Genomic DNA, 72089 nt, shown 5'->3' on the forward strand with positions numbered 1-72089 from the left:
GAAACATAAAATATAATTATCCTTGTATCATTATCTTAGCTTGCTCAGTTCAAAGAAATAGCACACAATCTGGAAGTGATTCTCTGCCAAAAAAATGTGCTAGCCTTTTCTTCTTCTAAAATCTGAATAGCAGATAGGAAGGAGACAGCAGAATCCTTTTCCTCTATCTCTGTGGTAGTAAAAATACGAGTATATTCTTCTTTATTTACCTACACAAAGTCCAGTATCAAAAATTACTCTTCTTTTAGGCTTCTTACAGCCTAAGATAAAAGCCTTTGAAATGAATGACATGGAAGCTGCCTCAGTAAAAACAGGCTGCTTTTCAGACATACTGAGTGCTTTCTGATGCCCAAGGAAAACACAACATAGGGCAACCAGAAGTGAGGTCTGTTTTATCAGAAGTACTGGGTCTGTTTTATTCTGTGTAATCCAATATGTTAAAATATCTTCCATGTTACTCCATTGAAGAGTAGCAATGGCAGCTGCATGAGGACTAAATCAGGTTAGAAACATGAACACTAAAAATTTAACATATATTTTATAAATCTTTATTTTCCGTATGTTCTGCTGACTTTGACAAATTAGAGTAGAAGCAGTTATTCCATGTGTTAGGAATACTGTTCAATTGACAGTAGACAGGTACAATATGGACATTTGCACAGGAGCTAATTAAACCTAGGTTCTTAATGCTAATGGACAAATCAGTATACTTAACAGCTCCTATGGAGTTACTCATCCCTGCTTAAATTAGATTTTTAACGCAGGTCAAATGAAGCAGACTTTTAAAATAGGTTATTAGCGAACCTCACTAATGGTGTTTGTTGCTTTTCACTGATTATGAAGGCAGCATGGGTGACGAAGTCAACTGTAGTGAGGTGAGAGATCTCCAACTAGCATCTTTACCCAAAATGTAACAGAAAGTTGTTCAACTTCTTTATCTTGGGGTCACTGGAATTCTGCCAACAGGGATTTTGCTGTCTTTTGTCATCTCCAGCAGGTCAAGAGAGGTAATTGTCCCCATCTATGCAGCCCTGGTAAGGCCACATCTGGAGACTGTGTCCAGCTCTGGGCTCCCCAGTACAAGAGGGATGTGGAGCTGCTGGAGAGAGTCCAGCGCAGGGCTACCAGGATGATCAGGGGCCTGGAACATCTGCCCTGTGAGCAAAGGCTGAGGGAGCTGGGCCTGAACAGGCCTGGAGAAGAGAAGGCGGAGAGGGGAGGCAGTGAGGAGGAGGGGGCCGGCCTCTTTTCAGCGGTGGCCACTGATAGAAATAGAGGAAATGGCCACAAGCAGAGGCACCAAAAGTTCCATGGGAACTTAAGGAAAAATTTCTTGACAGTGAGGGTGACAGAGCCCTGGCACAGGCTGCCCAGAGAGGTTGTGGAGTCTCCTTCTTTGGAGATCTTCAAAACCTGCTTGGACTCAGCCCTGTGCCCCGTGCTCTAGGAGACTCTGCGTGTGCAGTATGGTTGGACTAGATAATCTCTAAAGGTCCCTTCCAGCCTTAAGGATCCTATAATTCTAAAATGTGCATATGTATACTTCGTGCAGTAGAAGATGATGTGAAGAGGCAAACACTAGAAAACACTAGAAAAAATGATTTATTCAAACATGCTGCCACTCTTACATAGTTGTACTGCTATGAGATATAAGCTGGTGTTTCTAAAAGGTTCTGCATTGTACAGTGGGCTGATACCAGCCTAGTTCATTGCATGATATATGCATACCTTATAACAACAGCAATTAAGACTGCTATATTCCCTGTATTAGTTGAGGATATGTCTATGTTGAAGCAAGTCGTGTACGGAGAGTAGCTGTGGATATTTAGGGATACAAGAGGACCACTAGTAAAGTAGTGTTTAATGGGAGGACCACTAGTAAAGTAGTGTTTCTCATTGTCCTTCCCAGAGATCATTGCCAATGACTACTCATACTCACAGTGTTCAAAGCCAAAAAGGCATGAATATTTCTTCAACGAGGTCATTTTTAAATTGAAGGTGGAGATGGAGAATGGGCAATATTCCACCATTCTTAGCTCAGCATTGGTTTTTGTTGTGTTCTGTTTGTTTGTTTCATTTTGTTTACCAATGCTTGTAGACAATACAGTCTCCTGGTCCAGATTTTCCAACATATTTTAACACCCAACAATAGATAAAAGCATATCTACTACTTACCACAAGTAAGTACCTAAACATTTTATGATAGTTACCAGAAGCAGTATAGCAAGCTGCCCTGAAGGAGCAGCAGGATACATGTAATCACCACACATGTACATATGACTCAGGCATCAATAGGCAACACTTAGTTATAGGATCCATTAATGTATTACTACGCACTCCTGGATCAGGAGCTACTGGTCTATCGTGATTACCCAAGGGTCAATATTATACTTTGAATTCCAGTACAGCAGATTGAGCTACAGTAGATTTCAGAGTAGATTTTACATTAGTCTTTCATAGGTGTGATGTAGCTCAAGGGGAATAGTCAACTTCCTCAGTCAACTATAAGTATTGGTAGATTTTTTGAAGCAATTTCCAATACCTTCCTCATTAAACAACATAGTTGTTATGACAACAAAAATATGAGATAGTGCATGATTACTTGATATGCTGTTCTAGTATATATTTCAATTGGTACATACAAGGATACAAGATATTGGTTAAAATTAAATTCTACAGTTAAACAATCCAAATAATTGCAAGAGCCTAAGATCCTCCATCAAACATGTTATACAGAGAATAACATATATACATGTGGCACAGTCCTTACTGGTGCAATAATAGCAAGATATCTTCTATAGGGAGATGTTCTGTTTTATTTCACAATCTATTACTCCATACTTCATACTGGAATTAGACTGAGCAATCACGAATATGACTTTATGGTGCAATATTATGAAGACATAAGCAACATAAACAAACCTAGGTATGACTACACATTTTGCATGAAGATTTTTCCAACTTCAAATCGGGCATTTCTGTAGATAGTTGAAGCACCAATTGAGAAAGTGTTTTTAAAAAGTAATGGATCGGTCCAAAGCTGCCCCTGGAATAAACCAAGAGGTATATTGCAGCCCATACCAAGCAACCAAACAGTATATTGGAAGTATCCTGAGCTAGCACAATCTGGACTATAGGTAGACCTGCAGACATAGTGTCCTAGCCATATTAACATGCCTTTCACAAACCACCCTATTCTAGAGGGGTTTTTTTGCCATATCTTAACTCATCTTACATAAATCAGAAGAGAAGTCATTGCTTTCACATGAAGATTTATGAACACCAAGTCCTGGGAACCATAACCACAAGCAACAATGAGCAATTGAAAAAATTAAACTATTACAAAGGAGATGACTTGTTTCAAATTGGATGATAACCAGAGATCCACTCATATTCATTCAAAGCCTTCTCAGAAGTATTTGTTCCCGTTGGACTGGTCCACATAACTCATCAGAAACTGTACAAAACAGGCTTTTTATTGCTTGCCACTTTGCTTCCTGAAGTTGAAACACCCTAAGAAAAGAGACAGGGAAAGTGAATACCGCATGGATATCAGATGCATTAGAGACAATTAAAATACTGTCTCTCAATAAGCACTATCTTCTCTAAAATCCCTACTTGAGAACATGTAATATCTGCAAAGATAACAGCAGTATAACACACGATAAAGCGGATTGACTTCAATCAATGGACAGCCAACAATCTGCTGTGCTGCGTACAGTGGTTGGCTCTACCTGATTGAAAGCCAGCTGGTTTGAAGCCAGAGTTCAGTATTGCTTTCTGCCTTGAACCATGCTGAGGTCTTTCAAACCTCTGCAATCATTTAAGCAGCCTTCACCAATGCTCCCTTAATGTTTAGTCTTTATTTTAACACATTTAGAACCATGAGGTAAGCAAGTTTTGCAAATTTCTAAAACTACATATTTGAAGTGCGTTAGAACATTAAATTAAAGCAAAGTTAAATCTATAAACTCTCCCAGCTGAGTGAATATCAACTTTGCAAGTCTTTAGGACAACATCATGTTTAAAAGAAAATCTCTGCCTCCTGCAGCCTTCCTATTCTCAGACATATATCTGGATAATATCCAGTTGTCATTTTTAAAAATAATCTCTTATTTGAGTAATAAAGAAATAGTTCTTACATAAGCCTTTAGTCATACAAACCAGCAACCAGATAGCTCAGTTAAGTGCTTAAATCAGAACTGCTAGAAATAAATTAGGAAGATCGGTTTCAACAGACTAAGGTGTTCATTGTGTCATAGTCATTCTCCTGAAAGGCACCACAAACAGATTGTTAGTCACTCCAGGGAAGCCTCCAGCTTCACAACAAGGTGTCCTTCACTCACTAAGATGATCACAAGATGACTAAGATGACCCTTACTAAATAATGTCACTCATGTAGTTTAACATAGTGACTGCCATGTGAAATGACCAATATCTCAACTCGGTCTGATATACAGCTCTGTTGCCATAACATTTTGAGTGAAAAGTCAGCTGAATGAACTTTCAATTTTATGTGGTGAATGCAGGTGTGAGGTTGAACTGAGGAACACCCCTGCCCAACACGCAACAGGAAACAAAGCTGCATGTACATATTTGGGGAGGATTTCTTGATTTATCTAAGCGATGACAAGTTATTCCATCCGAGTGACTGTGAGGCAGTTCTGTTGCCATAGTCACTACTGGTGTTGACACACTTGCAATAGTTATTGAAATCAGGAACTTCAGAGTATATAAAAACCAAAAATGCTTGGGGCCTGATTCTCCTGCTGTTTCCACCAAAAGATATCGCACTTAATGTCATATGTTATTTCAGGTTGGCAAAATTCTTAGGAGATTAGACCCAAAAGCACAAAGGGTCTGATAAATGAATCAAACATTTTCAAGTACGTAATCTTTTAGTAGCTAATACTGAAGCAGTATACAGCTCTTAGAAAATCAAAGAGTCTGAGAATAAAGCAGAAATTTCTGGTTAGCATTACATTTAGAAATTCCATAAAGGTTTAACTAGTGCAAATCAGCATAGCCTTCAGGAGTGAAGCTCTAACCATTTATATCAGAAAAGGGCAGGGTCAAGTATCCGAGGCTATATTCATCTCAAGCTTGTTCTTATGAACTTTTATGGTCCCAGTTCCACTTACTGAAAACGGTTCTTCTCTTAGAAACCTGATATTTCCCAATATGAAACTTTCACCTGTGGGACAGAGACCTAGGAAATTTGTCATTTCCGTCATTTATCTCCTCCAGCTGCACTCTTTGGTACTTTGCCATGAGCAGACAAGTTTCATGTAGAATTTTACAGAGAGCCCTGCTGTTTAGAAAATTGTGGAATTCATTTTATTAGCAGCAAATATCAACAGCTTCCATAATTTCCTACAAGAAGATGACAACATACACACTATCAACAAGACAGTATTTCTCAGGTAGCAATATATATAGAAGGTCTGACTTAAGAGTGAACTCTCTAAATCCTTACCTGATTGCAAAATGGACAAAGATCAAACTAGAAAAAAAAAAAGGACCGTTTTGACAAGTACAGTGCCCAAATTCACAGTTCTCAGAAATTATACTACTTCACCAAATTCTGACTGATGTCATAATTTGCAATTCCCATAAGATACGAGGAGAGTGTTTATGCATTTGTAGATATATACTGCTTTGTTCAGTTTCAAATCACATACAGATATGTGCAAATTAAAGAAAACAGTAAAGACAAAGCCACTTCAACACAGCTACAGCTATGGAATAATAATCATATTTGACTTCAGCGTATTTTAATTTAACAGGACTCTATCCTATGTTTTGAAACACGACAGGCACATAAGCAGTCCAGGAGGATATGTCTACATCAGCAAGCAGCTTGGCATAACAAGAGCAGATCAGCAGATAAAAGCAGTGGGTGCCCAAGACCTGTGCCTCTGTCCTGTACACAGTTCAGGGTTTTACTTAAGCTAGATTTAGTCTGGTGCTCTGAGTAGAAAATCTCCATGACCAATACGGTTCAAAGATGCATCAAGAACCAATCACCAGTTTGGATCCAACCAGACCTAGCAGGGACTGCAGACCTTCCAATACATACCTGAAGAAGAACTTAGGGTTTAGTTTTGTGGGAGAGGAATCTAGGTTGCACATGCCTACATCACTAATGAACTAAACCAACACATATGAATATGCATATGGGGAAAAAACTTGTTCTCACTCTGAAAAAAATCATTAATATAGATTCAACCAGAGACCAGATTAAATTACTTTAGAACAAGTAAAAACATGTCTGAAGAACTGTGCTCACATAATGGTTAACCATGTTTCACTCTCTATCTGAAATATGTATTGAACAGAGATCCACAGAGGGTTGCCCTCATGTTTTTGATGTTTTTGCTCCTTTCATTGACAGCTTGTATTAAGAAACAGAGGATAAGCTTATTTAAATTTGCCAACAACACAAAGGTGGGATGCTTGGCAAGTATGGAAGCTGGAGACCAAAAAAATTAAGCTGTAATTCATAAAAGACACCTAATTGAGAATCATATTTATCTACACAAACATGCAACTCAAAACTATTGTCTCGGTACCAGTTCTGGAGAAGAGCAACTTTAGCAATTCTGTCATTGGCTGAACATAGATAAAGAAACGATTCCGTGGAAAACAATGAAATGGCACAATGGAATGATCAAGTAAGAATACAGCGTATAGAGCAGGCAAACTTGGTAAGGCTGTACATAGAACACCATGTGTACTAGGTCTGTAATAAAAATACTCCTCTTCCACCTATATGTGTCTGCATGTACATCCTCGTCTATTATTATTATCATAAACATGTACTCTTAAAATGCTGAACAACCTTCATCGGTATCAACAAGACAAAATGAAAGCAGCACAATTGATCCACTCAGACCAATAACAATAATCATCGCTGACTGTCTTATTACTTTAAACACCCTTTCTGTAGGGCCACTAACCATCTCAAGTCAGCCAGAGAGGAAATAAGGTCATAACATGACCTCATCTGTCATGGTGTTGGTCAACATCTCTCTTGCTAGACACCATCAGCCTTCTGTGCTACAACCCCTAATTATACCTGTGTATTCCAATCTTCTCCATTCTCCTCATTCACTCTATTTACAATCATTGGTGTAATTTCTCATAAAAGAAATCTAAGCTTTAGTGTCTGAGAACCCCAGCACAATTCCTAGAACTTTTCTTTTCCTAGACTACACTTTTTTGGGGATGCTTCATGACTAAAGCAAATGACAGAAACTCTGCAAAGGAGACCTCTTAAATTATCACTTGCTATTTTAAACAATAGAAGGATTATGGAAACTGTGACCAATGGAAAAAAAAATCCTGGGTACATTTTTCTGCTTCCTTTTCTTCCTTATTCTACTGCTCATTCAGTCTGAGTCAATGAGGCCAGAGTTCCCCTTTGCTGAGCCTGCAGTTTGGTTCTGGTCTTCTCTGAAAGGGACAATGACAGATTTTAAAACTTTTTTTTCAAAAAGACTTCAAATTCTGTTCATCATGAGGTGCTCCTGTCAGTCTTAGCCAGGCCCAGACAGGATTGCAAACCCTCAGGAAAATTAAATGAAGTCTGTAGATTAGTGTAGATTAAGAGAGCAAGAGAGCATTCATCACAGATATATAATGTGTGGTGCTGTGAACACTCACTTTAGCACGAGATCACCATCTTTCTGAACTTCAAATTTCTTTTTTAATAGGCAGGGCAACTCCTGCTCAACCAAGTCTACTCTATGTTCATGAGGTGTGAAGATGGGCCAGGTAGGAGAAAAACACCAAATCAGAAAGTACATTAACAAGAGACAGTTCACTAACAAGAGACATAAGAAGAAACTATGTAGGAATTTTGCCTGTTTTCCTGAGCAATACGTATGCAGAGCGTTCAACAAACATATCTGGACCCTTTTATTCTGGTTGGCCTTTTTGGATGAAAATTTACTCAATGGACTGCATAGGGTGATAAAATGTGTAGAGAACTGATTCATAGAATGACTTACATATGTGAAGCTGAGCTACTAATATAAAAATACAAGTGAAAATACATTTATTAATCATCTATAATAAACAAATACTATAAGTATGTCAAGCTCTGTTCATGTTTAGCAAAAAGGTACAAGAAGAGATCATTTTTAGAAGCTAATTTTTTTTTATGAACCATGAAAAACTAAGTAATCATTTGCCATCTTCTTTGATTATGATAAACACCTTTCTTTTTTTTTAACTCCACGCTCTAGTAGGCGGTTTTGACAATGGCACTTCCAGGTTTAGTTAACAAATTATGAGCACTTGTAAAATGAAATCCTAAGTGCAAAATACCAAAATCAGTGTTATGTAAGTAGGACATCACTTAGCCAGTAATGCCCCAAATTCCAGAATTTCTCAATGTGATTTCATCAAAAGATACAAAGTAGCATTTTACCAAAAAGTATATTTGGAATATAATACGTCTGATTTAGCCATTTAGCTTTCAGATCCCTAAACTGGAGTGAATGTATCCCACACAAATTTACTGTTATAGAATCATAGATGCATAGAATCATTATGGTTGGAAATGACCTTCAAGATCATCAAGTTCAACCATATACACAACTACAATATCACTGTTAGAACTACAAACATGCTAAATAATAGTATAAAAACTCAAACAAAATGTAACAGATCCCTTTTCCAAGCAAAGAACAAGCAAGATCCAGCAATCACTTCTGGTATCATCTTCTCACATCTTCTGAACCAGCACTGGCACGCAAACCACATGTTGAGAAATGCTGCCTATGGTGCAAGTAGAGCAGGTGTATACTCAATATAGCTTACAAGTAGTAATCTAGCTGTGGTAGCTCAGTCTTCAGTACAAACTGAAAACCCAGGCAAGGACTTGGCATGGTCCTGAGCGCTTTCTCCCTTCTCCTCAGGGTTTGGGAGCCTGTGCTCAAGGTCAGCTTAGATATCACCACAGATGTCCAGCTTTGAATCTGTCTTTGTGACAGCTCTGCTAGGAAGCCTCAGCAGTGGCTCTCACTTTTTCCTTCAAGAGTAGCTTGGGTTATCCATAGCTTCACTATGGATTTGTCCAGTGATCTGGACTCTTTTCTGAACCTTATTGTTATCAAATCTGCTCTGCTTTCCCTGCTTAGATCCAGCCTTCATCCCTGCTGCAAAAACCTTGCCTCTGCCTATGTTCATCAGGTTCAGCTCCTGACCCACTACGCAAGAGCAGCACCTCCTACCTTGCTGCAGCTTGACAGTATCCAGGATCACAGAAAGAATTATGAAGCTCTGTTGAAGACTGTATAGTTTGTTACAGTGATTATAAACTCACTAGACATGTAGCAAGAGAAAGAAATATTTTGGTCATATTTGAGGATTAGTGAATGAAAGTCTTTTATAACAAAGTATAAAGTGTTGGTATGAAAAGTGATAGGCCTGGTTAAAAGGAAGAGTAAGTTTCATACGAAGAAAGGCTCAGTTTTTCAAACATCAGTTTCAAATGAGCATAAATTCAACTTTAAATGGTTCTCTGCTTCAGAAACTATATTTATTGTGACAGCAAATTATGACAAATATGACTATAGGTCAGTACTTCATAATTTTTCCTTGAGGCTCACTGCTCTCAACTCCTTCTGATGTATAGCAGAGTGACTGTAACATTGAGAGAATGACATTCTTGATAAATAAGTCCCATATGTACTGCAAATTGCCTAGTTTAGAGTGCAAATGGGAACCACCTACCCAGGGAGCTCTTCGAACACTACACAGAGCAGAAGACATTCAGTCAAACAATGAAAGGGCAGTGGTTATCTGACACATAATCAAAGGGTCCTATGAGGACTTCCATTCTCTATAAAAGTGGTTGCAAAGGCAAGCCAAAAGCTGTAGGTTCATAGCATACCTATAGTTACATTTTCTTTGAACAATGCAAAGTTAGTGTCACCTCTCCTTGCCTATATGTATTAATAATATATAGGCAGAAACCATATTTATATAAATGCATTTCTATATATATGTATGCATATATAAATATATACACATAAAAATAATTTGTGTCTGTCCCTGTCAATGTGGAAAGATTTAAGCATCTACCTGTGTCCCTTCTCTACAAAAGTTTTGATCATTCGGGAAATTTAACATAGAGAGAATTACAAAGAGAACTCAGAAAGGTAGATAGATTGTTTTTTGTAACAGTATTTTGTTAAAGTTGTTAGTGTTAACTGCATATTAATTGCATGATAATATATATAATCACATATAATATAATAGCATATAATTATTACTTTGTAAAATATGTTACATGTAATTATATACTCCTTATTGATTGAATATTGATAATTAATTATATATTACAATTTGTTACAGTATTTTGTAACTCCTAAGTTATATTTATCTTCAACCTGCTGTGACAGACCTCAGTAAAACAAAAACAGATTTTTATTAAATAGCCTGATTTTAAAGGAGAGTTTTTGATACAGGCAAGGGCACATGAACAATCACTTGCCTCGTAACTGAATAGAAGTAAGGTATCTAAATTCTTAGGCAGTTTTGAGTACTCCAGCCAACTGAATTTTGACAGCAAAAAAAAAAGAAAGAAAAAAAACAAAGAGAGAGAGTAAACAGATATGACAGATAACTGAGCTGTCTATCAGGCAATATCTTTTCACCATTACACTTTCCAAGAGTACTTTTGCTAGAGTATTAATGTATCACAGTTAGCATCTAAGCACTTCTAAGAACAAACGTTTCCCAGACAAGCATATGATAATTACTTTTTAAGATATATAATTTGTGAACATAAATCCTTATGAAAAGAGTAGAAACATCCACAATGGCTCATCTCTCTTCTATCTGCATTCGGCAGAGCAATATGGGTCTTCTAGAAAGTGATTTACAGCAGGAGTGTAACCATATTGTCCTTCATGAATAACCCAATTTCAAGTTTAGATTTTAGCCAAACTTTGCCCTCGTTTCTCACCAATGACTACAGAAGGAACTAAAGACATCTTCATTTGGCCAGCTAGCCTTTAGGAATACCCTTTTATTATGCCTGACTAAGGCTACTGAAGCAAAACAGTAGATTGCCTAAAAATTCACTGGACAGATGGAAAAAGACAAAGCCTTGCAATAACAAGCATATAATCCAAGTCAGAACACTGTTCAATGTAAAAAAGATTCCAGTTTTCCTTGGTCATTATGTGTGACCAATGAAGTATGAGCCAGTGAACTTCACCTAAGTTAAGAAGACAAGAAGAAGGAGAGGTTTGGAATACTTTTTAATACCTCATTTTGTTTCATAGGCACATTAGGAAGCAATAGCCCTTCTTATGGTTTGTGTACCGGTAAATTTAACTCTGCAGTGTTAATTTATATCAATTTATCTATCAATTTATATCATTTTATATTCAGTGATTCAAACTCAGTTACATGAAGTTGTAGCATGTCCTGGACAATTTTCTAAAGTATCGTTTTGAGAGCAGAATTAATACTTTCCACTTAGTTCACAGCTGAGAGTTATTTTGGATTAGAATGCTAAGTTGCTTGCTTCACATTTAGACTGCTCATACCATAGGGCAGACCTAGAGGAACAAGAGATGTTCTTCAAATCACATTCAAAGCAGAAAAGCAGATGGTGGGCTAACTAATACAGCTGATGACCGAAATCATGAAAATTTATTATGAGACAATGATTGTTAACAAACAGGAACCAGAGCTGAATTCAGATGTCCAAAAACAAACAAAAAAAATCCTCAAATTTTTGGATTATTTTCCAGGTAGTAATTGTGACAGAATTAAAGAGTTTAACTCATCAGATTTGATATTGAGGTACACAAAGCTTACCCTTTTTCCAGGGAGCTGATGAATCTATACTGTAGAAGGCTTAGAATATCTGCAGGATTAAGTAATTGATCTCATGAACAGGCTGGATTGATGGGAAATTTGTTTTAATTTGCTTTTGCAATGTCAGAGAGCAGGCTAAGGAAGAATTAACCTCCTATTTTTGACTTCTTTTGTGTGTGTGATTGGACTACATAGGAGGATGAACCATCTCTTTTTCTCTCATAGTCCTCTTCTAAAAGAAGTTTTTGCAAAACCATTTCTAAAGGTGCTTTATAGCTGTCAGAGGCACATGCTTTGAACACCTAAAGGACGCTTGAAGACAAAAAATAAGCCACAGTGTAGAGTTTAGACACTTCTAGGAGTTGGCAGCAAGTAAAGAGAAGTTTTATGTCTCTCAGTTTTAAATTTAGGCACTTTCTTCCTCTTTGGGGATCAAATTCCAAAATACTAAATAGGGAGCAAAGAGACAGACTCTTAGAAGACCTTTCAGTGTGAATATAACAGCTACCTTGCAGGTTAGAGAATATTTATTTTGATTTAGTTTCCATATGTTTTGGAGAATCTCCAGTTTTCAAGTCAGGATCTTCCATTTGATGGTCAGATAAAGCAGACAAGGATAAATCAAGTCAAGTCCTAAGCAAAAGAACATACACAGTTCTTCTATTCCAAACTAAAATCACACACGTCTTATCTCCATTCACACTGCCCTCCCTTTCACCGTCTCAAAAAAAAAAAAAAAAAAAAAAAAGTTGATGATTAATTACCTTTTTTATTACTGATCAAAGAAACATATTCAGAATTAAGAAATCATGAATTTGAGTTAAATAGGCATTGCTTTCATGATTTGTGTAGTATAACTTGCTTTTGGATGTGGTTAAAATGCAGAGTATACTGCAAAAGTAGTAAATAACTTTGTAAGCAGAAATTTTATTCCCTTCAAAATTCAGACAAAAGTATAGAATCAAAAATATCTGCTCAGTTTCATGAGGTTAATATTCTTCTACAATTGTACTAATATGAAAAATGTCATTCTTCTAAAATCATACATGACTACGATTTCAAAACAGGTATTATACTTAATATTAAAAAGAGTGCTCAGTTAGGATGCTATACTGAGAAATGCCGGTGGGGCTTCATGTAGCAGTGTTTATCCAGGCAAAACTCATATTTGTTCATGCAAATGTCCAGCCTTGTCACATAAACATTAATTTGTTTGCATAAAGAAGATATTTTTCCTGGCAAAAACTTTTGAGTGTGTTTTACCATCTAGTCCCAGACTATTTAATGGACTTTTTAAAAGAATGTTAACAGGTAATCTTTTTGAAGCTTGTCAAAATGCTAAAAAATTGAGGCATAGGTATTTGTAAATTCATTGACTGTGATGAATCTTGAATACAGAGTTTCAGAAAGAATAACATCATACAGAATGGAAGAGCGTCTACATTTAAAGCAATAGCCTGGGAATATGGAGATAAATGTTTAGTTCTTGTTGCTGCTACAAGTTCTTCAGATATTGAACAAGTAACCTAATCTCTCAGTCTCTCAGTACATAATTGAAAATATGGGAATACTAGTACTTATTTTTCTGACTAACTTAATCTTTAAGATTTTTGGAAAGAGGATTGTCCCTCTAGTTATACGTGGTATGATGAGTGCTTGTAGAAATAGGATCAATTTCTGCTAGAAGTTCCAGGAACTACAGGAGGAAGAGTGGACAGTATACAATTCCTTAATTAAGGAATTCCTTAATTAAGTATACCATTCCCTAATTTCCTTAATTTCCTTAATTTCCTTAAAAAAAAGGAACAAAATTCTTATTTTCTTTTTATTAATACCCAACGAACTAAAATATTTACTATAACTTTTGAAGCCTGGGGGATAAAAATCAATACTGTAAATATGTTTTGTTTCAACTAATTTTAAGTTTAGTTATTTTACAGAATTAAGCTAAGTATATTAGCCTTGACAATCATGACAGTAAGAGCACACTGCTACTGCTGACCTATCTAGTGGTAGTAAAAATGACCTTTTTTTGCCATGTATCTCTCTTTGGCATATATATCTTTTTTTGGCAAAGACTTATATGTGAAATCAGACAAATCTTTAAAGAGAGAGTTTTTACAGAGTGATGTGAAATAAAACCTGTGTCAGTTCTGTCCAAGAATGCAGCCATTCCTTTGCAGCCAGGACTGTAAGACTGCGACAGGTTCACACAGGCTTCCACTGCAAGTCTGCAATGTTGTGTCCCAAGTAAAACCAACATTTTTCTCCACACTCCAAACTTTAATATTTTTCATTCAACATCTTTTTCATTTTAGACAAGTACGATTTGAGACCATTGACAATGCCTCTCTTTTAGAAAAAAATGGGCCAAGAGAAAAGGAACATCAAACATACAAGGAACATATAATATATAAGCAATTATAACTAAGGCAACATAAACATCTGACTTATGTTGGCTGATCATTAGCCATTGGCTTTTTTTTCCCCAAAAATGAAATGAAAGCTCAAAAGATGACCAGTTCCAAAGCAAATCCAACTGTTCAATTTGGGTGTTGTTTTGTTGTTTTTTTTTTTAATTCTTTCTTTTTTCACCTAGTTTATGAAATGTTATTAATTTCTGAAATGAGGTATTTGAGTAAAGGAATCAACATTTCCATTTAGAAAATGTCAGTATTAGTATGATAACTTTTCATTTAAAATAAACTGTTTTCATAAATCTTTTTATTTACTCTTTGTACAAAGTAAGCAATCAAAAGTGTTTCACTCAGCTCTACTTGGCAGCATTTCTGCACATGTCTTGGTTTGTGTTACTGGTGTAGAAAAGATTTTTCAGCCTCTGAAAGCTCATGAGACTTGCTTCAAAGCACCAGTGTAAATATTTATGGCAAGGAAATGAAAGGAAGTCAGAGCATACATTTGGTAAGTCTGATAGCATCATTTTGGAGTGACCGAGCATTATAGAATGTTAGGATATACCTGGGCTAGCATTAAGCTATACAGGCCTTTGCATAGGCTGCAAAAATCAGACATAAATTTGGGTAAGCAAATCTGGAAGCAAATAACCCATTCAGAGCACTCTAGCTACATGGCTTTCATTACACTTAAGTGGCCATCTCTCTGTCTGCAATCTGTATATTCCTGAAGTCCCATCACTGCCAAGTTCATTCATGTTGGAAGACCAGCAACTAGAGCAAAACAAAGACCTGCACTCTAACATTATATATTACATCCACAGAACAAAATAGAATCAGTAAGTGACCAGCTCACATCCACTGACACACTGGACAGCCAGTGACCTCTATTTTGGCCATTAAAGTGTGCCAATTTATCTTTTTAGCTTCAAAACTTCAAGCATGAGTTCAGCAGAAAAAGTACATCTGCATATCCAATATCATATAACCACGAGCGAAAGCCTGTGTCCTTAAATAGCTCTGCAGACTAGAGCCCAACAAGCTCACCTGCAAGACAGTAAATCTCTCCTTGAGTTGGGACATCTCTCAAGGTTACTCTCTGGTTGTTAAGAAAACATCTGACAAGAGACGTTATAGAGGTAAGAAACCAAGACTCAGGCAATAACCAATGTGCAATAAGATTCTCGTGCTAGGACTACATCCCCATCTTCAATAAACTTGTTTGCAATAAACCAAGAGTTAATGCCTCCCACTCCTCGTGACAGTCTCCATCCCTCCTCTTTCATGGCTACAGATACAGTGAAATGAACAGAGATGCTATTTGCTTTTTGCTATGCATGCTCAGAAAATTGTTCCCATACATTGACAATGAGATTCAATGAGCATTTATCTGCAGAATCAGAGAATTCATGAAACTATAGTTCTGTCAGCTATTACCTTTGCTTAAAATTTGCTGGTGAATGCCATGATTTTTGGTTTTACTCCTTCAGAAGGCAGTCAATGAAGGGCTGTATTAATTGATTCTCCATGTCAGCAGACACTATTGAAGTAAGACATATAATTATCTTCTTTCCCTTTTTCCTCTTTTACCCAGATGGGTTGAGTGGAAGCATTAAGCAGACATCTGAAACCCTATCAGGCCAGAGAAAAAGAAAATCCATATGTTAGCTCTCATGACTTATTTCAGAAAGACCCATATTCTGGGAGGTAGACCCATAGCCTGGTGAAAAAAGCTGTGCATTATCAAGCAATAGGTTATATGTTACAGTAGGTTATATGTTACAGTAGGTTATATGTTACAGTAGGTCATACATTACAGCAGGTTGTCCTTTTGCTGACAGCTGTACAAAGAGTTGGAGAAAGACTGAACATGATGTGTCCTGAAGGTCCTATGCAGATCTTAATTATTCTGATGTAATTCTGTTGAATTATAGGTCCCATTTTTGCCTGTGAAAAGATAATTTAACCCTAAATTTATAAATACAATATTCTAATTTATAAATACAATATTATAATTCCACTTCCCATTTGTCTAATGGATAGCTTTATAAGACAAAAAAAAAATTTCTACAACTCCTTAAACTCCATCATTCTGCTACTGAGATACTCATTAAAACAGTTCCACAAGTGAGAGAGCTGAATACCTTGTAATAGGGTTATAGTATCAACATTCTTTGTAACTTTGTAGTCTTCAAACAATCGTCTTCCAAAAGCCAGGACTTGGACTAGATATCTCTAGAGGTCCCTTCCAACCTTAACCATTCTGTGATTCTGTGATTCTGTGATTCTGTGATTCTGTGATCTCATTTCCTATTTTCAGTTCTTTATAGGACTAGTTTTCTCTCTTACACAATAGCAAGTTGAATCACAATTGATAGGCCTTAGTCACCTGAGATCATGAAAGCTGGTCTGTTATCCTTACTCAGCAAGTCTTCCTAGAACCGTTGTTTCTAGAATTCATTTACCTCATCTATTTCAGTAAGAGCATACACACTGGTATTGGATTTACTCATATCTGGCTTCAAAGATCCTAACTATAACAGTGGGGTTTAGAGAAAGTTTCTTTTCCATCATTTTCTGAGAATTGGATGCACTTTTCGGATAATTATTTCACCACATTTCTGTGGGATTTATACCTTTGATGAACCAGATCTCAGCTCTCAGTCTATTTTCCATACCCAAGTGATTTATTGATACTATTGTTTAATTTTTATTTGTCTCTGTGTTTTATTTTGTTATCAAAAGAATAAGAATGTTCAGTTTTTATTGACTCCCCAGGCTAGAGACCAAGTACTTTTTCCAACTCATATCCTCTCACCTGCCCTGTTCAGGAGATTCTACTTGCAGCAAAACACATCTTTTTGCTGCAAAAAGCAAAACATGTCCTTTTGCTTCTAGGGTCATGGAAATGTAACAGAACTGCAGACATGACTGGATGATAATTCAGAAGAACAAATGGATTCAAGGAAGACCAAAGCAGCTTACAAACAATTGACAGACAGAGACAGAGCTAAATTTATCAAGTAATGCATTCAGCTGATTCTTTGCTCATTCATCCCTAACAACTCTACTTACAAGCATAATTATATTCTTCTGCAGTGGTTATTTCGCAGTACATTTTTATTACCGTTTCATGCAGCAACATGTTAATTCTCCCAAAATAAGGCTTTTTGTTTGTTTGTTTGAGTAATTAAGGTCCAGCTGAAAATCCTTTCTAATATGTATGGAAAAGTGTTATAAAATATTTTTTTCCCTAAGTCTTAACATTCATAAAATTATATTTAAAAAATTAACTGTTTTATTCTTAGAAAATAAAGAACGTAAAGTCAAATCTAAAATATCTAAGAAGAGTTATTTCTCATAGTGGTAAATAAGCAGAACATAACACCTTTAACAAGCAGAACTAGATTCATTGACCATTTCTGTTTATGTTCATAAAATTACTTTTAAGCCATACTAAAATCAAGAAGAACATCTTGCTATATTTGTTCCAAAACATTAAAGAAAAATCCAGAAAATTTGTATTGTTAGAACTAAATGTTTATGGGAGATAGGAAAAATAACACAGAAAACCTATCATACGTAATTGTTAGTCTTTCAAAAGAAAAAAAAAGAAGAAAAAGAAATTGGAATGAAGGTTGGACTTGAAGTGGCCAAAGAGGAGTCACAAATTCCATTTGATGTCCCACTTCGTCTACTTGCTTCCAAAACACACTGCATTACACATTTACCTTAATTACAAAAGAATTAGGAATCATAAACTATTCATAAATAATAGATTATAATTTTAGATAGTTCAGTTGTCACATTATTAGAATTCAATGCAAAATTAAAATTTTTCACATTTTATTCCAGACTGCTTCTATAAAAATCCCACAGCCCTTCCAAATGTGTGGATGTTATGGATGATACACAGTCTCTGTATATTGTGTCCCTTCATGATGATCCAATATAAGTATTTTAAACATGGACAACATGGACACAGAATATTAGCAGGGAAGAAAATAAAAAACAAATTTGGTCATGCAAGACAGTATGTCCCAAACTTTTTCTGAAAACTGGTGTCTGTTCTGAAAAACATGTGTTCTGTGAATCTCCTTCAAGTTTTGACAGATCTGGTCCTGAGATGTCTAGAAGATGACTTTCTCCTCACAGACCTCAGTTGCCTTGAATGGCTTTATTGCTCAGCATGCACAAAATTGTCTTTCTCGTAAGCTTCAGTAAATAGGAGAGAGGGTCAGACTCAAGCTCATAAGCCTAAGTAAATTACTGAGAGCTGGTCCCACACTAAAAAGTCACTCTTAATTGACAACAACTAGAATTTTTAGAACATGCATTTAACTGAAAATATTCTACTAGAGCCTCTCACTTAATCATAGCTATGTAAAACAATATGAAACCATATCTACCAGATATTAATCTTTTGAACTGAAGATGTACCCATGCTCTAATGAGAAGAGTAATATTATCCTGAAGACACTGTTCACACTATCCAAGAAGTAAATGACAGCAGTTCAGTGATCATAAGTGGGACCAAGATACGTCAAGATATTTTATTTCAACGACATGATAACCTTTTGCATTTTTTATATAGTTCTTATTACCATGCAATTAATAAAAAAGAAGGGAACTTTACAGGTGAAGAAAGTTATAACAGAGGACCAAGTCCCTAGTGACATGCCAGAAGCTGCAATGGTAAGACATTTGAGAAATCATCAAATACTGTGAAAGAAATATGCCACAGGAAAAAATGTCAAGAGCAATGAAAGGAATGACATTTGAGTCAGTCAAAACAGTAGAGATGATCATACACCTCCAAGAATGGCAAAGCATTAAAATTTTCCAATGCTAAATAATATCTTCTGCAATATCGTCCTAAACAAAATAGAGGAATAAACTCGAAGATGAAGTGAAGGAAACAACAGGTGAAATTGCAGGTTAGACTTGGGCCACATTTTCAATATAAGATCATCACAGATGGCAATGACCAGCAAGAGTATTTGTTGGTATGATATATTCCTGAGGTTTAATAGCACATCAACCAAAATAATTAGCAAACTAAAGTTTTATCTCAAGTCCCAGTATGCCATAAAAGCCAACTAAGTGGAAAGGCTCATCCTACATGCTCACTTCAAGTAAGGATGAATTCCATTCCATTGTTCAGTAGAACCAAGTACTTATGACTAGTCACTTAGACTGTGTTGACAAGGTTACTGCAAATGAAGAGCTTAGCCAACATTCAAATAAAGACCAAAAGACCATCCAACACCAAAGAGGAACCCACAAATCTGGTCAGACCCTCAGTTTTCTAAACTAGGTTTTTATTTTAGTAAACAAAAAGAACTAAACACAAAGTCAATCTACACTCTCGAAACTGCTATTTCCTTCCTTAAGGAAATTACACTATATGCTGGCAATGAAGTTGATATTTATATATTTTTAAAGAGGTGGAAATTGAAAAAATGATAACTCTACTTCAAAATGTGAATCTTCAAGTATAATTTCCTGCTCAACTCATGGTTCTGAGAGTGGAAATCCACTTAAAAATGCTTTAGAAAAATATTTAGTAGTGAATTGAATACACTTCTAAGAAGTACTAAGATCTGTCAGTTTTCAGCTACTTGTTGCCTTTATGTTTGTTTTATATATTTATGTTTTATATATATATATTAATATATGTTTTATGTGTTGCCTTTAATCATAATATCATATGATTTCAGACGAGGTCTGATATAACATATAAACAGAGCTAAGGTAAAGCATCATAAAATATCATGATGGAGGATTTATGGGCTTTACAACAAGGAACATGCTGAAAGCAACACAGGACAGACAATTATAATAAATCTACATTATACTCTGAGGAGTATAATGGCAGCATGCACAAAATTTCAATTCCTCTACATGTTATATGCTGGAAATTTTATCTGGTATGCAAATGAAACCTATATGATTTTTCATGTCATCATAACATTTCTATGGAAAAAAAAGAACTTTTCTACTTACGTATGGACTCTGTGTGTAAGATAATCATATAAAAGATGTGTCACTCAAAAAGCTACCTTACTAGATTTGAAGAATACTGTATTCCTGGAGGCTGAAATCAAGCTCTTGAGAATGAATGAGTAGATTTTTTTTTTTTTTTTTTTTTTTTGCTTTTTTGTTCTTTTTCTTTTTCTTTTGAATGAGTAGATTTTTTTTTTTTTTTTTTTTTTGCTATTTTTGTTCTTTATAAGGCAGAATTATCTCTAGCTCAGTACCTCACTCTTACTTTTTCCAGATGTAAAGGTCCACTACTGTGTCCTTTAAGGATGGTATTTATCGCAACTAAATTTTTCAGTTACCCTCCTATATACTATGCTTTACCTATAAGACTTCACAGTTGCAACCTCTTCTTGTATATACTCATATATACAATATCTGTTTCTATCTATCTGAAACTTGGAATATTAATGAAGTATTGCGTGCATCTGTTGAACTAAATGGATCTCAGCATTGTGTTTAAAAACATACTTGATTTTATATCCAGGAGTGGCCTCATTAAAATCAAATGCTTTGCTTGCTTACTTGAAGTTACCCAACCACACTGAATTAAATTGGAGTCACTTAATGGCGAAAGATGGAACAAGCGGTGAGTAGAAGAATTCTGATTGTCTTTCGAGGATGTGATTGCACTGATTGTGATTGTGTTGAGCAACAAACAGTTAAGATAAAGCTTCAGTTATTCTCTCCTCTTCTTAGTATTCTTTTGAGTGATTGCTTTAACACATTATATTTTAAAATTGTAAATTGCTTCATATTCTTCCTTGAAAGAAAATTGCTTATATATTTGTATCCACACTAAAGTTTATGGAAATGGTACTTGATATGTGCATTGGCAAGTTGTTAAGTAAATGGCATTTTACATGTGTACCACAGAATTTGATGATGATGTGCAAAGAACACACTTTCCTAAAAGAGAAATGACCACACAAAATTTGAGGGTGTGATGTAAAGAATAAGGCAGTGTCAGTTATCATTGTTAATGAGTGTAAATGAGGTTAAAAAAAAAAAAAAAAGGAAGCAAGTAGTATACAAACTACAGCATAAATTCCTGCACATAAATCATTATGATGTCCATGTTGTGCTGTAATGCACCAAAAATCTGCATTGAGCAATACATTTGCATACTTTGCAAAGCAGAATTTCGACAAACTAAACAAGTCAGAATTGAAGTTGTCTATGTAACTTTAACCAATGTTACAATTTCATGTGCTTTTTTGTAACTGAGTATACAATCAGATGTTTTTCTCATGCAAAGAGGGGAAAAACAGAAGTACTCATTAAGTTTGGATGCTTACTTTGAAATGCAGAATACTTGGATCAATATTAGACTCCAACATTCTCTGACCAAGTTCTTTAGATATTCCCTGCATGGAGGCTGTAATTACTATTAAACAACTTATTTGAACATATATGACATTACATATGATTTGAATTTAGCTGAGTGCTAGATCACACTAGCAATAGAAATGTAAATTGCAATAGAAGTGTAATCGCAATAGAAGTGTAAGTTACACTTAGCAAAATATTGCAAGTGCAATATACAGTTGATTTATAGTCCAAATGTGATTTTCATTGCTCACCATCACAACACTGGATATCCTCAGTCACTGGAAAGGAACATGTGGGTTGAAGTAATTTCAAACCCATTGCTCTCCTCTAGGTTGGGCTTTTATCCTCTAGGTTGGGCTAAGCCACATGTATGGTCCCCAGACCCCATCCTATGCTTGTCTGGTTAACTCAGAGAGACATTCACTCTCTTTTAATTAACTCAGGGAAAAACATTTATACAGCCCATTGATGCACTGGACTGTGACATACTCAATTGACTCACTCAACTGATACTACCCTTTATCTGAAATAAAGACTATACTCCCAATCTTTTGTGTTGAGATAAATTCAGCTTTCTTTTCACCAGCTGTGATCAGGTATATCCTACATCCTTCCCTGGACTTCATGGGCATGACTCTTGCCCATGGCCTCTGAGCTTTCTTCCATCATACCTGTTTGTTGGTCAGCCACATTTTTGAAAAGCATATAGTAAATAACATAGCATTTTATGTTTCTGACGTTTAATTCCACCCCACTCACAGACCGGACTATAAAGTGGTACAAGGCAACCAGAAATCTAAGGCTCTCTTTTAAGGACTAGTTTCTTTTCTTCTACTTGCTCCTAAATACCTAGATGGAAAACTGAGGTCCTTGAATGTCCTTTAATAACAATACAGTAAATGTTTCTCACCTTCTGGTGGGCAGAAGTTGGTAGAATATATCCCACCAGAAAAGCTTCCATTTGACACTGTAGCATAGTCTAACCATATTTTAAGACACTGAAAGACATTTTAAGACATTTTACATGACATTGGATTGACCAAAATTATGTAACTTCGCATATTCATATGTCATATATACAACAAGAAAGACCTGGAGGTGCAGGAGCATGCCCAAAGAAGGGCAATGAAACTGGAGAGGGGAGTGCAGCACAGACCTTATGAGGAGCTGCAGAGGGAGCTGCAATTATTTAGTTCTGAGAAGAGAAGGCTCAGGGAAGACCTGGTTGCTCTCTACAGCTACCTCAGAGAAGGCTGTAGTGAGACAGAGGTCAGCCTCTTCTCTAAAATTACTACCAAAAATAATACAAGAGGAAAATGGCCTCAAGTTGTGCTAGGTGAGGTTCAGGTTAGATATTAGGAAGAAATTCTACATGGAAAGAGTAGTCAAGCATTGGAACAGCATTTGCCCCGGGGAAGTGGTGGAGTCACCATCCCTGGCAGTGCTCAAGAAACGTGTAGATGAGGCACTTAGGGACATGGTTTAGCAGGAATGATGTTGAAGGGCTTACGGTTAAACTTGATGATCTTGAAGGTCTTTTCCAGCTATAATGACTCTATGATTTTGCAATATCAGAAGTTTTATCTGGTATGGTAAGCACAGATTTCACAAACATCTTTTTTATTTTCTTTTTTATATAACCACTTTGATTACTTGGAGCAATAATTAGGCATACATTGGAGCAAAGAACTGCAAAAGTACATAAAGCCTTTATAATTCAGATTAGCTGACTGTTCTTCTAAAGATGATAAATACTGACCATGTATTCATAACACATAATAAATTATATATCCATAGTAGCCATGTAACTGAGCTCTGGGGACAGATGTTTCCTGACACCTTCTCATTGACTGTATTCCACTGACTCCTGCAAAAAACATCATTTTATTTGCCATGAGAACAGGGTTACAGAAAGCACGGCTCTAAGAGGCAGGAGGTCTGATGCAGGTATGTGACTGGAAATAATAAAGTGGACTAGAGTCTAACAGAGAGACAAACGTTTTACCTGGTCACAGAAGCTAGTATTTCCAATCTATACTCTGAAAATAGATTCTGGAACTCTAACTTTTAATTTTACATACATTAATAACAATTGCATGCCTTCTAGAGTGACGTGCACTTATAGAAGGTGTCCCTATTCTACCCTACAACAAAAGAGATTCTATATTAGGAGCTGTTTTCTTGCCCTTTTGCACTTTATCCTCTCCCAATTAACCAATTTGCTCCATTTGCTCCAAAGCTGGAAGTCATGCACAAGCTTGCTGCAGCAGACTCCTCCCTTCACTGTTTCTATTTTTGGTTACACATACCTATTTGTGATCTCTAAGCTGAAGTGGCTGAAATAATTCAAAAGCTGATACATGGATGATAGGATAACTCAGGCAGGAAGGGACCTCAGGAGGTCATCTAGTCCCACTTACTGCTTAAAGCCAGGTCAGCTACGAGACCAGACCATGTTACTCAGAGCTGTGTTCAGCCAGGTCTCAAAAACATCGAAGGATGGAGCCTGCACATGCTTACTGAGCAACCTATTCCAGTACTTAACTGTCCTCCTGATGAAAGATTTTCTTAATACCGAATATGAACATCTATTGCTTCAATTTATGCTTATTGTCTCCCACCATGCACCACTGTGTAGAGCTCGGCTCTGTCTTCCCAGTAACCCTCTTGAAGGTTTCTGATGGCTGCTGTTAGGTCCCCCTGAAGCCTTCTTTCCTCCAGGCTGAACAAGACCTATTCCCTCAACTCATCCTCACAGGGCAAATGCTCCAGGTCCCTGGCCATCCTGGTGACCTTCAACTCAACTCTTTCTAGTTTCTTACACCTTCTTTGTACCAGGAGGCCTAAACCTAACCATCTTGGTGTCTCTCTGATAAAGCTGAACAAGTTCAGTTATACTTTTCTTGTATTAGGGATTCCAAAAGTGGTCTAAGAAGTGCTGAGTAAAGGGAAATAATCCCTATCCACTGACTATATTCCCATTAGTTCACTCCAAGATACTGTTGGCGGCCTTTGCTACCAGGGCATACTGTTGGCTCATTCCCTGACTGCTGTCTACCAGGATCCCAGGGTACTTTTCTGTAGATAAGTTCCCCTCACACCCTGTCCCCAACCTGTATTCTTGTCTGGGCTTCACCCTTCCAAGATGCAAGACTGCATCTGTTCTTTTCAAGTTTCATAAAGCTGTCAGCTCAATTTTCCAGTTGCCTTGTTTTTGCCGTTTCCTCCTCAGACTTCATAATATATCGCTTTATTGTTCAATATAATCTTTCTTTCCTTTGTCCATTTTCAGTACCAAAATTAAAGAAAAAAAAAATCAAAAGCAGTAGAGAGAGAAAAGTCAAGAACATAAAAGCCAGGAGAGAGGGAAGACCAAACAAAAGCAGCACTAAAATGAAAAATATTCATTTAGACATTTGGAAAACAATTGGTGGTAACATTGTAAATAGCTCTTTTTTTGAATCTTTTGAAATAAAGACGCCTGCAAGTATTATTTAAAAAAAAATTAACTGTTAATATTTCTATGCTTAATTTGTTTTGAGAACTGTAAAAGTATTCTTTCTTAATGATCAGTGCTGGAGTTATATCTGATACTTCCAGACAGTAAAATTTTCAGTTTCTAAAAATTCTGATATTTTAAAGTTCTCCCCTCTCCAAATAGGAGCAAAGTAAATGTCCCTCCTAAGACATTTTAAATTCTATTAAGGTCAACTTAAATTAGGTGTTTTAATTCTGAGGAGGTTTTCAGGGAAGCTTATAATATTAAGTACAATCCTGAATAAAATGTTTGTTTCAAAATGAAAAAATCAAATATTCTGTCATAACAAGATTATGAGAAAGTTATCAAAAATCTTTGTTTTGATTGAAATCAAAACAAACAAAATATACAAAATATACAAAATATAGTCAGTACTAACACATTCTTCATTTCTCAGAATGTTTACAACCAAATTAATTTGCATCTTCTCACATAGAAACTTTCACAGAACGGTTAAGGTTGGAAGGGACCTCTAGAGATCATCTAGTCTGCTAAAAATTTCTGAAACCTGTCCTTTTACAAGCACATAGAAACATTTCTCTGTTCCAGGCAACCCACCACAATGGACACATCCTTTTGAGTTGGCAAAAGGCGTAGTGAGAATGCTGACCTTTTTAATGCTGGTGGTATCAAATTGCTGCATTCTTACTACTGTCACAGAAGTATAATAAGCAGTACAGAAACGTCACAGAGGCACAGATTATCTCTGTACTTCCCCTGAAACAAAGTTTTCAAAGTCTCTTCATCCTGGTTGGGATGAAGACTATAGCAGACTCCCACCAAGATACCAGCCTTATTGGTATCCGCAATACCCTTCCCCTGATCCCTGACCCATAAGCAGTCCACTTCCATCACCCCCTTGGAGCTCCATGCAGTTGAAGTGCTCCCTAACATACAGTTCTACTCCACCTCTTTCCTTTCCCTTTCCTGTCCCTTCTGAAGGGCCTGTAGTCCATTGCAGCACTCCAGTGATGGCAGTGGTCCCACTACATTTCAGTGATGGTGACTATGTCATAGTTTTCCTGACACCACAGCCTCTATCTCCTCTTGTTTGTTGGCCATGCTGCATACACTGGTGTAAGATGCACTTCAGTTGGACTATTTGCCTCTCCTCCCAGTCCTGGCATACAGGGTTTCTGCCAGCTGCTTGCTGTAGAATGCCCTATCTGTCTCTTTACCCTTGTTGGGTGGCCTCTAGGAGGCTCTCACCAGGATATTCCACCTGATCCTGATCCATAAGCACTCATTTTTGCTATCACCAAAAGCTACCGCACTCCCGACGAGGATGGGATTCGAACCCACGCGTGCAGAGCACAATGGATTAGCAGTCCATCGCCTTAACCACTCGGCCACCTCGTCCCCTGTTATGACTTATGGACGTGTGTGTGTTTGTTTAAATATTGGCTAACCTGATCCTCCTTCCTCAAGGACAGAGCTACCTTTTCCTGGATTTCCCAACAGTTTCAGGGATCATGGATTGATGAAGGTCTCTTAACAATGAAGAGCAAGGCAAAGAAGATGAACTACAACGATCTCCTTCATGTCATACATGACTTAGCCCTCATTTCCATTCAGCAGTGAACCCACATTTTCCCTGGTCTTTTTTTTTTCCTGTTGCTGCACCTCTGGAAACCAGTCTTCATGCTCTTAATGTCCCTCACCAGATTCCACTCCAAATGGCCTTTTCCTTAATCTCAGCCCTGAGTGTCTTTATATTTCTCACAGGTCACTCCTGCCAATTACCACTTTGTCTATGCTTTTTTCTGTATTTGAGTTTTGTCAGAAGCCGCTTGTTCATCCATGCAGGCCTTTTACCATCTTTGCTTGATTTCCTGCTTGTCAGGATGAAACATTCACGACCTTGAAAGAGGTGATCCTTGAAAATTAACCAACTCTCCTGAACCTCTCTTCTTTGAAGGATAGTAACCCATAATCCATGGGATTCTTCCAAGAAGATTCCTAAAAAGGCTAAGCTTATTCTTCTGAAGTCCAAAGTTCTGTTCTTGCTTTTTTGCCTTTTTCCCTCCTCTCAGAATCTGAACCTCTACCATTCCATGGTCACCAGAAACAACTGCTGTCCTACACTTGCCACATTCTCCACTAGATCTTCCCTGTTTGCAACTATGAGGTCCACCACAGTCTCTCAACCACTAGTGCCTGTGAACAAGAAGTTTCTTCCAGTTGTCTGAAGAAGCCTCATCTAGTTCTTCCTGATCAAGTGGTTTGTAGCTGACCTCTAATCTGTCTTCTCATACAAACTCATAAACTTTCAACTGACCCCTGTCTGTCCCCAAGGCAGAGTTCAAAGCATTCTTGCTGCCCTCTCACATAAAGGACAGCTCCCCCTTTTCACCCATCCAGCTTGTCCTTTCTAAAGAGCCTCTATCCATCCATTGCAGCACTTCTCAGCCCCTTTAGCTTTAATCTTTCCCAAAAGAAACAGAAGCAGCCATAATGACTGCCTTCTCTTTACTGCTGGTGCCTAGGAGAGGTGCCCCTGCTCTCTTGCCTTTGTGATAGACATGCCTCTGTAAGTGTGTCTAAATGGGCCCGAGAATGGCTGGAGGGAAAAGTGGTTCTCCAGATGGGAAAGTCACTGACAATGTGATCTGCCACATACATACACTCATATTCTTGAGGACAGGGAAGCACAGTAAACAGATGGAAACATCTGCTGCAGAGAAATGCACCAGAGAGGGAATGACATGGATGCACGTTTCGGTCCTTTGTAAAGCCTGATCCAGAGTGCTTGCTCTGTAGGAGCTAGAAACGTAAGATGAGAAGATCGGGGAGTGGAGACACAAACGGGACCAAGGGCAGGCAGAGAGAGACTAGACCAAAAACAATACCTGTCCGATTTATTGCTCATCAGGGAGGACAATACATCTGCCAGCAGACACTCCACACAAGGGAGTTAAAAACGAACTCCTGCTGCCATAAATTGCCAGATGTGTTCACCCTACCCCCACCCCCATTTTATCACCTCCAATAATGGAACAGATGTGGTACATGCCCTGCAGGCAAGGCAATTTGTTCATGTGCCACGTTTTGCACAAGAACATAATCTGGTTGTCAGTAATGTCTTAGGCAAACATAAAAGCTACAAAGCACATGGGCTGTTTCACTGGGAGGCTGCCATTGGTGCAGCTTTTTCTTTGCAGCCTGACACACCTGCACCATCTCAAAACATGGGTTGCAAACCAGGTGAATTTCTCACCTCCAGAAGGCTTCAGTGAGCTTCTGCAAAATGAAGCCTTCAAGGACTTCTCTGTGGAGTAGTGCTGGGTGAATAGGGGCATTCTTACATAGTAAATGCAGTCTAAAAAGAAGTCTAGACATTTTTCCAAGACCTTTTAGAAAGTATAAAATAATAGTGAGTAAAACTATGTCAAGTGGGCAAGATCTTTCTCTTTGTTTTCTTGATTGAAGAACAAAATGATTGAAATTCAAGCTGCATTGTTCCAATTAGTGGACACCTGAGTAGCTGAACCATACAATGAATTGTTCCTGGCTATATTTTCAAGTACTGTTCCAGGTATTCCCGCAACAGTCTGCTTTGGAAAGATAGTGCGTGTCTCAGAAAGTCACACCTCCAAAATCAGTAAGCCTCCTAAATTTTAAAGAGAGAGACTTTGGAGAGTGCTCATATGGTCACATCATACAAGATATTCTACCTTTTAATGTTCCAGGTACCACCTGTGAGACTTGAGTCAATTCCCAAAATGGAACGAAAAGTATGGGTTCAACTTCTACGTAATGAGCAAATAACTGGCAGAGAACAATTAATTCAGCTTTTAAATTATGGATATACAGAAGATTTCATTATTAGTTCATCTACATTTTTCATCATCATTTTTTTCCCTCATATATTTATTCCTTGTAAATAAGACTCTCTCACACAGATCTCTTCTGTGTAATTCTCTGTCTGCTTTTGGATAACTAGCGAGAGCAAGCCTAGAACATCTTTGGACTAGGCTGTCCAAAAATATCCCAAAAACTGCTATCTCTGCTACTTGTAAAATCAATGACAATTTTGACTTGATTCAAATATTTTCATAAAGAAAATATAATGTCTTTTCACCAGCTCCGGAAAGAAGTCATATATTAAAAATTGTTGTGCATCTCACCATATCATCTATGTAATCTTACCACAAAATATTGACATTTTTATTTCTGTGATTCCAACTCAGTTCTAAAACAATCATATTTTGGTATTTGCTTTCCAAAGCCTTTATTTTCTCCATTCAGAAGCAAATTCTTTGTCTGGTAAGACAATGAAGCACATGCCTAACCAAAATATGCAAGTTGTCCCTCTGCTTTTAGTAGAGATCTTTACACACGTAAAAGCTGGTGTCTTGGTAACTGGAACTCAAGGGCCAAATTCTCTGCTGGTGTTGTCCCGTAATACCATTTCCTTCAATTCAGCTCCACTGATTTATAAGCCCTAACTGTACAACGAAATTTAGCCAAGTGGAAAGCAGAATATAAAAGCATTATGATGCTGTCAGCTTTACAGTAGAAAGCCTTGTAGCCAGCATTTGTTTAGAAAAAACAAGCCCTGAAGTTGTTGGCTACATTTCCTTAACAAGTCATCTTATTAACGTGATTCCTCTGTATAGAGGACACTATGTTAATCCCGGAATCTTAATTAAAAACAAGATTATACTTAAACTTTTTAATTTGTCAAAGTCTTTTGAATGAAATGAACTCCAGTAAGTAGGTATATGGATGGTTACTACACTTCACTTCACTACTACACTACACTTCTCTACTCTCACAAAGCCTCAGAATGGAGGTTACCAAACTGCAAATCCTGACTAGTTACCCAAGGAACTACTGCTTTTGTGACCAGTTATTAGTTTCAAGGAACATTATTTAGAAGTTTCAAACAAAAACTGTCTTGAAGTTCTTACAGAGCTGAAGTCGTTCTCGTTTTTCTTCTTTCTTTTATTTTGTTTTATTGTTTTGTTTTTCTTTTAGGTAGTTTTGCTGTTTCATTTGGCTGGAATTTTGCTGTTTTTTGGGTGGTCAGGGGGCAAGGGGGCAGGGAGGGTGAGTGTATGTGTATACTACTGTCCAGCAAAGCTACAGACTGACTAGAACTGAGATGACCACGGGAGTGTGAAAAGCAATGTATTGAGTCTGTATAGGAAATGCTGAATAGAATTTTTTTTTAACCTGCATTTCCTTGCAAATTGGATACATATATATGAGTTGTCATGTCCATTCAGCTTTCTTACACATTTTCTTATATCACAGGTAACTCTTAATACAACTCTAACATAAAGAGCATAGCTTGTTAAGCAGACATGGGTACCACTCCAAAGCAAGATTTGATTATATTTATAGTTAACAACTAGAGGTATATCCTCTAGCAGATATTCCAGCCTGCCTGGAAAGTCTACGTACTCCATTAATGGAGGCTTATAAAGGCTTTTACGATTCCTATGGTAACCCAGTAGAAAGGCTGTTACCATGGGGATCAGCCAAGCCTATATAAACCTTCTGTCTTCATTAGAGTATCTCTGAGATTGAATGCTTTAACAGTTAACATTCTGGAATAATTACCAACAATATCTTCTTTCGGGAAAGAATTCATTATTGCTTTCTGGTGGAAGTCCAGTTATTTAGTCATCTTTTAGTAAGACCCAAAAATTTGAATACTTGTCATATACCAATAAAATGAACAGACTAAACAATGCTATGTATTTTAAATGTAGTCTGATATTACTGCCCCAATATTATCAGGTATGCATATTATGCACTTGAAGTTGCAGTTAATTTAAACATAAGAACAGAATAAATTGCATTACTTAAATTTTTTTAAATTTAAGAAAATTGTTTATACCAAGTACCTTATATCTAAGTGATTTCACTATCCATAAAGGTGAAGTTCTACTTCCCATTCAGATTCCCCTTCTCAGTTGCTCATAACTCCTTCTAAAAATCTTTGTGCAGAAAAAGAATTTTTTGAATTAAAATATTTCATGCTTGGTGTCAGCCAATTTTGCTTTTTCTTTTTTTTTAAGACTGAAATAAATTAGTTCAACATTTTGTGATTATACAAGTGGAAATAAGAGTTTTGTTTCCTCCATATGTCCTATACAAAATGTTTATGCACTCCTAACTCAAAAATGCCTGAAGCAAGGAACTTCAAGCTTGTTTCAGCAATTTCTGATTCATCATTAATTTCTCCACCTCTTCCTTGTATATTAATGAGACTGATTTCTCTTTTTAGCCTCCTTTCTCAGCCTCCTCTCTCTCATATCCTTGGGATATCATTCTGCATGTAAAAAGACATGTTGCCTAAGCTACAATATATAGACCTCAAAGTAAATACATCAAACAAACAAACAAACAAAACCCCCCTGAAACCTTTAAAGAGTTTAAAAGCTTTCCCTCAACTGCTTTGTCCCCAGTTGCCCTTCCATATGTGCAATTAGAGTAAGAGATCTCAACCCAAGAATAGACTGGGGATAAACAAATTGTCCCTCTACTTTCAAAAAGAAAAAAAAAACGCCCATCTAGGTGCCCTTTGGGATAAAATTTGAGACTTTTCCAGCTATAGTCACCTCGAAGTTCATAAAAAAAAAATCTGTGGTATTTAATAATGGTAGTTTCTCCTTTGGATAGGAATTCTACATATTTCAGCAATAAAAGGGACATGTTCGCGATACAGCTTTCCTACCCATTTGGAGATATAAATAAAGCAAAGAATATCATAGCACTCTTCCATTTTGGATGAATGACAAAGATGATGACTGGTGCACCAAGTGAGGACCTTTGGGTCCTGCTGTGGGGCTGGATCCAATGCTAATATGTTGTTTAATGCTAATATGGCAGCACATAAGACAACAGAACAAAGTTAGTATGCTAACAGCTTGGGTGACCTCTTACACCTTTTCCTTGCCTCACTTCTAGCATCTTATTCAACCTTCTTCTGCTTCCATCATTCCTCTATTCTGTCAAATCATGAGCTATTGATAAGAAGCACACACCAGTCTGTGATGTTAACAAACTTAAAGGCTTTCATGCATCTGTGGACCAAAATCTTGATTAGCCTACCAAGAATGGTGCAAACAGGTTCTCCAGAGGAGATACTGCTTGGACCAGTCTGTCATCTGTGCAGCACATGTGGCACAGCCAGAAAGTAGCAGCATACAGCACAGCTTTGCTTGCTGTAAAGAAATCCAGTGTCAGATGTTCAGTATATGATGAAGAGGGTGAAAATTGTTCTGTCATCTCTCCTGTTTGTAGCTCATTTCCACACACTAGCATGCTCAGAACAGAACCACACATGCTTGGAAAGCACGTATCTCGGCCTTCAGTGTTAACTGTTTGCTTTCCAACACACATTTGGACAGAAGGTCAAGCACAGAATCTGCTTCGATGTAGTTGATTCTCAGTATTATTTCATTCCAAATTACACAATCTAAATGTGTCTTCTATCATGGTATAGCCTAATGAATGTGATTGATTGACCGGTGTATCTTGTACTCTAATGATTTTCTTCTCTGGATTGCTGCTATGGTCCAGACTAGCTACCCAAACTGAGGGCAGAGCTTCAGAAATTCACTTCAACTCAGTGTAGCAAGTGGGAGGATAAAGAAGATCTTTAGTAATGTTTTGTATGTTGATATGCAAAGCCTTTATAAAAAAAAACTAATAAAAAAAAAAGAATTGAAAAGAGAGAGAGAAAAAAATATGTAGCCTAAACAGAACTATTAGCATATGTTTCATTTCTAATGAAGGTCCAAGTTTTTAGGCCAGCATGGTTTCCAGAATCACAATATGCACTTAAACTCTAGTTTTGTGTTAGTGCTTTAGCCACTGAATCACTGTAGCTGTACAGTGATCCATCAAGTCTGTATTTCATCTCCTATGTGTACATTCTACCGCATTTTCATGTGCACTTGTGGCAATTGCATATGCTAACTGGGCATGCAAATGCTTACACCATCCTGAAAATCGGGATCTAAACATATTGGGAAATAAGGAAGAATACTTTCTTATTCACAGTGAAGTACTGGGCAAGCAATCTCTGTATTGTTTTGAAGTATTGTCTAGCCATATCTCCCTGTCAACATATTCTAAAGCTTCACAAATATTCTCCATAAAATAAATTATACTGAAAAAGCATTGTGCTGAACCACTGTGGAATCTGAACAATTATGCAGTTTTTTTGCTGTAGAATTCTGCTAAGGAGCTGCAGTATGGTAGATAGCTCTTAAAATATCAGTATTTGTACACCAGTATAACATTTCAGCATTGGACGAAAGTCATGCACTGAATTCTGCAAGGTGTATGAGATGGCATTACTTCCTGCATTCTTGTTTTATTTGCTGAAACTATGTGTTTAAAGTGTATTTTTAGCTTTTCCACATATAATTTCTACTTAATTTTCTATTGAGTACTAATGTACTGATAACTAACCGAAATGGTAACATTTAGCCACTGATCCTACTACCAGCAACCCTTGAAGCAGAGCCCAGTGAAAGCCCCTGCAGCAGCAGTATACATGCCAGCTAAAGAGAATAAGGTCATTTCTCTCCCTTACATGTCTCCCTTACATGGGCAATTACAGCAAGTAATTGCCCAAAGGAGCAAGCCCCTTATTCAATGTCCCTGGATTCAGGAAATCATTGCCAATTACTGCAGTTGTGAATGAACCTTGACCTGCCTGGAGGTGTTTAGAATTAGACTAGAGAAGGATCCTTAAGCCAGCCCCATGGCCACACACCAGCCCCAGTGCAGAGATACTACAATACAAACGGCCTAGCGGTGTTGTTAAGGGAGAAGTTTGGGTGACGGGTGACACTTTCATCCCTTCTGCGTGGTGAGACTTATAGTTCAAGATGATTCAGTTGGGGAGTATGTCAGCAGAGAGTTTTTAATCCTGTTAAAGAAGGCAGCCTTCCCTCCTATTGGGTACCCACTGGCAGTCTCTAGAGAGATGACTTCTCCCAGTATTGCACAGGATTCCACTGCTTGCTGTGCTGGAAGGAATGTGCCAGAACTAATCTTACAATAACAAGTTGTACTAACTGCTGACATGAATCTTGGCACTGACGTAAGGCTGAGTTGTTTAATTAGTATTTATGAAAGATGAAGTGATACAGTTCTTTAAAAAATTGTAACATTCTGGTAATCTCTTATCATAACCTCATATGAAGATTTTAAGCAAATTAAAATTACTTGTGAAGGGAAAATACTATCTACAATTTAATAAAGCAGATATGGGATTTGGAGAGCCTGGCATCATGCATAAGTAAATACATAAGCTTTGGCTTCATTATATTTATTTCCTATTTAGCTTCGCATATAAAGCAATTTAATGCTGAGAGGAAAATTCAGCTCATTATTACAAATATTCTCTAAAAAATAAGTGACCTCCACCATACTTTTAAAATGTAATATTCCAGCAGTTATGTACTCATTAACAGCATTGACAGAATGGGGATCAGTATTTAATATCTCTCTAATTAAAGAAGAAACACTTCTATGATTCATAGGCCACTATTCAAAATGCAGAACTACATTTTCCTATGTAGCAGAAACCAACAAAAATACATCCAATTACCCTTAGCTAGATATCTTTAAATTAACTTGAGAATTAATACTAAATTCTTATAGATGAATAATTACATACATACACACAGACACAGCATATCTTCCCATCTTCAAAGAAAAAATCCATTTCCAAATGGTTATTAAAAGACCTCTGGGGATATTTTCAGGTGTTTTTCTACTGTGATAGCATACCTCATGATAAATTCTGTTCGTAGCTTCACAAATGTGTAATTTCCCAAAGTCAGATTGCATTCTTCCATTGAAAATCCCATGGGATATAATAGCTTAAATAAAGGGGCACTCAGCAACATTCTTCTTATTCTCCAAGCTGCTCTGCACCTGTCTCTAGGGAATCTCTGAGGGCATAGGGCTACCCATAAGGGTGGCAAAATGAGCACTGAAGAGTATTTAGCAGAGTAATGTTCCGCACTAACATTTTTTTTTTTGAATCTATAACAAGAATCAAATAGGCATTTTCCAAATGCTGGCCTGCCTTTTCACTCGTGACACTTTCCCATACATTCTTATGTATAAGAAAGGGTTTCTGGAAGACGTGGAAGAAGCCTAACATTACAAAGGCAACCTTCTTTTCCTGCTTCCCCTTCTTCTTCCATATATAAAGGAAAAATCCACATATGACAGGTACTTTCCTAGAGTATGTCAACTCTCCACTTCCCCTAAGGACGCTGGAAATAAAATACCCTCATTTTCCATCTTCTAGCCAAGATTCTCCACTTCCAGATAGTGTCCTCCACTCAGCCCCCTTTAGACAGTTAGCCTGTTCATGTTGGTCCCTAATCTACTAATCCTAACTAAACACAGTCTATTTCCATTTCTGTCATTTGTTCCAGAATGTCTCATAATCCTTTGCCTATCCTAGTCTAAGATACAACAGAAAGGCAGAGACTTCATGCTTCATGCATAAAAGCATGAATCTGTACAGTATTGAATATGGCCTCTGTATCTGACCTCAGCTCTATTTGCATCTGATGTAATCTTCAAGTATGCAAAAGAGTCCTCTGACTAAGGAAAGAAAGGACCTGCATCATGGGAACCTGGTGACATTTTCCTCTTCCCCTCTTCTCATTGTCTGATGCCAAGAGGAAATGGTGTAGCACAGGATATATCCCATGCCAACTTTTATCTTAGAATAGCCATGCAATTATTTAAAATACATGCACAGAGCAGAAATCCCATTTCTAGCAATCACTGAACAGAAAGCCATTGACTGCTGTAGTATTAGTAGGCCTAGAAACCAGCCAACATGTTTTAAATGTACTTGTCCCTGCATCATCTCTTCAGGCGTTCTCTCATGTCCGATCCACAAAGGTGAAAAAAAGGCAGAGCCCAGGAATTTAAATCATGTTCTGTCTTCTCAGGGTTTTAGCTGTAATATAACCCATTGGGAACCTATCCCAATGGGTTCAGAAAGGCATATAGAGGAGGCAAGAGAAGGGACCTGTCCCCTTTATATGTGGGGTTAGTAACACATGTCACCTATAATGACATGCTTCCCTGTCAAGACTTGGAGTGTCAAGAGCCTCTCAAAGTCTTCCTGGGATGGTAGAGCTTCACGCCACCCCCCAAAAAAGCGGGTGGCTGTCAGGCACAATCTGGCCTGGCCTGTTTTTATTGTATAAAGTTGCTATGGTATCTCCAATTAAAAAATCTAAAAAATAATCTGCATCTGTACAACATGCTAAAATAACTTAGCAAATGACACGTCCTTTCGTAGAAAGCAATTCTACTAATTACTGAGGGGCAGATTCCTCCACCCTTCCTCTTGCTGAACAGCGCCTTAAAGCTGCAAATACTCCCACTGCTTTCAGTGTTTGCCAAGCTGAAGTTTTCCACAGAAACCATGAGCCAGGCTCTAAAAATCAGGAGAAAGCCTTGAAAAATCATGGGATTTAACTACAGAAAGTAAAGGACTTTCATTTGACAACTGGGTTTGGCAAAGGATCCCAGTTCAATGATCAGCTTCATAACTAAAAAACAAGCTATCACTTCAGGAGCTTCAGTAGAGAGTGATCCTGGGCTAATCTCAGAATATTTGTTTGAGTAGTGTCTAGCAAAGGGAAACTGAAGTTCAGAATTCCCTGCCCATTTTCTCCCCTTTCCCTTTTCTCCTGATCTCCATTTTTATCTTCTAATAAAGATATCCTCGTTATCTTTTTGATCTCCTTCCTTCCTTCCCTCCTTCCCTCCTTCCTTCCTTCCGTTCTTCCGTCCTTCCTTCGTTTCCAAATACCTTTTAGAGAACTGGTCATTACAAGAAACAGAGGAACGTCAAAACTCGCATACCAAATGTTTCCAGTAGCTAGGAGTCAGAGGAAACCATAAACAACCAAACTAGTAAGTGCTGGTAGCTTCAAGCTCACTCCAACTGAGAGCACCAGCAGGCCCTAAGGGTCCTGAGCAGCTTCATGCAGAGCCTCTACCCCCTGGCTGAGGAGGTCCTGTGACCAGGGCCTTTAGCCAAGCCTTTGCCTGAGCTGTGCTGTGACTAGACCTGTTATTAGCTGCCCTCCCTAATCCTGACATGCTCTCTGGTTCTCCTGGACTGATGTTAGACCTAACTTGTTGCTTTGCATATGCCTGAAGATTACTGGCTTCTTGACAGAACCTATTACTGCCACCGAACTGCTCTGCTTGGGACTGCCCCTTGTCAGTGGGGATATTCTCCCCATATGCTGCCATCACCTTTGGCTGCCAAACCATCCTCCCTTGCAGAGCAGTTCTGCTCTTATTGCTCCCTAACAGCAGCTTGGAATAAGCTTGCAAAGTTTGCCTTTGTGCTTCCCAACTCCAGGTCAGCTTTGCTAGAGTAAAGTTCTCGGCCTAACTTTGAGCAATCTCACATTAACTCTAGGATTGCCAAGTCTCAGGAATCCAAGGGAGACTCTGTGGTAGCCATGGACAGCAGAGCTGAGGACCACAACTTTTCTTCTGATGACAGGCATGGAGGTAGCTGTGACAACTGTCACACTGTACATGTTAAATTTCTCTATGCAAAATAGTCAAATCACAGGACAGATTTCATCTTGGGCAGACCTGATATGAAGAGGATTTGTCTCTTCTTTCTTCCTCTTTGGGGTGTAAACCTTTTTACCCTCTCATGTATTATCAAACATCTCTTGCACCTTTCAGAGTCAATGATCCAGAAGATCCTCCCCCTCTTCAACTCAGAGGTTTCCAATTTATCTCCCCCACACAGAAAATCTCTGAAAATTTCAGTGTACCTTTAGAGAAGTTAGCTTCAAAAATCTAATCAACACTGATTAATGTCATGAATTTTGGATGTAAAACACAGAACTTACTTTTAAATGACACTATCAACTAACATACAAGCATTTTTATCTGTTCATGTTACAAACTCCCTATCTATTAGCTTGACTAATTAAATTAATATTTTATAGGAATTTATTAGACCATAATCACAGATATGCTTAAAGTAGCATTCATATAAGAGAGGAAACAAGTACAAATATTTATCTGGATTTTTGCAAGAAAATCATGAATTTTTAATGTCAGATCAAAAAAGATGTGCTCAAATTGATGAAAAAGAAACACTTGGGTAGTTTTCAAAAATAATACTTTTATTCTAAAATGGGTGTTGAGAAGAGCTAAGTGAATAAATGCCTGTCTGGATGCTGCAAGTGGGAACTTGTCTACATGCTACAAAATTAGAGATGAATAATCTTTCATTATAACAAGTACAAGAAAAGAACAGAAAAGATGTTACATCTTAAGAAAAGTCCAGATAAGCGGAATCAGCTTCCCTATGAGGAAATAATTACTGCAAGCTGCAAAAATAGAACTCAGATCTCTGACGAATGGCTGGTGCATGAATTCCTGTTACAGTTTATTTATGCAGACAATATAGTGTCTGGGATGAAACAGCTCTGTTGGCAGAGTGAGCATGAGCCACTGTATGTGGGCTCTTCGAGCACTGCATGGGAGTGTTTACTTCAGCTCTCCTGGAACCACACAGAAGTGACGTTATGCTAGAGCCTGAAATAGGCAGTGAAACCGCCAGCACCCAGAGAAAGCTGAGTGTGTGGCTGAGATTTTCGTCATCTGACAAAAAATAAACAAGCTAAGAGGAAAAAGTGTTTGAAACCTCTCCATAAGCACATCTCACTGAACTCAAGAAGAGGATGCTGGACCCAAAGTATGAACTTTGCCCCTGTGATTATTCAGCTGGGGGGTTTTCTGCAGGGTAGGACAAGCACATCTATCTGCCTTCTCCTGACAGGATATTTATAATGCTTTATTCTTCTAAATAAGTGCTCAATTTGCAATGGTTACTGTCAAAAATCCAATAATCTCCAGTAAGAAGAGAATATTAGCATGCTGCTCTGAAATAAAAATAAGCAGATTTTTAAATGCATGTTATAAATAGCTTGTTTTCTAACTTAAAGGATTAGCTGAACACATATTGATTAAATATGACTGATTGCAGGTCTGGAAGACCTGCTTATCTATTCTGTTAAGAGACACCATCAAGAGGCCTTATTCTGGGCCTTTTGTTCTAAACTATTACCATTGAAAAAGTGGAGAAAATACATATATTTGAGAGCTACTGAAGCACCACTGTGAAAGAAAAAGCTGTAAGTGAAGCAGTCAGTTCATCATGCTCTGTTTTCCATGGATATCCAATTGTGCATCTATAGAATTATCACAGTGCCTGATGAAGCTCAGCCCATCTGGCCTGCCTGGTGTCATTTTATCCCCCTGTGCACACATGGACATAAAGCCCTGCATGCTGTCGTTGTACCTGAGGTTCACAGGTGCAATAGCATGACACCAGCCTAGGAAAACAGGATGGACACCCTAGGCCAGGGAGAGTGAGCTTCAGGTCACAAAATGTACAGCAAAGAGGAATAATAAAGGGGGATACCATGGGAACTCAGATGAGTTGCACTGCACTGTTTCTCTGTGCAAGGATTTTTCCGTTAGTACTTACATAACTCTTAAAAATCACTGCATCAAGACAAGGACTGGTATCACACTCATAGCCAGTCTTTTTGGTCCTGCACCTTCTGAAGTGAGTGGCAGAAGTGACATTAACACAACACTACGCCCTACCATTCACACATGGTTGCTTTCTCAGAGACTGAGCTGTTGTGAAACTACTATTTTCTTCTGCCTTCAGAGTTCTGTTTTGGGAAGATTTTATCATATGTGCTACAGTAATGTATTACTACTGTGCTTCTTGCAAAAGCTGAGCACAACCTGAGAGCAGCAACCCAACTCCTGGGCCTGCACGGCCTCCTGTCTTATCCAGAGGTGGATTAGTAGTGGTGTGACTGAAGGAATGGAGCTAACTAAAACACTTAAATGTGAGAAAATATTTCCTGAAGTGATCTTTAACCCCTTTTCACTGAAGTCAACTGGAGTCTTGCCAGGCATAAAAGGACTTTTATGGACTTTTTTTTTTTTTTTAAATCCATCCTATCACCAAAAACACTCAGTTCTGAATTTCAGATTTTGTCCCTTCTCTTTCATCATGGAGAGATCCTGTATCATTGAGATACTCAAGTTTACTATTAAATATGATGTCTGGAACAATCCAGCATGAATATTCAGAACAATGAGTATTTATGTTACTACCCTACCAAAACTAATTTGGGGGAAAATTCCATTATGCAAAGACAACTGCTTCCAGAATTGGAAAGAAAGACAATATATCTGATCCTCAAAAACATGCCAGCGTATCTTCAAAATAAATGATTAATTAAGATGTATTCTAATGGGCAGATGACTGAAGCAGAAATATCTGAGAAAAGTAAATGCATTATCTCTATAATCACTAATACAATAAAATCACCATTGATAGTCAATACAGTAGAAAATGATCAAATACTTATCTGTGTCTTGTTGAGAAAGAATATACAAGGGAAGTAGACATCTAATAAATAACCTGCTGTGTCTTCATCCAGATTCTATCAAGCAAAAAAAAAAAAAAGGATGTAAGTAGAAGAGTCTACTTCATCTGAAAACAATAACATGAGGAGTGATGAGTATTTGCATCTTCCTTGATGCATCTTTCTATTAAGTGAGATATAGACAAAATCTAATATTTTATGATTTTAAGTTAAAATTCTAGAGCTTTCTGATCAGGGTTTTTGTATCATATATGTGTTCAATTTTTGTCAATATATTTATTGAATATTGATGTTTTAAAGAGAGTCTGGTTTGAGTTGATCAGTTCAGAAATGGAGGGAATCTTTCCTGGGAGAAAAAAAAATTCTCATCCTTGCTTTCTACAGACATATAAAAAGAGAAAAAAAATCCTATGAAACATTTACTCTATTACAGGAAAATATAAGTTACTTTGTTATTTCTGTGAGGCTAAATGTTATGTACATGCTGAAGAAGCTTCCAGTAACAGTTGTTAAAGCATTTTTTTCTCTCTTAGATGTTCAAAACAGAGGGGTTTTTAGGAATAAAACACCTTTATAATATCTATAATACTAGTAAAAACAATAGCACCAGCCAAAGAACATGTAGTGGATGAATGTTTGGCAGTGTGAAAGTTAAATAATAACACACAGTCATTTACAACAAAATAGATACAACTGCAATCTAATACCTGCAGATATTGGAAAGATTATAAAGGAAAGAAATGATCATCACTGAGCTCATTATTTAAATACATGTGTTCACTTTGCATTAAGGAGAAAAACATATTTTCTGTTGTTCATTTAGATAGATATCAATGATTGAAGTGAACTCACTGAACTTCCTGTGCCTTTCATGAAGTTAATGGACATGCAGCCTCAGCTTGGTTGCTTGTTTATTTTTTATAATTTTTAATAACAGAAAAAGATATATCAGACTGAGAACAGAAAGTTCTGTATCTAGGCACATATAAAGCTTTTCACAGTTTGAGTATGATGTTCTTTAAGGCATTCCTTGGAAAATGTTAGTATTAATACCAAACTCTTTGGATGAGAAGGTCTGGACTTTTTACTTCTAAGCTTATCAGAAGCTGAATCATATCTAGAGGACTGAACCTAATCTAGTGTTGTATTTTTCTAAGGCTATCATTACTGACAATATCAGTCATTTGTCTTAACCACACAGACCAGATTCCAAAGGCTATCATTTTAAAAAAGCAGGCTAGTATTATCATAGAAACAAGTTTTTTAAAATAGCATTTTATACACTTTTACTAAAAGAAAATCACTGCATGCTTTTCCAGATTACACCACCTGATATTGTATATTAGATTTAACTATAAATTATCTATATTTTGGAAGTATTCTGTACTCCATTGGTCAAGGCCCTCAGCAACCTCATCTAAGTTGGTATAGCACTTCTAAACCACAGTTTGAAATGAGTGCACGTACATTCAGTTGGAGCAGATAGCAGAGTGGCTGCAGATGCCTCATAGAACTTTCCTCTGCTCACCAGCATCACACCGCACTAGTCTTCCTTAGGCTCAGCTTCAACTAGATGGTTAGTGAGAAGAGGCTGAGGGGTAGTGATTGTATCAGACTTCCTCTGATATCAAAAGATAGTCCTGTGTGTGTATTGATGGTTTTCCTGCTATGGTTCCTGCAGGTAATAGCAGTATACCAATGAGATAAATTACTGTGGTAGATCTCAACATGTAAAAGTTGAGTAGCCTTCAATGACAAAGATACTCTTTCCCATAATACCTCTTTGGAAGCCTATCCAAAGAGGACTTCAACTACTTCAGTGAATTTCAGAATAACATAAAAGGCCTAGCACAACAAGATGAATATTAGCACTGCCTTTGCTGAAAAAAGAACACCCATCAGAAGAGGGTAATGCTCCCATCACCTGTTTTTGGAAACATTGTTTTTACTGGTGTTGATACTTTTGATGACCCCCAAAACAGGGATATTTTGCTTCTCAGAGAGAGGATTATATTCCTTGTTCCTACAAGCTGATATTTTATTGCAGTGTTCTGCCATATGGCAGAACATGGCATGTTCTGCAGCTGGATACGAAGCCAGTCAACACCTGGAAAGAACTGTACTGGAACTATAACTGGTGGTTGCTCCATCTTCTGCTTCTAGAGTACAGGACAATATTAGGCGTAAGTGGTGAAATGCTGTAGGCATGTTGCCAAAAAGATGATGACCAGATTGCCTGAAACAGTGCAGCTGTGCAGAGATGAAAAAATGAGAATATCCTCTGAGGGGGCAATTTTAAACACTGATCTTACATAATAGATGAAAGACAGTGGAGGGTATAGCCACTTAAGAAAAAAATCTAACCTCAGATAAAAGGATGTGCACTTTGTGCTAAACATCTTAATACATTCTAGGCTTAACAACCTAGACTACATCAAGACTAGATCAGAGCACTGTACAAATGATGCTATTTACCCACTGTGAAACAGCAAGGAATTGTTTTAAGTAGATATAATGAAGATTGTAAAGAATCTGAGAGAGTTTAAGACTGCTCTGACACAGAGATTGGGAGAGAATAGGATAAATCAGAACACAGATGACCTTGCATATTCTCTGCAAATGCTTTACTCTTTCCTGCTACCTGCATGTCATACAAGATGCCTTGCCACCAGTATCTTCTTCATTCCATCCATTTGGACCGTTGCAAACTCCAGTTCAATGGCCTAAAACCAGAGGTGGCCACGTAAAAGGATATAAGCAGCAGAGGCTTAGATATGAGCATAGATTAGTGTTGGGTAACAATTCTAAGAACTAAAAAGGGGAACACTGCATCACCGGATGAGCTGTGAATGGAACAAAAGCTAAAACACATGCTCAAAATAGAAAATAATTTTAGCAATGTTGTTCAACTAGCAAGCTTATGCAAAGGAAAAACTATAGCAAAGTAACTTCCAATGACCTCTCAGGTCTTTATTTGCTTTCAGTACAAATTCTACAAACTAATTAAAGTATCTCAGACAATGAACTGAATGATTTAATATGGTCAGGTTATTATAAGAGTTGTGATTGTTGGCTTTTTTCTCACCAATTTACCTGACACTCTCATGCAGCCTGGTGGCCTAAGTCTTGGGCAAAAGTTAGAATTTGGAATAGTGTGACTTTACTGTTTGCAATACCTTTCATTTTGGAAGCTACAGTAATCAAGACTTTAAAGATCACATCCACTCCCGTCTTACTAATTTGGTGACAAAGAGTGTCTTTCTATGGGGTAGTTTACAGTCTGATGTGGCATATGGAGCCACTCAGATCTCCATATCCAAAGGGAATCTCATAGGGAGATCGGACTAAGCATGCTTCCTCTTACAGCCCTATTGCATGCTGTTTCCCTGTACTCCTACTTCACAAAGAGTGCTGCAAAAATAGGGAACTTGCTGGAGCTTCTGCATCCACCCAAAGCCCCAAGCCTTGGCTGTCAGAAGTAGCAACTAAACTGATACCAGCCCCTGCAGCAGAAGGAGGTTAGGGAGTGTATAGGAATAATGTTAAATGGTCAGTGATTAGGCTTCACAGACCCTCAACTCAGATTGAATGAGTTCTTCAAAATTCTCAGAAGTTTGGCATTCTGTTGCAGTTTTTGTAATGGCTCTCTTAACTTACTTAGTTCCATTAGATATTATAACAGAGAAGTGATACAGTAGAACCTGTTCAAATATTTAATGCAGTTTAGTTAGCTCTGAGATAGAGAAATAAATATGCTTTAAATTTTTTCAAGTAAAATCCAATTCACTATAATTTCTGATCTAGACAATTTCCTTTTTTGATTTTATTCTTTGCAACAGGAAGGAAAATTTTAAAGCCAAGACATTTACAACCATAATCTATGGAATTACTTTCCTGTGAGAAATTCCTCTTCTGAAAGAACTGGCGACAGTGTGTAGATATTCCAAGTAATAATGCACACACCAGTAAGTTACTTGGTTTAAAACTGTCTTGTTTTCCTTATGTGTAGTACAAATAAAATCACTGGGGTTTTCAAATGAAATAAAATTCAAAATATAATAAAACTCAAATATAAAAGTTAACCAGTCACTATGAGACCAAGGCATGGATCAGTACTGTACAATGACAGTCCTGCTAAATGAAAGAAAAAAAATGAAGTGCAAAAAGATATTTGCACTCATAAAGCTATTTTTTATCAAGGCTTGAAGGGAACTATGAGCTTTCAGAAATTTTGGTATGTACATATCCATACATACACTCTGTATACAGAGAGCAAAACAGGCTCTGTGGAACACAGAAAGTCCCTTTGGATGGATAAATGGAGTTTGCTCTTAATAGATGTATTGCTCATGACATGCCAAGCTCAGAAGTGAGTCTAGTGGTGATGCCAGCTAAGGAACCAGGTGTACAGAAGACATAGCAGATATTTCCTGCTCTTCTGAGAGCTTTAGGGAGAGGAGTCCTCAGTCTTTAGGGATACACAATCTGTGTAACAACACTAGGATTTGACTCAAATCTGTATTCAGAATTTTCATGAGGTCAGTATTTGTCCATTTATTAATCTATGCATGAAAAAGAAAGTAAAGGGGAGTTAACAAACTATCTGGTTATCAGATATTCCTCCCTGGGGTTCCTCTCTTCTTGATGCTATAGTGCTAAGACTACATTGAGAATGTAGGAGAGATGAATGAAAAAAAAACCAGTGGGCAAGTTTGAAACAAGCTGATTTTACACACATTGTTTTATTTTATTTGGAGACTGAAGGAACGAGGGAAGGAAGGAGAGAAAAAGAAATAAAGAAAGAAAGGAGAGAGAAAGAAGGAAAGAAGGAAAAAAACCAAAAGAATGAAAGAACAGAACAAAATAGAAGAACAAAAGAACAGAAGAATCAAAGAATGGAAGAAAAAAAGTTATGAACAAAGAAAAGTTTCCAAATTGAAAAAGAAATATATGGGTTACAGAATTATTCCTAAGTATGACTGGAGTCAGTCTTTATTTTTGCTAATCAAGTCTCATCAGGAGGGTTATAACTAAGCAAAGAAAAGCTGCAAGGAGGACAAGGTGGTTCATCCACATTTTTCTTTTTTTTTCTCCCAGTTCAAAGCAGAACAGAGTCATATCCCTACTCATTCCTTTACGAAAGTCCTCCAGATAAATTACCCCACATTTTAGAGTTCGGTAGAGAACAGCCATAAAATCAAAAATATGTTTAGACAATATGATCTGTTAAGGGAAATGCTATGATTCAACCTCTAAAAATAGTCACCTTTCCTGTGTCAGACCATGTCTGTAATAAGCCTGGCTGCAGAGGAGGTATAGTAGTACAGCTATTCACAGAGATCACCTAAGGGGATCAACAAGTCTGTGTGTCATCCACATGGTTTCAGAGGAGCTTAGGTGCTGAGCTCTGTCTACCAGAAAGCTATCCAAATTCCAGGATGCATTTAGTCTCCTCTTTGCTTTCCCAGCTATGGGATTTTTTTGTTTTAAGGATAAACAAGCAATAAACAACTCAGAGACTGTGCTTAAATACATCATGATTGCTACTATGGTTATCCCAAGCTTCGGAGTCCTCCCTCACCTTGTACTACACAATGATGCAATCACTAGCTGAAGCAGCTGAAGAGCCTTTGGCTGAGTAGTGGGCCAGCAGTATTTCCAGATGACTCTGCACTATAATGTCATCATGCATGGTTATTTATTTACTGAGCAAATCACTGTCATAAACGGTTATTTGATCAGTTATCTGGTAACAGTTCTGGCACAGAACAAACACAAATATCACTATTGCCACCAGGTGATTGTAGTCACATTGCAGCTACTCAGTTTTTATGTTGGCAAGAAGAGAGCTACACCTGCAATATTGTGTGCAGTTCTGGGCTCCTCTGTACATGAAGGACATGGAGCTTCTAGAAAGGGTCCAGCATAAAGCGACAATTATGATTAAGGGACAGGAGCATCTATCTTTTGAGGAAAGACTAAGTGAGTTGGGTCTGTTTAGCCTACAGAAGATTGAGAGGGGATCTGATCAATACATATAAATGCTTGAGGGACAATGTAAGGAAGATGGGGTCAAAATCTTCTCAGTGGTGCCCAGTGACAGGACAAGGAGTAATGGGTAATAAAACTAAAACACAGGAAGTCCATCTCTGTATGAGGAAGAACCCTCTCTGTGAGGGTGACAGAACGCTGGAACAGGCTGCCTAGAGAGGCTGTGGAGTCTGGAGCTCTTCCAAACCCACCTGGATGCGACCCTCTGCCTCATGCTCTAGGTGCCCCTGCTTGAGCAGAGGGGTTGGACTAGATGATCTTAGAGGTCCCTTCCAACCTCAATCATTCTGTGATTCTTTGTGATTCTGAGTGTTAATATTGGAATATCCAGGACATTCCCTTGTCCTGGATGTCCTGAATGTCCTAAGTGACAGGCAATCTGGGAAAAGGATTCACACTTAATGTCCAAAAAGTGACAACTCTTTATAACAAGCACACCATCTTGCAAACTCTACCCAAGTGTTTTCCAAGTGAAAACAAAGTTCTATTCTGAAGTGGCTATGCTTTTCAAATCAGTAGGACAACCTACTAGTAAGACAGACAAGAACGACATTTGTCTATTTTAATCTGAGAAGTGCCACACTGAACAGTAGAACATATTCCATTAGAAGACAATTCGGAGTACGTTTGCATGGGCAACAATGTAGGGAGGGCTATGCAGAAACGGCTAGCATCTCTGCCCATGTATTTGAAGCAAAATTACAAAAACTGCTGATCAGTGTTTAGGCTGCTTCAAGCACATCCTTGATTCTCTAAAAGTGAAACCTCTTTAATGATGATAACTAGATCTTTCTTTGTCTGTTGACTTGCTAAGCTCATCTAAGCAAATGCTGTGAAGAGTAGTACTATCCTCCATATTGAGTACCCATCTTCCTTCAGGCTGTATGATTTTTGCATGCTGTTTTTTTGCCTTGTATTTCATTATACACTAACATGTCTTAGTATCATTCTTGGTGAGTGTTACTTCTTTCTCCTACTTAGTGGTGGGTAATACTTTACTCTCTGTAGCAAGTGTCTCTTCTCTTGACTTTGCCATGCCCAAGTCTTCAAGAGAAGTATATTTTGTGCTCCCAATCTGAAACCTTTTGCTTGACTGGATTGTCTGGAATTGGACTGAATGTAAATGATTTTGCCCTCTGTTCATTCAGGTTTCAGTGCCTCAGGATATAACCAGCTCACTGGTTAAGTAACTTCCTACATCATAGCAGTATTTGGTTAAAACCACTTCAAGGGAAGAATTGTTTATTTGAATAATTTTGCACAGTGATGGAAATATCACAGGGTTCATCATGAATTAAAGCTCTTTTGTATAAATCCCAAGCCCATGTTGTATACACTACTACATCCAGGCAGGAGCCTTTCACACTTGAAAGAAATATGCAAGCAGGAAACTCAACAAATTCAAATTAGTGAAGGAGAGAAAAGGAGAGGAAAGGAGAGGAAAATGTAATAACAAAATAAATCTGACGGTTCTTCAAAGTTGATAACCAAACTATTATTTCAGGTAACAGAGACAGTAGATGGCAGTGTCCCCCAATACTTCCTAGGGAGACACCGAACTTATGCTCGGTATCTTCAGAGCAGAACACAAAACCAAGGCAGTGACAGCTGCTAGATGGAACTCCCCACTGCAGTTTAAAAGCAGGGACACAGTGTCTGGGAGAATAGTTCTCTGCAGCCTCCTAGTTCCTTTCTCCTCAAGAAAGCCAAGTAGCTCACTTCTCCTGTCTTGCAAGTTAACCTACTATAAATGATATGTGGCAGACATCAGTAGAAGATGATGACCATTTCTGAACTAAGGTCAATCAATTGATCAAATATGCTGTGTAGTAATGAAATATGACAGCTTTTCATCCTCTAAAATCCTGACAACTGGCCTCCAGATACAGTCTATTAGAAGGCCAGGAAAAGATTTCAGAACAAAACAGAGATCTAGCTTCAAAATATGTTCTTCTGATGGCTTCCTGTGTTACAATGAACAAGTCACTGTGTCTTGCTGCATTTTGGTTTCCGATGCAATGCAGAAATCTCTGATTCTGTAATTCTTCTTCAATAGAAGCAGATATCTGTGGCATGTATCTAAATATATGCTGAAGTCTTCTCACTGGAAATTGTCAGGATTATTCCATTAATATCTGTAAGACACTGCTATAAAAAATCCTCAAGAGAAACCTAGAATAGAGATTAATAAATATGGAAGAGAAGAGCATTTTGCAATGGTTTCCTCAGCTACAGATAAAACTGGAGTTTGATATAGGACAGATACCCTGCAGACTTCTCTGGAAGAAGAGCCCAGCAAATGAATTTAATGAGAAGGTAAAACTTAGAACAGTGACACATCCAGTGCTGCTGGATATCCTCCTTTCAGGGCTTACCTTGCAAAGATCAACATTGCTCTATCAGCCAAAATATCAGTGTACATTAGCTGGTCATCTGACCTCTTCTCTCAGCTCTGGCATTATCTTTGATTCTTAACAATATTAGCTTTGCAGCTAAATAATTGGTGGAAAGTACAGTGACATCAAGTTTTGAAACCCACAGTGAGACTGGAGCAGTGTTTAGACCTTGCACTGGCCCTATATACAAAGACAAAGAATAGTTATACATTATGTCAGAGTGAAGGACATGCTACCCAGCGTTTAAAATTGGTCTTAATGAGTCATTTAGACATGTGCTAGAAAATGAGATCCCAATTTTTCACCTGTAAAGCTCCAGAGTGATACATAACCAAATCAGAAGGAACCTTTAATTACAGCACGCCAGAGACATGATTTCCATATATAAAAAGGACATACACAAAGCTAATTTCAAATAGCCTCAGAGCATAGTCTGATGCATCCTGTGCTAGTGAAAGGCAGCATGTACTAGGTTGATTAGGGTGCAGAGATATGGGGAAAAAAAGGGTTATAAATAATTGCTGATGAGCAGGTAGTTGCGAAGCTCTTTCTGTTTCTAGCATGATAAGAAAAAATAGCCAGAATTAGAATAACAAGAGTAAGATAAACAATTTGAAAACTTTGAAGATGGGAGCAGACTCTCAGAAAATGCTAAACTGATGGATTTGCAGCTAAAGTCAGTGAGAAGGCCCTCTCATAAGCTGTATTTTTCCTTTCTACTCACAGTGGCCCAGTCTGTAGTGCTACCATTCTCTTAAAAAAAAAAAAAAAAAAAAAAAAGGGAGAGGAAGTAGTACCAGACTTATTATATCTGTACCAAGGGAGCGGTATTCCCTCAAATGGAACTTTCAGAGTTCCTACATGATCTGGATTGATTCTTCTGCTCTTTCAAAGAGTCTGGAGGATGGATTTCCACTTCCACTCACAAAGATTGGCTTCTGTGCTCTTTGCCAAATATATCCATGCTGTCTCACTGAGACATGTCTGTTATACTTTCCTTGTGGAATGAAGGATTGGCCTGGTCTTTGTGTCCAGAACTGGAAATTAGCTGCTGGACTAAGTAATCATCCAGTAAGAATCACCGAAAGACATAAAAAAACCAGATTGCTTGACCAATTAGGAAAAAAAAAAAAAGTATACTTCTATTTTAATCCCAAATTTTGGGAGCCTTAATACTGCATAGTTACCTGAGAAAAAACACTTTGCTCTTTGAGTGTAAAAAGTAAGGGTGGCAGAAGAAAACTGTCACTGCAATAAACGTGGAAAAAGATGAGAATTCATTAAATGAGCAAACTTAATGGTTATGTTTGTTTAAACAAAGCAACTAGTTATTTACGCAAATTAAGGATTAAGCAAACTTCATAGATAAATCTTTAAGATCAACTATTAGAGCTATTCTATATCTTGAGATTTTATTCTCTCTTAAAATCCTGCTTCTAGGAAGCTCTTGACCTGCTGCATTTAGTACAAAGCTATTCAGGCCACTGTTTTTTTTATTGTACCTTCAAGGTACAATTATGACAATAACTGTATTGTCAGTTTCTCCTGGATGCTGGTATCTCCATCTTGAAATACACTGCATATGCTGTTGTGACCTCAGTTTGGTGAAAGCATCATCTGCCTCAAAGCTGTAATCAGAAGTATTCCAGAAACACGCAGGAGATGTCTATACCATCGCAGATCTTGCTCAACTCATCAAGCTGAATTGCAAAGGCTGTGGCTGTTGGCATTTTCAGCTATGCCACCAGTGTCTTCTAGGAACCCAAGCCATCACATCAGCTGGTGCCACAAGTTCTTAGGTTCTATTTAACATTGTAGCTATTTTCATTTTTTCTTTTCTTCTCTGAGCTATCAGTGGAACACCTTGCCACTGTTCTTTCTTTTAACCAGTCCATCCTTCCAAATCACCCTTCAGCCAGTGTCAGGTTCCAGTAGAATAAGAGGAGCACATGCAATGTGACCACACAAGGTTCAGCTGTGCCCTCAAGCTTTGGTGTTTGCATACAGCGTACCCTGCAATCAGACTCAGTGTCACATTTTGTCCTAGGCCGTGTGCATTCAGGCTTGTATTTCATGTCACATACAATAAAAAGTACTTTTAAGAAGGTTCATCCTATTCTGTAACAGATGGGATACCCAGGTATTAAAAGCTCTTACAGCCTGCAGTACCCATTCATGTAAATCTATACTGAAATGGGCTATGTCAGTAATTGATTTTTTCAGCTCAGCAATCCAAGAAAAAGCAAACAAACAAAAGGAAAGGAAAAGTTATTTGGATTAACCCGAATGTAAGTTTTTTCTTAACTCCCCCAATTCCTTCAACAAACAAAATAAAATAGTTTTCACAATTCTTTTACAAAAAAGATAATGCCCTAAAAGAACAGACCTCTGTAGGTTTAATATTTTTAGCTGTCCTTTGCAGGACCTTACATTTTTTGTGTTTCTATATGATGTTCTGGAAGTTCCTCAAGAGTTCAAATTATAGTTTGGAAGCAGCATTCATGAAAATCTACGGACACAAAAATACTGAATCAGTTTATCTAATACTAAGGCATCTTTCAAGTACTGTCTTTTGGTTCTAACGTCATCAAAAGTTTGCTCTTGAATTTCACAAATCATTTAATAATCTGAATCAAATGCAGACTGAGAAAAAACATCTCACCTTTTTCCTTTTTTTATTTTTTTTATTTTTTTTTTATTTTGAGAATAAAATCTGAGGATTTACCTTAATTATTGCCTTAATTATCTTATTTTACAGATTCAGCATTCAGGAGTTGTATTAAGAGGGAAATACTGAATATTTCCTCAAGCATGAAAGGTTCCAAAAGACCCCACCAAAATCACAGTTTCTTAACCTAGATGTTATAGTAAAGCTACTAGGAAAGTAAAAAGTAAAAAAGTAAAGCACCTCTTGTCCTACCTGGAGTCCATACCCTTCACAAGCAGGAGAGAACAGGACTAGAAAATGAGGCCAGTGTGAGAAAAGTAGCTAAAAATCTTCAGCCAGCTTCTATTTTGGGTGCATTTCACTATGAGTGAAACATATATGAATGCATTTATGCATACCAAACAAGTCCCTGACTGCAGTATCAGCAAACATCACCTTGAGAATAGCTGTGGCACTATGTAATGAAAAACGATTTAGTCTATCACCCATAGACTATCACCCTGACTACCAAGAGTTCACAGATTACTCCTTGCAAAAGCATATACCCCATAACACACATCAAGAAAAAAAAAAAAAAAGAAAAAAAAAAAGAAACCTGTCGCAAAACCTGACAAGAACATTTTCCTGTGAGTTTTTTTGCTACTCATTTAGACATTTCAAGAAATGTAAGGATTCTGTTCCAGGTAACCTATTAAAACTGTATTAAAGTTTCACACAGGGTTCTTCTTATATTATAAAATTAAATTGCTCTCATCTTTAAAATGATCAGCTTCTCTTCAGTACTGACAATACCCAGGGTCTGGTTGTTTCAGTCATGAATTTTAACTTAATGCTTAACTTCTTGGTCCATATTAAATGAAATCAAAGCCAATGCTCAAAAAAAACCCCTAAATTTTGTAGTTAAGCTAATATTTTTAATTTTTTGTTTTGCTTTGTTAAATGATCAGTATATTCTCTTGAATAACCAGTATATTTCTTAATATAGCAGCAGGGAGTTTCACAATAGTATTCATTCATGAAAAAAAAAAAAAAAGGAAAAAAAGAAAAAGAGGACAAAGTTAAAGCTATACAATCTTACATCATTTTCAATGAATGCTTTAGAGTGAAATGACAATCATGAGACCTCCAGCCTACACAAGGAGGAAGTGGTTTTACAGGCTTGCCAGATTAAAGAATGACATCACATTACCTTCGTCAATGCTGATTCCAGTTCTTCGATAATCAGGCAAACATGGAAAATGCTGTTCTTGTATCACATGATCAGACATCACTTTCCATTCATTACTGAAAATGCAAGAGGGCAGAAGCCCTGACTTCTCTACTGCAGGAGACATGCAAAAGCTGAGAAATGTGACGGAAAAAGCAGACAACTCTATTTCCCAGCTGAGCTATTTAAGATGCACTTTCACCAGGCACTTGATAACTACCTTTGCCACAAACCATGGAAGACTGAAGAATCTGGTATCTCTTTTCCCCGTTTCTGTACAGAAGACAGACGTGCTTTCACTTTCAATCCTAAACTGTCCAGCAAACACACTTGCAACTTGTCCCTCTAAGTGTGAAGGCAGTTCCAGTTTTTCAAACTGCCAATGAAATATGGAGATATAAGTGCATGTATAGTATCCCTTCCTGGATTCAGGTGAACTCTTTTTCTTATAGTCTGTATTTCTTTGGCTTTATGGTCTAGGAGGAGGTAAGTTCACTACAGCTAGTCCCTCGGTAAGAGCACTGGTAGCTTTGTTTGGCTTTGCTTAGCTTTATGTCTTCTGTAGGAAACATCTCTTTAAGACCTCAAACTTCTGGTTGATTCAGAAGTTATTCAAGGATGAAAGGGGGCAGAATCACATGCAAGCACTCTGTAAGACTGCATAACCATAAATTCCCTAATAAATCAAGCTGAAATACTGATACAGTGGAAGCCCTACAGAGATTCATATGGAGAGTGAGCAAATATGTCACTAAAAACAAGGAACACTATCACAAATCGAGCAGTGCAATTAACAGGCCTAGGGAAGAGCATGTCTCCCACCTCCTACACCTTGGCTATGGAATGAATGAGAAATGACAGGACACCAGGATGTTTAATGTCTAATCTGTTGAGCTCCATACTGAAATCTTTAGATGACTAAGACTTTCACCACGTACATCAAAAAGTTAACATAAGAGTTGCTCTGGGATTAATCAGAAGTAACAACTTACCTACACAGGGCTCAGTCGGTATTTCATTTTGGTCTGACCTGGGTAAGCAGCCACATGTGAGGACAAGCCACCCAAACCACCTCAGTAGCCTCTGCTGTCCAGCCTCCCACAACAGGAAACTCATCTCAGCACATCCCTTGCCAGCATCAAGCTGCTGTTGGTCTGATGAAAGTCCACCACATTCTCTCATGTATGTTGTTCTAAAGACACTTCAAATTGCCCACACCTGCCCTGGTTCGAGGCTTGAAATATTCCCTCTTTATTCCATAGGAGTTTCTCCAACACTAGAAGGTTGGAAAAACAAACACACAAACTCCCAAATATTCAGCGTTTTAAAATTCAGGTATTGAAACCACACTTGACTCTAGTACTCTGAAGTCCCCAGCAGGACTTCATTTTGTCCTTAACAAGTTAATGTCTGGAACTCTGGGTGGGCTTAGATGTAAAATACACCATATCTTACCACATTAGAAGCAAGTTGTTCCCTGAGGTTAAGTTCCCCCTTTCACTAGTACAGCTACGTCACAGATGGTAGAGAAGGAAATCTCCCAACGCTGTCAGACTCAAAAGTGGTATCACACCACAGTACCCACAAGGTTAAAAAAAGCCCTACTCGGATAAATCCCAGTCAAACAAAGGAAAGAATTACTACTTCCTTTCTGAACTGAAAGTCTCAGTCAAGATTATAATCCCCAGACACTGTGACCCACCCAAGTCAAAATTATAATAACAAGAAGAATAAGAATAATTCAAATGATATAATAAAAGTTAACAAAATAACACCAGTATTATTATGCATACATTCCTACAGTTTTTCTGAAGTACTCTACCAATGAGTGTAACTCCAGCAATTTTCATCATAAGAATTAAATTTCTCAGCTGTCAAGAGGCAAGAAACACAAAATCATTTAGGTCATGAAACCTGGATAGCAAAGCAGTAGGTTCAGAAGAGTGTATCCTGAGCAGAAACTCACTTCCTCCAAGCAGTGTCATTTGTACTCATTTGTAGAAGTCCATTCTAACCACTTCTCTTAATCTAGAATTCTGGGTTCACGATAGATGAAAATGCTCTTAACAGAGATATTTCCTAACTGGCAAGGAATTGGGAAGTGATGCCAGTTTCTTCTGTCATTCAAAAGTTTTAGCTAATAAGTTCCACTTTGGAACCCTTTGAATAATTTCACTAGTAGACATGGAATGTTTACTTACTGCTTTTGTTAATAAAACTTAACAGGATCAGTATGCTATTGCACTACATGCTATGCAAACCTACATAATAAGTAATCTCTTTCCAGAAACCTAAGAATTAAATAATAAAGGTTATTTCATAAGAATAGATTGTGCAGTTTAAGGAGAAGTGATAAGAGTAGGCCAACTTTTCACAACCTGGGCCTGAGAGCAATTGACCTTGAGAGAGAATGGTACGTAGTTTACACCCTGTGTTGACACATTATAGGCAGGGTACACTCCAAGGCACACGCTCCTTCTGTATTATTGATCTTTTAGATGAAAAGTGTCTCGTTTCTACCTAGTATCTATCCTAAAATCCCAAACTCTAAGAGACACCTAGATTGTCAAGCAGTGTTATAAAATGAATCAAAACATCTCAAAATAAAAGAAACTTCATGGAGTAAAAAGTCCATCTTATTTTCTTTGACTGTGTAAACAGTACTCTAGATAGCTGCTTTTCATGATAGCTACGGTACACAACAGCAAAGCTCCTGTTTATTGCGAGTGCGTTTTCTTTGTCCCAGCTGATCTACTTCTTAGTGTCAGAGCCTTAATGCAGCAGTATCAGAGCCTTTACTTCCCCCTTGCCTCTCTGGTAACACTCAGTTACAGTTTTCAGGTTACTTTGATCTTTTCCCATGTGACTTTTGCCTCCAGGGTATTTCCACTGTGTGTTCTTAGAGGGGACAATGACAGAGTCACGAAGCACAAGCTGCATGTTCTCCAAAGTCCTGGTTCTATTCACTATTTTGCTTGAATAGATCTTGCCCTTCTTTTTCCTGTATTTTTTGAACAGAATCTTTAATTCCTTTGAACATAAAGCCTCACAAATGTTGTCTTCTAGGCCTTAGCTCCAAGAGATATTTTAGTTTCACTCACTCTCATCTCTGAGCACCAACTGTTCTTCCATTTAAACCAGAAGTGTGCAACAGCCCATTGATTATCCTAGCTGAAAGATGGATGGTCAGGTGGATCCGCTATCTTCCTTTGCAAATATTAGCTTTGTATTTTTTCTATCAGTCTACCTCAATGTACTTCTAGTGCACCTCAATGCCTTGGCTATGGATGGGAGTTGAATGAACTCTTGTGAATTTTTAGAAATTACTCTGGACCCACAGCCTGCTGTCCATGATACTGCAATAATTCTCTGGTATACTCAAGGTGTGTTACTCTTGCTCGTGCAAATAAAGTTAGAGTACCAAGTATTCTATGGGTGTAAATTTGTTCCAAAAGGCACAGGCTTGAGAGACTTTAATGACAACAACCCAGCGTAGTTCTTCTAGGCACTGACTCCACAGAAATCCAGTTATCGCAGTGCACATTTGTCCATCCCAATCACACACCCCCTTTACATAGGTTTGGGGTTTTCCGGGGGTCTCTGTACTGCAGTGTATATCAACTGTGTGATGTTTAATCCCATTTCTTCTCACTTGGGACTTGTATAAAGACAAAACTGCCCCTTGCTCTTAATATTGGAAATACACAGGAAGGCAGGTAGAGCACAAAAGCAGGTCTCTGGCTCTTCCACACCCCAGAATAAAATTTCAGTCCTGTACATTGCTTGCTAAAGGCTAGGAAAGCGAAAGCAAATGTTCACTCCCATAATGTGCTGACTGCCTTTCACAGCAACACCAAAGCAACATCTGTAAAGCACGGCCAGTTAGCAGGTTGCAAGGGCTTTCCTTCAGGCACAGGCATAACTTTCTTAGTGGGATGAAAATATCCCCATAAAAAAAAAACTAAGGGAATTCCATGAATTGGAGTAAGAGTGGAAAATAGAAGATGTTTGTAAACTGAGCACAAACCACAAAGAAATAAAAATCAAAGATTCCAGTTAGAGCTTTGCAAAATAATCTTTGTAGATGCCATGGAAACCACAGCAAAAAATGGCCAGAAGCTCTTCTCTTTTGCATGGCAAAGAAGCCACCAAAAGAAGTTGGGAAAGGTTAGAAAAGAAAGAAACTTCCTGAAAAATAATTTACACACCCAAGTTTCCGCATCCCTTAGAAATCTGAATGCTTCTTCCTTACAAGCTCTTACGAGCTGGGAGCTGGTAACTACTATTGGAGGAAAGGAGTATCTATTCTGTGTAGCACAGTTCCTTGACATGCCGTCTGATTCTCATCTGAAATCTCATATAGGAATTCTTATCGCTTAGTAAGTGGTAACTGGTACCATCTCTTACCACCATCCATTAGCCTTCGTATCTCAGAGGGAAATCTAGACAGGGCTGAACAGACTATCCATCCAGTAATTACAAGTATAATGCATTATGAAAGAATTTGGAACTAAATATTTGGCATAACAAGCTAATATGGGACTAAGGGGAACAAAAAGAAGATCTGAAAATGGCCATGGGATGTTCATGAAACCCGCTTCTCTAACAGGAATGAAGTGCTGAAAATGATTCTCTACGGGTCCCAGAATTCTAAGTGGGAACAATCCTACTCTTCTGGTAGGGAGTGGAAATTAAAATTGGCACTAAAAAATAATCTCTAAATGACTAACTCAGAGTGGAGCTTCTTTGCTACCTTTGCTACACAGCGCTCCATAGGCAGGAGAAGGAATAGGAGGACAGCAGAGAAGAAAGTAAGTTACTAGCTCCTCTGGAGCACCATTCACTTTCTGGGAAGTATTATTTCTACCTGCTATACAGGCAGGCCCAACTGTTTGATGCAAGCAGATCTAGTGCTTACTTGATCAATGTTCTCCCTTGTACAGGAAACAGCCTGTAGAAGAGGAAGCCAAGAGTTTGCACCTCTGTCTTCTGCTCCGTAGTCCACTGAGGTGTGCCTTCAGTGATTTATACTTCCTTAAATGTACAAGTTCAACTCCAAAAATAGGATTTTAGGGAAAAAATAATTGGTATTTGCAAGACGGTGTTTGAGGAAAACAGAGCAGAGAAGTGATAGGGAAGAGCTGACTAGTTTTATGGTGTCCTATTCTTTGGGCCAAATCTTTGGGACTTAATGTTCCTAGATCGTTTATTCATTAAGGCTTCTTTCAAAGTTAAGATTTTTGAATCTTCAATAACTGAAGTCATTGGATCAACTTAATGCCACTTTTGCTCACTTACTGATTATTTCTTTTTCTTGTTCTGTATATTCCATTAGGTCACACCAGATATAGCAAAATAGGGTCATTTTGCCATATGCTTATTTACTATGTGTGTGTTAGACCTTTTGTGTGCTATTTTTTACTTGTTATCAATCATTATATGTATTTATCTTCCAGTGCCATATGGAGCAGTGGGATGGGGTATATATATGGAGTCAACAGATGGTGAGACTGTGTGATTAATATGTTCTCATAACTTTTTATTGTCTCTTTTTTCTTATATGTTCTACTTTCAAAGTGACATTACTTTTGTCAGCCCAGTTCTCTTTTCATTATTCCTGTTAAATGAATATGTGTTAAACAAATACAAAAAAAAAAAAACCTCAATGTCTGTTTTTTGTTTGGTTGTTTCTTTTAATTCTCTATCTAGTTTTCTAGTTGCTACTTTTATCAAAGCAATTTTGGGGTTTTCAAGCCAAAAGACCCTGTGTCTTTCAAAGTTTTTGTCTAACACTGGACAAAGAATTCATTTTGTGGTATCTTGGTTTAAAGAACAGAGTTGTTTCCAGCTACTTTGTGAAAACAGTCAATATTTTATTGCCCATATTTCATATGGCAATCATTCTGTAAAACTCATTAAAACATCCTTCAGAAGATGAAACAACAAATCACGGCATTAAATAGAATCTTAAGCGCAGTCAGAAGCCTACAGGTTGTGGTAAAACTAGTTTACTTTGCACTGGAGATGCTCTGGAAAACACCACTCTTTTAACTTGAACTTTCATAGTTGCTGAGATCCAAACTCAAGAGAAATTGGAAGCCAGGATTTACTGGGCAGGAAGGCAGCAAAGGAGAGGTAAATTGGGGTAGGAAGACAGTTAATAATCCATTAAACCATCTCATACCGCATGTGCATGTGGTCATGAGCCAGAGAAGGAGCTGCACATGTGCTCAGGCCTGTACTTTCACCTTCAGATTGTTTATGGCTGAACTCAGTTTCACTTTGAATGTCTTTAATTAGTAGCATAATGGTTTTCCATTCCAGTGAAAGCTGGAGGTGGTGAAGGAGGCCCAAGCATGTTTCCCCACAAAATTCATTTTTTCCAGGAAGCCTTATCTTAATTATCTGTTGCGGAAGGCATGTTATCATCAAAGGTCTCAGTTTAGTGTTGCTTCCATTACATGGAATCTGTCTCTCCAGCACTACAAATCTGATGTTCACCAAAGTTGTTCAGACTAACTGGCCATAATCTTCAAAATCTTCCACTGATTTTTATTATCAGGTTAAAATATTGCTTGAACCCATGACTGTTGCCTCTGGCCTTCATCCTGATGCACTCTGAAAGCAAGTGCAAAGCTGTACTGTTTTCTGAAGCCTTCAGGGAATGTCTGCTCACACCAGTATGAATTATTTGGGGAAATGTACATGGTTATATCTGCAAGTGGATACTTTGATCTTCATCTACTGGTATAGAAAGATCCATGTCTTTATTTACTACAGATCAGGTTTAGATGAAACCAGGGTTACTAGGTGAGGTGGAAGGTGATATCTTACTGAAAATTCTGAGCAAAGTGTGGTCAAAACAGCATATTTCCAGACTGCAGAGGAGAGGGTCTGCAAAATCCATACACCTATCCTATAATTTCCCTGAAATAGGATTACTATGGGGTTATTATACTGCAACTTTATCCAGATGAACCATACCTGATAAAACATTGTTGAATAATAAACAACCAATTAGTGGAGTAAACAACTTGCATAAGATATAGGTTTAAGTATATTATCAATTTTATATTATTCCAAAAATTTAGCCTTGTCAAGGGGAATTCATAGCAATTAGCACAGCAGATAAAGCAATCAAACAAGAATATGTGTAATTTTAAGTTCTGGGTAATACTATTTCTTGAAAATGGTACTGTGCCTGTTCGTACAAAGAAGGACCACAGATAGCTGTGCTCACCCAAAAGCTGCCTCCAGTTTTGAAGAGAATGGTCACTTTAAACAGTCACACAGTATGGACATATCACTAACATTCTTCAAATCATGTAAGAGAGGAACATATGGGCTTCTGAGAAGGCTGTTTTGCCCAAGGAAGGTCCACACAGTCAATATTCATAACTCTTTTAAAGAGGTAGCCCGTAGAATCTAACCAAAATTTATGGATATACACTTCCTGCAGAGAGATAATCACCTGGGACATCAGCAGTTAATCAGAAAACATTGAATGCTTCTGTTTTGTATGGTCTTGAAACTCTGTGTTACGTTAGTGTTGATAATTAATTGTTGCTTTTTTTGACTGGGGCGGGAAGATGGAGGGAACTAGACAAAATCTAGCTGGAAATGGATGTGTAGCTTTATCTCTATGTGTTGTACAATGATTGATGTTTAAAGTTCTTATCAGAATTCAAATGCTTCTTGCATCACAGTGAGTGAGGCTTTGGGTAATAAACCAACACTCACAAACTGTAGGACCAAAATAAAAGAAGAGCTGGAAGATTTGTCATCAGATTGGTTTTCTCAATATTTAATAGTTTGATGATAAATGGTGATATTTCAGCATGTTTCTACTAAAACAAAACCAACTGAAATAAAAAGTACATTACACTAAGTATATAAAATTCAAGGACTAAGAAGTAGGGACTACAAAATTTTAGTGTATCAATTAGCTATTGGCTGGTGGATGAAAGGTTCTTCCCAGTAAGCACAAAATAACCCCAAACAAACGAGACAGAACTGAGTTTCAAGTTTTAAATCCTTTGTCTGATTCATCTGGTTAAGAAAAAGCAGTGTTTTGTAGAAATACAGGATGTTGCTGACATCTCAGAAATATTAACCTTTTGTGAAGAGAAGAAACTACTTATTTTGAGCAGCCCAAAAAGCTACTGACGTTAAGGATTTCCCAACCAGAGACCTGGTATATTCCCAGTCAGGATAGATTTGGCAGTAGATCCAAATATGCTGTGAACAACTTTCAAATTGTGCCGGTTGAGGTTGGAGCACACCGTGTTTTTAGTGAAGAAGTTAGAGCTATCTCAAAAAGAAGAAGTAAAGAGAAAAGAAAGCTTGCATATATGAAATAAATATGTGTTACTGGTTTGCTGAAAATATCCTGTGATGATAACAGATGTTACAGCTGTTACTTTTTATGAATACATAATATATGGGCAGCAGCAGGAGTGCTAGTACAACATTGCACTGAATTAAACTTATTCAGAAATAAATTGCTTTCACACAGTTGTTTATGAAGTATTCCAGAATGCATACTTTCTTTGCTTATGTGTTAACTATAAATACTTTCACAATGAATAATTATGCTAATTATGCAGCTTTTTTTTTTTTAATAAGAGCTGGTTACCTATACAAAAGATCTGAATTCAGTATTGACTACTTTGCATTGAATTTTAATCTCTCAGGTTTCCTAACACATACTGCAATTGGCATACCTCTTGCTTGAGCTGCAAAATCATTTAAATGGCACTACAAAGAGTAACATTTACTCAAATACTTTATGTTGATATTCAACATACATAAATAATTTTCAGAGTAGAACATGTGGTATTGACCAATGTGGTTAAATTTTGAATCTTTTTTCCTGTCTACAAATGTCACACTCTTTTTCTAGGACTACAGTATAAAGACTGTTTTCTACGAAGAAAATCTTTGACTCTACAGCAACATAATGACAATCATTGAGAAAAATAACTTGATTTTTTTTTTAGTTTGTTTTTCCTTAGCAAAAAAATGTCTGAGAACAGAAAGCTTGTGTTGCTCATCAGTTTGGTCAAGAACATGGCACCATCTGAAAGGGAGAAGGCACAGGCTGAGTAAGCTAGTAGAAAGGCAGAAGAAAATACATATTTTTCCACACACAAGTCATCCTCGTGTCTACCAGCTATATGTTGACAAGGAGGTACATATATTGCACTTTACATATTAATGAGACCTTCCCACTGATCTTCAATGTAACCTCACCTAGTCCCCTTTTCCTGGATATCTGGACTGTACTACTATTTGTTAGCCTTCAAATTTGGAAATAACATATTTTTCCCTCTATATATGTACTTTGGTTAATTTTCAAACAATAGTTAGTCCTTTGAATATCTCATATTAGATTTTAAATAACATTTTCCACATACCTATTCATAAAGTTATCCATACTTGTTAACTGTTATCTGTTTCCTGAGTGCTTCATTTTTGCAGGGGAGAAATAGTGCACAAATCTTTCTTATTACTGACAACTGACAGATCATTCTTGCCAATCTGGTCTGCGCTCAAAACCATGTAGGAGATTTGAAGTTTCACTTCAGTATGAGACACACATGACAATATGAACTGATCTTGCCTTTACGTAGTGCAAACCATGTCAAATGATTAATTACGCTGTTGCTCACACAGGCATAACACAAAAACACAGAAACCCTCTTAAAGATCACACGGTCCGAGCCAGGTTGCTTATGATCAGCTTATGACTCTGAATGTCATGTCATGTTTTGATTGTGGCCTCCTTAATGAGCGAGGAATGAGCTTTGTGGTTTTGGTGTGGTAAGAAGGTTTTGGTTTGCATCTTGTCATGGCAAGAAAGTTCACCACTCTGCCTAAAGAAATAAGCTGGGTACTCAAAAGCCACAGGGGGAGATTTTCATTGGTTGCCTCTCCTCACAGAATCACAGAATACAGAATCACAGAATATTCCAGATTGGAAGGGACCTCTAGAGATCATCTAGTCCGAACTTCCCGCTCAAGCAGGGACACCCAGAGCATGGGGCACAGTGCGGCATCCAGGCGGGTTTGGAAGATCTCCAGAGAAGGAGACTCCACAGCCTCCCTGGGCAGCCTGTGCCAGGGCTCTGGCACCCTCACAGGAAAAAAGTTCCTCCTCACCTGGAGATGGAACTGCCTGTGCTCCAGCTTATGGCCATTACCCCTCGTCCTATCGCTGGCCACTAATGAAAACAGCTTGTCCCCTTCTTCCCTGCATTCTCCCTTCCTGAATTTATACATGTTAATCATATCCCCTCTCAGCCCTCTCTTCTCCAGAGAAAACAGGCCCGGCTCACTCAGTCTCTCCTCATACGAGAGATGTTCCATTCCCTTAATCATCTTAGTTGCTCCTCATGCCAAACCTTGCCCTTTCAGGCACACCTTTGCCTTGCCTGAGCAGTATTTTGCTCCATTAAGTGTCGCCCTGGATCTTGTGGAAGCTGACTCCAAACAGAGCGTAAGTGGGGCAGAATCAGGCCCAGACATAAATGTTAGTATAAACAGGTGTTAAATGCTGGTAATGTAAAGAAGTTTGAAAAAAAGTGTAAAAGGTAAAGAAGTTTGAAAAAAAATGGTTGCACAGAAAACACTACTTCAAATAGAAAGATAGAGGACTAACTACAAAGGGTATTTTGATCCCATTAAAAAAAATGAGTGTTACAATAGAAAATGAAACCATTTTCTTCTTTTATTTTTATTTTCTACTGACTTGAGAACAGAGCCTTGCATTTTCCAGATGCTGCTACAATACGCATTCATAACGATTCTCAAATATAGCTATTACCATATTTAAATATTCCTCCAGTGCTCCTTGCCTACACAGTCATCTGTAGTTGTATCCAATTCGAGATGATTACGACATGCACACGAAAGTGCTGAAGGAGAAGGGGGATCAACTTTTGTTCCTGAACAGCTTACCTCTTCAAAAAGAACAATGTTTACTGAGATAAATGAAGAGCGGGTGGTTGTTTTAGATCACTATGACTAATGTTAAGAAACAGCTGGTAAGGAATATTAGGTAATCGCATACACAGGCTGCACATTGGGAACATTACGCTAACATACCTACTATAATTTTATTCCCTTCCCCACGCATTTATTCAAAGCTGCAGCTGTGATACTGGCTTTTGAACACTAGAAGCTATCAGGAAAAGCAGCATGAATCATCATCTTTTGCTTGTGTTATTTAACTTAGTCACTCAAGTGCAGTTCTACGAGAACAATAATAGAAGGAAACTGGGTAGTTTTTTCTCAGAGATTTGTATAGAATTCTTTCCCTCCCTCTTACGCTTTTCTTCCTTCTGCTGCCTTTCCCTCCTCTCCCCTTTCCTTCCCTTCCTCTTCTCCTTCCTCCTTTTCCCCTTCTACTTCCCCTTCACTTTCTTCCTCTTCCCTCTGCTCTCTTGCCCTGATCACTCCAATCCAGAAAGGAAGAAAGAAAGAAAGAGAGAGAGAGAGAGAGAGAGAGAGAGAGAGAGAGAGAAAGAGAAAGAAAGAAAGAGAGTAAGAAAGAAAGAAAGAAAGAGAGAAAGAGAGAAAGAGAGAAAGAGAGAAAGAGAGAAAGAGAGAAAAAGAAAAGAAAGAGTCTGTTCAGCTAAAATACAAGCACATCTATCAAATACTTAGAGCTAATCTATCCATTTCTTGACCAGTATATGAAGTGCTAGAGGACAAACTATTCAGAAAAATTATTTTACCTGCCCCAAGGCAATTCCTTTTCTGGTGAACTAAAATTAGCAACTTATTTGACTTAAATCACATACATCAATGACTGCAAAACTGAAAGTAAGGATGTTCCAAAACCTTACTGAAGGACCTAACCATTACTACTCTTTATTGCAGGTAATCACTGGATTGTTGGTTCATTACTAGTTCCAGTCTCTATGCAGTAATTCACTTACCCAGACTTCAAGCATGAAACAGGGAGTGTGTTTGACTCAAGTTTTCAAGGAAGTTTGTGCCTGTGTGAATGCAGCACCTTTGCTGTAATGGTTTGAAACAGAACAGTTTAGGAAGGAGAGATAAGAAAGATTTATTCCCTACTGATATTACATCACATCCTTGCTATTTCAATCCATGATTACTTTAGAACAAGTTCTAGCTAATAATTCCATCTCATTTCAGGTTGTTTCTAGGAGTTTTGTGATTAAATCCTACCACTCACGCAGTCGTCCATTTCAAAGCAAGGCTACAATTTACTCTTTTCCTTATGCAACTAAACACAGATCTGCAGACCTAGGCAGGTTCTTCTTGCTTAGCATTCACCAGCTTGCTGCTTTGTATCAATGGGCTTTTTTCCTTGCAATTTCATGTTCCCGTGAACATGAGTTGTCCATACCACTAACTACTCAACAAAGAGAATCTGCCAGGTGCTGTTTCTGGGAAATGGAACTGCACGGAAGTCTCTAGAAGCTAGGACACTCCTGTGAGGTGTTGGTTTGGATGTAAGGGGTGCATGGGCAGAACTTCAGGAACAAACTGGCAGCACTAGCAGTCTTTAAGAACCCACAGTGCTGTCAGAGAGAGTTGAGGTAATTACAGAGCAAGCATTCACTGTCACAGACTCCTCTAGATGCTCTATGACAAAAATGAAAGTCAAGCACTAATAGCATTAAGCAGATACTATAACAGATATTTCAGTCTGCAAAATAGAACAAGCTACAAGTAGTCCAATAATTATGACAGGCTGGTTAAATTTTTCTAAGGAGGACACTGAAAAGAGGTAGACAATACAAATGAGACATAGCCAGGTAAGAAAGTATCAAAGACCTAGCTAGTGACCTCCCTTCTAAATCAGACATCCACATTATGAAAATGATCTATGCACACACTTGTAGTATCTAGTTTTTGGGCTCCAGGTCCTCTGTGTGGTATCCAAAAGTTGTAATATTTTTTTTTTGCTCCCCCAAGATTTGATAGTGGTCCTTCATGTTTTCTCTGAGTTGAAATGCATTGTCTCCCAGAACTTACAACTGGAAGTGCAAGCCTTCTGTTATACCTTTAGATGTCTGCAGGCATGTGATAGAGCTAAGTAAATCAAAAATAAGTCAGACTGTAGAGAAAGTTCAGAAAGACCTCACAGATATTATCTTCATGTCACAATAAATTCATGGATCTGTACAAATCTCACCATTAGAGGACCTCACCTGTCTTAACTTTTCTTGAGAACTTTCTGTTTTCTCATTTCCATGACGTTTTTCTACCTTTGATAATCTTCTCCTACCATATACCTTCTGTTCCAAGACAAGACTGGCCAAAAGGTTTTTCTAAGCTTCAGCGAATCCACACATACGAGTTGTTTCTGCTTCAGTCACTAATCATTATAATTTAGCAAGTAAATAATATCCTTGATCTGAAAGGGATATGGCAGAGTTCTCACTTACATAGAAAGGCAGGAAAGTATTTATGATACAACAACATAAATAGCCAGAGCTGCAATATAATTTCGTGCTATCAGTCAGATTTGGGCATAAGTTTCTCAGATGATAATGTCGGGTCAGAGGGGTAGGGATGTTTAAGAATATCCTGTATCTATCATGGGTGAATAAAAAAAAAAAAAACACAATATAAAGATTTTCAGTGATATAGAAGGCACAGAGAGTCCACAGCTGACTACTACTGACTACTAGTCTATGCCTTGATTTTTTTTCCTAGGATTCTGCAGTTTCTTTATCCTGTGCAACAAAGAACTTGCAAAGCTCTGATCAATGGGCAAATTTTAGTCATGCCTACTAAAAGACAGTCGATATGAAAGAACTATTACAACTAGATACATATGCTTTTATATAAATCTTTGGAGTCTTTCCAGTATAAATGAAAGCAAGACACAAGTCCTAAGAAACAAAGGAACCTCCTACTCTTCGATTCTTGTCACTGTCTTGTCTTTTTAATATTCCTGCATGGAATCACTACGGAGCCTTATGCATTATTTGATCTCCACATGAGAAAAGGTTCAGTCTCAGGAAGCAATCTGACATGAGTCTGCTGGGATATTGTCAGAGAGCTCAAAGAGGATAAATACGATATTCTTGAGTTCACTACTCCTCAGAATTCCTTCCCACCATCCTACAAGTCATTACAGTCTGTCACAACAGTGATAGAATAAAAGAAAGGAGGGGGAGAATTCTTCCCCACTACTGTCATATTTTAACTCAAGTTTTAGAACTGATTTTAAAACATTGTAGATGGGAATAAGTACAAACTTGGATAAAAGTGATCACAAATTGAAAGTCATGTTAGACAATTTAAAAAAATAATGTTCAACACATTTTTAACAGAATTCAGGTAATTTTAGATGGTGAAAATGCATAAATTTTTCTTGTAGTTAGGCATACCTACTACATGCTTCAATATGGGTATTGGCAAGTAGTCTGGAGCTTCATGCCAAGTCTTGAAACAAAATTACTCAGCAACTGCAAGCCAGGCCACTTGATGGGGAAAAAAAGTCAGTCTAGTTCATTCAGAGAGGAGAAAAACAAATTTTCAAGTGACATGCTTCATATTCTGCAATTCTGTTAGAGTGTCCATTTTAAGACAAGCCATAACAGCAATGTCTCTTGCAATATTAACTCTTTGAGATCCTAGTGGCATTTTTGGGGGCTTTTTTGTTACTTGCTACCACTACAGTCTAGCTTACTTCCCAAAATTATAACTCAGTCTATTGGGACAAAGTGTCACCATGTTACAAACTGGAGTTCCAGGCAGCTGCACCACTTCTGCACCATCATTTCCAGGTAGGTAAAGCATGCCTTGTTTACAGGTATATTTGCAAAGTGCAAGTTAATGCATAGCTGTCAGTTGTCTGAACAGATACATAGGTCAGCAGGTCTGCTGTAGGTATCAAGTGCATGTTTATACACACCTCCTCAGTGTGACACAGTCACATCACTTTACGTTAACCTATGAACTTAAGCTAAATACTGGAAAGAATTAAGATGTATCTTGAACAGTTGGAACAGTTGTATTTTTTTCTTAAATATAAAAAATTATACAATGCCTTGCCTTTTAAATACACTTTGAAAAAATTCATTAGGGACTCATATAAAAGTTAGGCTATGATGAAGCCCTCTTATTCGTGGTAGGAGATTATGAAGCCATGCTCATTTTAAGTGTACTTTCTTTAAATTCTGGTAGTTTTCTTTTTTACCTCATATTGCTCTTTGCAGCTAAACAGCAGACACCCAACACAACATGGTGTGTTCCTGGAGGTTCATGCAGCCTAAGGGTGATTGCAAGTCACTCAGTCCAGTCTTGTTTAAAGCTGAGTAGTTTCAATCCATAATCAACCACTGTAGAAAAGTTCAGAAAGGGAATAGGTGTGTTAGAGACAAGGATTTTTTTTTTTTTTTTGTAACAGATTTATTGTTACAAAAACAATACTTGCCATGTGCTCTGCCCTGTGCCACGTGCTCTAGGTGACCCTGCGTGAGCAGGGGGGTTGGACTAGATGACCTCTGAGGTCTCTTCCAACCTTAAGCATTCTATGATTCTATGATTCTATGTACCCTTTGTAGTAATGTCTAATGTTACGATGAGCAACCTGGTTCTTCTAGGCAAAGTTTTGCCCCAGAATAGCATTATCCATTTTTTGAACTGACAAGGAAATTGAAGCACAGAAAGATAAAGAGATTTACCATGATGCAGTAGCATATCATTAATAGAATGAGCAAAAGAGTGCTGGTCTCCTGTATCCCAGTCTGATGCATTTGCCGGTCAACTTAAAATAAGGGACCTATATGCTTATGTCCTATGAACTCAGTGTCCAATGACTGGCATTTCCTTGCCTGGCATTCCACTTTATGTAGTATTACTGCCCTAAATACCTTGGAGGGTCTTAAATGAATTTGGTCTTCTAGCAGAACTTAACAGTAAAACTCCAGCATCAACATAAATTCTTGGGTGGCTGCTCAAGTGGAGCACCTTACATGAAGGAACTTGCTCTGGTTCCCACAGAGCATTTCATTTAGCTGTTCATCAAATGTTCATACTTGTGGTTTTCTACTATGTGGCAAGCGTACATGCAAAGCTGATCATGTGCCTCTCTTCCTCTCATATGATTTCTTGTGAATTCTTTAGCTGTAACAAATACTGCAATTCAATATATATGTATAATTCTGGTCTATTACTTTATTAAAAAAAAAAAAAAGAAAAAAGAAAAATTCTCTCCCAGCCAAACACATACCCATGACACATTTTGTGCCAGATAACAAGGTTAGTGCAATGGCTGTCAATAAGGACATTACAAGCATAGCATTCCTTGGGGAAATACAGAAATTGTTCTTCCTAAAACATAGGAAGCTAGCTGGCATTACCCAGATCTCAACAGCTGGTATTAGGTCTAATATTCATGTAAGCATCTGCAACAGAGATTCCTGTGCCAACCTCCCTCTTCTATTCCAGTATGAAACAGCTAGAAAAAAAAATCCACCTTTGCCATTCCCAATACCTAAAGCCGCTCATCATTGTTACTAATATTTGAAGGAAAATTGTGGATGTTCATATAGCAGTCATTCCTAAGAACCTGACATGCTTTTCAGAAAGGGGATAAATAATAAATAGTATGATTTCAGCAGTACAATGATATCTCTGAAAACACCAGCAGTATCCCAAAAATCTTTTGGTAAAGAGGTAAAGCAAGTTTTTCCACATGTACACAGGAAAAAAAAGGCAGATAGATAGATCAATCCATTCTGACAAAGCTTCTAGATAAACCACAGCTATAAGGCATGAATCTATACAAAATAAGTCAGACAGTTTCAAAATACAAACTTTGAATTAGTGCATTGAACTCTGCTGCCTTTTTGCTTTGTAAAGTGATAATATTGTTAGTTCAGTTCAGAATGAGTTGTAGATTTCCAAATTAAAGAAGCATGAAGATGTTGAGATATATTCACACTGTATATGGAATATGTTACTTTTCCAAGTTAATTCAAGTTGGTTGCAGGGTGTGAAAGGACCTAATCATATATCGCAGGGGACTGAATCTCCTGGATCACCTTGCACATGCTGGCAATTGCAGAATATTTTCCTGTTATGCCAAATAACCAGTTATTCTTTGGCATCTTACCCAGACACATCCAAGACCAAGCAGTGCTATATCAGAACCCAATCTTACAATCACATCAATCAATTTGTAACAAATATACATAATTCTTTATGCCTGGAAGCGCCATATTGGTGTTCAGCTAAATAAGATGCCTAATTGTGAAACATAAGAGCAAGAAATAATACAGCTAGATTCAGGCCAGATAATCAGATAATTTTATCAAAAAGGTGTTAAAACATAGTTTTCATAGGAAAGAAAAATTTGCCTTTGACCTATAATTCAGCAGCTCCTAGCTGTCATATTTACGCCTTTTGCCATGAGGGACTATTAAAGAAGCAGACCTAACTCCCAAGGATGAAGAACCTGGATATATACATGGATATGAGTTTCTCCAAGAAGAGCTGAAATAGGTCTTTTCAGCCTTCCCTTTCCCTTTAAGATAAATTTTAATTTTAGTGCACAGTTTCCCTTATGGTAAGAAACAGACTATGGTAATGGATGATAGCCCATTATTTGTACAATCAGCCAACATCAGCTATTTGGGGGAAAAAAAAATAGACAGTGCTATTTTGGGGCATGTCAATAGGGTTATTACGAGGAAAAAAGGAAAAAAAAAAAAAAAAAGGATAATTACTCCAGTCTAGACAGCAGTGACTAGACCTTAATTGGAATACAGAAGTTGGGTACCACAGCTCTAAAAGCTGATTACCAGGAAAAAAAAAATTATTTAAAAAAATATTTAAAATAATATTTTTCCTCCCCATTCCTGTCTCCTCCCCTCCAAAAAAGAAAAATCAATTAGAATAGATAACCTATACAAGCTCTTTAAGGATATAGATCTATGCAGTCTCTCCCTTTTCGTATTGAAACTTGTCAACATACCTGAGCAAAAAGAAATTACGTGTTTATGAGTAAAATCTTTTTAAATAACAAAAATTCAATATAACCAACTTCAGGGCTGAAAACAATTGTTGAAACTACTGTCACATTATATGGACACCTGTTTATTAGATACAATTTAAAGAGATCAATCTTGTTCTGAACAAAGACTAATCTACCAGTACAGTTACCAGGAATGCATATGGAATGCCATCTTCTTGACAACTAAGATTTTAATTGCCCGGGAAGTTGGCTTCTCATCTTTCAAGGACAGAAGCATATTAAAAGAGAAGTGTATTAGGGAAATGCTATTTTTTGTCCAATTTTCTCTCACTCAGCATTCCTGTTACCCTCACTGTTATACTACTGGATTCAATTCATTGTGATAAAACTGAAAATGAATATCATTTTTAACATTTCAGATCTTTAGTTGTCTTATTTTAAATCAATTCATGCTTCTTTATAAATGTTCAGCTAGAACAGTAGAATTAACTTGTTGCTTGGGTTTAACAAAATTGCTTAGCACATTTTTGATACAATCTACTTTCAAAGGAAAAATATTCTGCAGAATGTACATATAAATTACCAGTGGACACATTAAAGAATAAGTTAAAAGGAGCTGAGAAGACTAGAATTATAGGATAGAACATTAGAATATTTCTTTACACAAGGTTCATGTTGCATATGTACTACTGAAATTCTTATAAGACAAAATTTCTCAGATGGAAAATCTACATCCAGCTTTAAAAGCTCACTCTTTCATAATCATTTGTGATTTCCCAAAAGGATAACACTTTTTTTTTTTCAGAAAAGGTGGCTGCAACAGTCTAAAGTTAATTTTGTTTGCTGAGGCTTAAAAACAAATCCTGTATTTGAAAGGTGAATTAAATTGTTTGGTATACTTTTCTGCTTTGCTCTAAAATGATTTTAAGAATTATATTGATGATGCATGATTTTGACAACAATTCTTTCTTCAGCTCAACTTTCACATTTCACAGAAAGCATTTTGTCATAAACTCAACATACATAAGATCAGGTTTCTATGATTTAAGAATGCATCATAAAAACAAACTTTTAACACATTATGGAATAAATATAAATAGTTATTTAGCCACTGAAAGCATCACTCCCACACTCATCATACTTAAATCTTCACAATCTTCACATCATGTAG

General features: G+C 37.5%; 1 non-coding gene across 1 annotated transcript; it reads right to left on the bottom strand.

The window, feature by feature from the left end:
• Positions 1 to 26444: 26444 nt before the first annotated feature.
• Positions 26445 to 26526, bottom strand: TRNAS-GCU. The gene has a single exon. It is a non-coding gene; the product is annotated as a tRNA-Ser (tRNA).
• Positions 26527 to 72089: the final 45563 nt, after the last annotated feature.

Source organism: Nothoprocta perdicaria, unplaced genomic scaffold (assembly GCF_003342845.1).
Source record: "Nothoprocta perdicaria isolate Ctin4 unplaced genomic scaffold, notPer1 scaffold_351, whole genome shotgun sequence".
Lineage (NCBI taxonomy): Eukaryota > Metazoa > Chordata > Aves > Tinamiformes > Tinamidae > Nothoprocta > Nothoprocta perdicaria.